Source organism: Opisthocomus hoazin, chromosome 3 (assembly GCF_030867145.1).
Source record: "Opisthocomus hoazin isolate bOpiHoa1 chromosome 3, bOpiHoa1.hap1, whole genome shotgun sequence".
Lineage (NCBI taxonomy): Eukaryota > Metazoa > Chordata > Aves > Opisthocomiformes > Opisthocomidae > Opisthocomus > Opisthocomus hoazin.
In genome coordinates, this window is record NC_134416.1 from 84,591,043 (window position 1) to 84,663,131 (window position 72,089).

At 41.6% G+C, this 72,089-nt stretch overlaps 2 protein-coding genes across 3 annotated transcripts in view; one reads left to right on the top strand and one right to left on the bottom strand.

Moving 5' to 3' along the window:
• Positions 1 to 6,964: 6,964 nt before the first annotated feature.
• RNF182 (ring finger protein 182) lies at positions 6,965 to 44,494 on the bottom strand. Of its 2 annotated transcripts, XM_075416849.1 has the most exons (3): positions 44,326 to 44,494; positions 21,521 to 21,598; positions 6,965 to 16,203 (listed from the first exon to the last, which is right to left on the bottom strand). In XM_075416849.1, exon 3 carries the CDS (start codon positions 15,953 to 15,955, stop codon positions 15,218 to 15,220), a length of 738 nt encoding a protein of 245 aa, XP_075272964.1. In that variant the 5' UTR covers positions 15,956 to 16,203; positions 21,521 to 21,598; positions 44,326 to 44,494; the 3' UTR covers positions 6,965 to 15,217. The 2 variants fall into 2 exon arrangements, with proteins under 2 accessions (XP_075272964.1, XP_075272965.1); XM_075416850.1 differs by lacking the exon at positions 21,521 to 21,598.
• Positions 44,495 to 71,897: 27,403 nt separating this feature from the next.
• The window catches only part of CD83 (CD83 molecule), a 16,169-nt gene continuing 15,977 nt past the window's right edge, over positions 71,898 to 72,089 (top strand). Inside the window, exon 1 of the mRNA XM_009939406.2 lies at positions 71,898 to 72,006. Within this exon, the coding sequence (XP_009937708.1) occupies positions 71,964 to 72,006 (43 nt within the window). The 5' untranslated portion in view covers positions 71,898 to 71,963. The remainder of the gene's footprint in view (positions 72,007 to 72,089) is intronic.

Below are 72,089 nucleotides of genomic sequence, written 5' to 3' on the forward strand. Positions count from 1 at the left end.
TGTAAACATGCCTATTACTGTCTTTAACGATCTCCATAACGAGCAGCAGTGAGTCAATGATTTACACCTCTTCTACCATCGTCCATGTTAATAAAGGACTCCGAGATCATCTCCCATCTCTTGTCAAAAGCATTTTGTTTTTTTAGCGTTCTACATAAAATCTGATGATGAATTGTAAAAGGCAAATGAACTGTGGCCCAGTGGATAGATTTACCTTATCATAACATTATGGCAGTTTACTTAATTGTTTTATTGCTTGAACTGTGAAGATTGTATTGTGCCGCTGCAGGAACACAGCAGAAAGCTGTAAGAATGCATGATGGCAGTTAGCACCTGTGAAAGGTAAAGCTACTTCCTATTGCTGCTGTAGTCTTAAGGGGGAATAAAGGGATGATCTAAAAAATCCCCCAAAGACTCATTAAGAAGCGTTCTGTTTGCACATTAGTGTGTTGTGCTAAATTTGCTTGCTAATTTTGATGTCAACAGTGACTAGTACTAATGAAAAGCTTATGCAATATCAGAGTTTAGTAAAATAAAAATAGAAAATCAGTTTAAAGAGTTAGATTACACCAAAGTGTAATTACTAGTTCAAGATTACACAGACTGTAATTAACAGTTCAGTGTTACAAACACTATCAAAAGGCAACAGAAGGCACATTTACAGTGTGTACAAACACCATTGCTAGCAAGGTTTTAATATGATGTGTTTTTTCGCTTCTACCAGTGGTTCAAATGGCTTAGAAAAACTAGATTCCACTACGGAAATCTGGCCAGATTAATGTCATCTACTGTGTCCCAGTTCAAGATGGGTCTTAAGCTGCTGCTTAAATTCACCTCTCTCTAAAAATAAATTTCCTAAACATATGCTTGACAGTACCATGTGCTAAGAACACATTTCTTACAGCAGCACACACATGAATATTTTCGTGACTTAGAGCCAGAAGGATATAATCCTCATTTTAAACCCTTCCAATCAAGGCAAATAAGAGTCTAGAGTTACCTTGCTAATGGGAATGTTATAACATAAACCACAATTCTCTCCAAACCAGACCCACTAAAACAAAGACAATTCTTGCTCACCTGTTGTCAGGCCTTACAGGGAGATTACTATGAAGATTCAGGCCTGATCTGGTGTCTACAAGATTGTGAATTTCCTGCCTTTTATGCAGATTTTAATTAATTGTGTTTAAAAAAGATGGCAAGGGATACCAATCTTAACAGAGGGGTGCTGTGCTTGTATAAGCTGGACAATAAATATAAATAAATATAAAGTAATTTAGAAAGATAAAAGCCGTGCTCAACAAGGAGAAACTGCATCCCCGCTGCTGGAGGACTCACCTGTGAAGACTCACAGGATCCAAATCCGTCTCCATGAAGACCCACATCTGTCTCCATCTCTTTTCCATTTCTCTTTGCAGTTTCAGGGTGAGCTGGCCAGACAGCATAGGCTGAAGCGCTGGCAGCAGAGGGAAAATCATTTACTGTATACACGGATCCCCATTATCATTAAGGTCCAGCTCTTGGGTAGCATCAGATCATGGAAGAGGAATACCTGAGTAAGACAGATCCCATGAGACTGGGCAGCGGGAAGCTTTCAGAGAGGATCATGCAGCCACAGAGCTGCCTTCACTGATGAACTGCCTCAGCTCGTACGGTACAAGACACTGATCCTAAACTGCATCATTTTGCATCGCAGCACTGGTATGTGTGCGTTGCTGCACCACGCTGCAGCTTTTGTACTTACTGTTTTCCGTCACTGCTTGCTCAGAGGTTGCCCCGTTCCGGTGGGCAATGACCTGGTTTCAGCCAGTCATACCTGTGCCGTCTCTCCCTTGAGCTGCAGCTGCCTGAAGCAGGGAAACCTCCTCAGGTCGTGATGGGTCTGTGCTAGCACAGCAGGTCCCCTCAGCAATCTAAATTTTACCTTCCTGCTACTCTCTGCTGCCTTCCCTAAAATACTATCCTGAGTGTTGGATTTCCAGATTCACCATTCACGCACCCCATGGTTTATGCTAACTGGGAGTTTACCCAAGAACAGCTTGTTGAGGCCCCTTTCTCAGCACCATGGAGGTTTCCCAGAGCAAGACGCACCCGGGTAGGAGGCAGACCCTCCCTCGTGCTGCCTCCTGGGATCTGACAAGCTGCTCTGGGCAGGCACCTCCGCACCCACCGCCTGTGTCCTTCACCACTTGCTGCTGCACCTGCAAGATGTGTTTCTTTGTCATCCTTAACATCATCGTAATCTTCCATGTTCTGTTTATGTTTTAAGAGCATGCTGGTGGATTTTCATCATTTCCACCCGTTGGATGTGGCAGGCATCCGATACATTAATTCCCCCACTGAGAGAAAAGAAATGAGAAAAAACTCATCAGTGGCTTCGGTAACGTCTGGCGCTTCGCATATCGCTGGAAGGTACAGCTTGGTATGGTGCTGTGCTGCAGAGCAGAGGGAGCGCACGGCTTTCCGCACCCGAGGACGCTGAATGCCCCGGGGAGCCTTCCACTGTTTGGGAGCCCTGCGATGATGGGGACCGCAGGGGGTTTGGTACCAGCACCTGCACTCTTGATACGCTGGTTTTAATTTTTGTTCTCTCCACGTTACCCTGCAGAGTTCCCTGAAAAACTTTGTGCTATGACAGAGCTCAGATAGATCGCTGGTCCTACCGGTATCTCCGCTCACTGAGCATGAGCTATCATCTTCGATTTGCAATTAAGGTGCTCTAGTGGGACTAATAGCAGGAGCTTCTGGCACACTGAACTACTGAAGCTTTGTCAGCTTGGGGAATTCAAAGGCGAAGTCCCACAACAAAGCAACCAGAAGAAAAATTCTCATGAAAGTCTCTTTCAACAGCCATATGTTAAAAGGACTACGTAACGTTGAAAGAAAAAATTACACACCTGAAGTATCTTTAACATTGTTTGCAGAAGATATAAATTGTTAACTCTGAGAGACTTTAAATGTACTAACACCACTGCTTAGATCTGCAGTTTTTCCTTTTCTCTGTTCCTTCTGGTATTTGATGGTGGAAACAGAGGAGTTAATTTTGACTTGCCTGCAGATAAGGTGTCTATCAACATTTTTTGCACAAGCACATTACTGGTTGGGATGTCCATGCTGGGGGCAGGGGGAAACACCTGTTGTCCGTTGTAAAGACTGAGCTGTATCTCTCCTGCAAAACATAACAGAAGTATGGATCTGGAAGAGTTTCACTCACATCAGGAACTTAAAAGAGGCAAATATATTGCCATCCTTATGAACATACTTTTTTCAAACCAACCACATCTGCCCTCACTGTGTCCTTTACTGTTTGAGACTCTGCTTGGTGGCTTTAAATGACTTTTAAAATGTAATTTTCATACTCTTGTTTGTTTTGACAGATTTCTTAATACAATATAAAGTACTTCCAGAAACAATCCTTCTCTGTCAGACAAAGGCACCAAAGCAAACATCCCTTGATTTGTGCTTGGCAGCAGCTGAAAAAAATCCTTGTCAATAGGAAATTTCTTTTACTGCTGGAACAATTGGTTATGAAATAAATCTTAGGTGGTTTTTCAGGAGCATGGAACTCCTACAATATGTTTTTCTTGTAGATTTTTTCCATTTATGCTTTTACCTCATCTTGGCTTTTTCCTTTACCTTAAAGAATATGGAATTTTTCAATAATTCAGAGTCAAAATTGTGGTAGGAGCACTGGGTAGCCCTGCATTCACCTTCAGTATGTACATCCTGAATGCCAGGCTGGTTAATGCAAACATTGGATCCAGACCTGGACCAGGATATTACTCCGGATAACTCTGCTCAGTACCCATGCTGATCTCCATTTGGTTAGTCATCCTTTGAGGATCCTGTGTGTAAATATCCAGCTTTGCTACCTTTCAGTAGTTTCCCACATTTGTCTTCTTTCTTTATGAGAATTCTTTTTTTCATATGAGGTAGTACCAAAACCCATCCTAATATCCTGGATGTCGGGCATCTACTGTTTCTCCCTTAATGACCAGGTCCATTAGCTTGCCAGGATTTGCTCTTGGTAAAGCTGCTCCCTTCCTCCTTGAAACCTTCAAGCATACAAGTGGCTTGATCAGGGGAACTGCAGAGAGCTGACCGGTCAGGAATTCCCTGCTCCTACCTACTCCACCTTTAAAAAAATACGCATACATACCCATCCCCTCTGGGGACCCTGCTCGCCCGCTTCCCTGTGCTTCCCCGCAGACGCTGCCCTACTCTTCCTGAGTAGTGAAGCACTGAAGCAGCAACATCCACGTTACCCTGTTTGCTCTATCCTGGTTTAGAAACCACCACCCATCAGCATGAGAGGAGGTTTGATGTCGTGTAGTCTGGAGGTGAGCTCACAAGTAAGAGCAGCGCTTGTGGTGCAGGCTGCTGGGACAGCATGGGATGCATGCCTTGCTCTTCTAACTTTACAATGTCCAGAAACCCAGGGGCTCCAAGTGTGTCAAAATTGCAATTATTTTTTTCTCTGAGAATAATCCTTCACATTTCAGATAAATTTGCCCCAATCCTACACATCCTTAAACAAATTTAAAATCTCTGCACAAACGTTTCGGCATTGCAAGGATTTGTGCCAGAGACTACTGGAGATACACGACCCTAACTTTGTTAACCAATTGCAGTCCGCAATACTGTTCAAATTGCAAGCATCTGTCATCACTCCACAGAGGAGAATCTTCAAAGAGATATCAATTTTAAGAAACAAACAAGCAATGAATTATTTTCAGGAAATGGCAACCTCTGTGACAGTGATTTGCAAGCAGGGAAAGCCAAAGTCCAAATTAATGGTGTCAAGTGAGAACGCTTCCTGCGGCACTTACACCGGGTAAACGCACGCAATGCTAGGCTGGGAATGAATAGTCCATTGCTCTTCACGTGAATGGGAACGCAGGGCTTCTTCCCTTGCCGCTGTGTAAAGAGCACACTCCGTGATACCCACAAGGCTCTTCCTCCCAATTCTCTCTTTGAAGCCAGCTCAGATCGCTCTGTAGGATTTCCCGGAGTTGTCTGGCACCAAATGGTCCAGCTGTATCTCCTTGGTCAAGGAGACAGCTGTGATTTACGCTCCAGACAAGCAGGTGCATCTGGCAGGTAGCATGTTTCAAGAGGCATCTCTAAATGTCGTCATCGTACAAGGCCTGGGAGACACAGCCTTCCCGGTCCTCCCCACCAGGTTGCTACAGGGATGGACGTACAACCAGGTGATGCTGAGGTGCGTTTCCCGGCTCCTACCAGAGGCTCAGTTCCAGGTCAAAATAACAGTGCCTTTAGCAAAATTAACCAACAAATAATCAGCCTTCTGAATAATGTGTCAATGGCAAGAGGAACAGGTTCGCATCCCTTTGCGATGCGTAAGCAGCTGCTGGTATTTTCTGTATTTGAGGACAGGGAGAGCTGGCTTTTAGCTCTAATGTATCGAGAATCCAGGCCGAAGCTTCATTTATTCTCCTCTTTGGAAGTTCCAGAAATGCTGGCTGAGCGCTAAAAGCTCAGCCCTTTGGATACCTAACAAAGCTGCCTCTTCTGCCAAAGTTTTTTTTTACACTGCTTTTATCAGTACAGTTCAACAAAGACACAAAGAACTTTTGAGCGAAGATCGTGCTCTCTCTCATTTGCTTATGTACCGCACTTGATTTCCTCAACGTATGCATAGGACTGTGTTGGGAAAAAACAGGAAAATATCTGCAATTCTGGTGCAGTAAAAATGAAGCTGAAAAGAAAATTAATGTTTGAATTTCCTGTGGAAAAAAACAAATGCCTAAATTTTAATTTGAGATTTTATTTCTACACTAGAAGGGAAAGATAGTACACCTCCACCTTTTCCCAAAGATGGTTTACTCTCATCTCAGAGCGCATTTAGCCCACAAGTCAGCGTTCAAATATCTACAAGCTTAGAGGCTCATGAGATCTGGAAATCGGAAAGCTTACCGTAAAGTTCTGGGCCATCCCTCAGATGAATAGACAAAAAAGAAGCAAAGTGTGGCAGGTGAGGTTTTGCAGTCTAAAAAATAAAGAAGCCACTGCATGAGTTTTATATCTAACCATCACTACACTGAAGTCTCATCCGCTCAAAATGCAGATAACGTCAATGGCCACATACTGGCTAATGTGAATAAATCTTCCTATTCTACCTGCTACTACAAGATTACACATCGCAACCCTGTGAGTTGTGCTCCTATATGGTCCAGCTGTGCCCGAAGCCAGCAGTTACACAACACACTCACCCCTTGTAGTCCTGCTAAAAGAGGGAATAATCCATGCTGGGGGAGCCTGCGTTTGCTGGGCAGCTGCATTTCCCTGTGCACATGCGTGCGCAGATCACACCCATGTCCCCTGGGACAAGGCTCCACCGCCACCTCTCTAACAACACGAGGGACAACCTGCAGCTTGCAGCCTTCAGAAGATGCAAACGCTGGCTCAGGTTTTAGAGATGCCTGTAACAAGGGCTCCCAGGCGAGAACCTCCTTCTCTAAACTAGGAATTAGCCCTGTGCTTTTAATAACAGTCAGTGGGCAAGGTCAGAAAAAGTAGGACTCCAGTGCAGAACACACGCTCCAAAGCACCTTCTGTCTCCTACCTGGAACGCTCCCTCATACACGCTGTCATTCTATCTTAAAAATACGTGGTTGAGTGACCATCTAGAAATCTGCCCAGCTTTTGTTCAATTTTTTGCAATCTTCCTTTACACAAAATACTTCACATTCTCATGCAGTAAACAGAAATATTTTGTCCTATGTGGTTAAAGTACTGTGAAATACTATCTCGTACTCACCTTCAGTCTATTAAACTGTTCTGATGAACAACAGGAACGAAATCTGAAAGACCTCCAAATCCAGGCATTAAGAAATATGCTTATCATGACAAATCTTTACTGAAAAATTAGATTTTTATTGAGTGAAACAATTGCTTTTACATTAGTACTTCATTATTTCAGATAGGAATAGTTGTACTCTTGCCATTTGCTACCATGTTATAGTTTCCGTGTCTGCAAGGTTACATTGTATTTCATCATTCCACTCCTGAAATACAAACAAACAAAAAGCAGTCCCCGCACTACGACTTTGCTTCATCAAACTAAAAAAGACAACTATACAAGGCAAAGTTACAGCAGTCAAACTCCTCCCATGAAACTCACACTACATTTGGTAAGCCTCAAGCTGATCTGGAATGTAAAACCAGTGGATTTTAGGAGACAAAGTATAAAGTAAAGCAATACATGCTTAGACCTTTTGTGTTTTTCGGTTTGGTGGATCAAGAACTACACACTGCAGTGCGTTGATAATTCACTGGAGTTTGCACAGGTATTTCTCACATTCTACCTGTCTTCATGCATTATTTCTATAACCTCTTGTCTTGTCACGTTACATCCAGCTGTTTGCCCTCTCCACCCAAGCCCTATTGTGTGATTAAGCTTCTTTTCACCTTTTTCTGTTTCTTCACACTTTTGAAACCTACTTGTGAAGCTTCATAAACTACCTGCATGATTTATACAGCCTCACTGTCCTGAGGCTGTTGGTGTTTCATTACCAAAACAAGCAAAAAAGTCATCAGAGGTTTGCAGCTGACCCTGGAAGCGCCACAAAATTCCTGAGTTTCGGCCTCAGAATTTTATTCTTTGCTGAGAGAAAATAAGCCCTATCTGGTTTTAATGCAATAATAATGTTTTTTTTACAGTCACTCAGTTTTTCTAAGTAAAAGCAGGAACAAAGTTGGAACGTTGATGGGAAGAGCATCAACTTGAAGAAGCACTCCAGAGGCTGCAAGGAGCCTTCCCTGGGGCCCAGGACAGCAAGCTGCTGAGCACTCTGCATACGTCCTTGGGAGCTGAAGGCAGAGACCCCTAACTTTTGCCCTAACTGGCAATGTAAAGGGCTCACCCTCTAAACAGCATTATTATTATTTTTATTATTTTTATCTGCCAGCATCTCCTCTTCTTGGAATGAAGAAAGGAGAATATGAAAAAGGCCATAATTCTTGCGGAAAGAAAAGATTAAGTAAGAGACGTAAAAAAATAGTATTCTGGCAATGAAAAGCTCTGGCTATAGTTTGGGGATGGTTGCAGCAAGTGGGTGAGGTAGGCACACCGCTATGGCAGAGAGAGAAGGTGTCTTACAGAGCCTGCTGATGAGTAGCTGCTCAGTGCAGCAATGTCAGGCCATGTCCATAATACAACTAAAATCTGTACAGTCTACGCCAAATTCAATCTTCTCCTGGAATCTACCATCTCCTGCACCCATGTGAACTGGACAATTTCAGAAGACAGATTAGAATGCATGGGATAAATACATGCTAGCAAGTTTATCAATGCACCTGTTTTTACCCTCCATATAATGCATGATACATAAACTAACAGTAGTCGAGTGTAACACCTCAGATGTGCCATCAGGAATGTCATCAACGACGGAGTGATTTCAGCGGCCGTGGGAGTACGGGTGTCTTACATGGTCACACAACTTAGTAACAAATGACACTAATTAGAACCTATGTCTTAGTGCTTCACCCCACCTCAACGCAAAAAAGAATTAGCAGTAGAAAAGGTTCAAGAAATACAATGGGTGGTGTCAGGGATGGAAAGAAGAATCTGCTATCTAAGAAGAGATCAAATTGACTAGGATCTTCAGCTTGGAAAAGAGGTAGATGAGAAGAAGTATGAGGGATAAAATAATGACATTAATATTTCTAGAGACAGCTGAAGTTCTGAGGGGTGTGGAGGAAACAATGTGCAATCACACCTCGGAACTGCTTTTTCTAGCAGAAAAAGTAGGGGACCTGTAACTGGTATCTAAGAAGTTTTTAAGACAAAGCAGACCTTTTCCACAAAGTATATAATTAAATTATAGAACTCACTGCAGTGGGATTTCATGGATGCCAAAACTATAAATGGATTAAAAACAACATTTAAAGGAATCCAAGGAAATCTACAGGCAAGAATCCAACCCACAGATATAGACATAACCTCCATCTCCAAAGCTTGGTCTCCAAACTGCAGATTGGCATAAATGAGGAGGTATATTAGAAGCTCACCATCCACATGGGCTGTTCATATGTATTTTTGCATGCATCCACCACCACTGGCTGTTAGAGACCCTTCTTGCACTAGCAGACCATCCACCTGACTCAGGCTCAGCATTCTCTTATAAAACATAGTACTCCTTTTTTAAGTAAGTGTCTTTTAAATGCAAAACCATATGAAGTCCATCTGTCCACCTAGGGTTTCCTGAGTCACACTGCTCCTTCTTGTCATTTGAGATAGGCAGAGGATTATCTAATATGTTGTAATTAAATTGGTAATGCACTGTTTCTGCTGTCAAGACATGAGTCACTTTTTCATGCACAGATCTGATTCCAGTGACACAGTTGCAAAGGCATCTTTTCAAACTCTTGTCCTTAACACTGGATTAATTTCTCATTTTGAGCTAAGCTGTCAGCAAAAACTGCTCTGCAGTGAGTGGCAATCAGTCCAGCCTTGTCTCTCAACGAGTTAAGAGTTTTGACATAGTGTGGTTCTCACATAGAGGTTTGCTTATGAAGAGGACATTTAAACACTTTTTAGAAGTGTACTTCTACTAAAATCATCCATTTTTAGAAAGAAAAGCTCCATCTAAAGAAGTAGGCTGTTTGCCTCAGCACGTCTTGAAATTTCAGTAATACTGCCACGTACGCACTTGGGAAGACATATTTCTTCAGTTTCACTTGACATTTTTCACTCCCTAATGTAGAAAGAAGAGTCAGTCAGGACTTGCCAGGAAATATGTCTACTGGTACAAGGCATACTGTCTCAGTGAAGTATTAGCTGTTCAGCAACTGGTTGCTTATCTCTTGCATTTCTTGAACAAGGATTATGAATTATTCAGGTGTAGTATGAAAGGGATAAATATGATACCTTTCCCAGATTTCATAAAAGTTTTTTCTGAAAAAAGATGCCTATTAAATGGCTGAAAAGTCCCTCATGGGAAGAGGTGGAGGCTTCACCACTTAAGATATGTAAAACCAGACTAGACAAAGCATTTATCTCTACAGGGGCAGAGGAAACTGATAAAACAACTTACTAGGCTTTTTTCTACCCATTTCTGATTTCTACAATTCAATACATTTTTTAAAATGCAAATCACATTTGTGTAACACAAGAGGCAGAAATACAATAAAAGGATTTTTAGTTGTAGTGTTGCCCAACACAATGAAACTTGATTTTAAATGAAATTTATGCTAGCGATTCAGGCTGCAAGATGAGTTCTCTTTGTTTAAGGTCTAGCACTGAAAGTTTTGCTACTGCCACACACATCTCTAAAAAGATGATTTATCATCCCCATATTGGGGATTTATTCTCTGTGCCAGAACTCTTTACAAACTGTGACAGTTCAACTTTTGACAAGTGGAAATGATGCAAAAGGCAGAATGGTGCTTTACAGAAAAGCAGTGGAGTACAGCGTCTGGCAGACTTACAAACTCCCTGAGGATTCTCCAACACTAGATATTGACTGATGTCACTCAAAGGATAACATTAATCTGCTAGTACGAAAGTAAAAGACTTTCAGAACAGTCTCTTTCCATCACTTTGAACATCTTAAAATTATTTCAAAATTCTCAGTTCCTGTTCCCCTCATTTCTTTTTTTTTTTAATCCTTGAAGGCACCGCTCTATTTAAAATAAAGCACACTCATGCTTTTGTAGAAATATGAAGAAATCCAGAAAAAACACCCCTGAAAAACCTTAGCATAGTTAAAATGAGCCTGTTTAAGAGTGAAACACTGTGGACCTTTCACTACACCCATCATCCATGCAGGAAGACGAAATCGCAACCTACAACTGCTACAAGAAATCAAGACACACAACTGAAGTGAACTCTCATAGAGCTAACGCAGCGGAGGGTGACGAGGCATGGCGGCCCTCAGGCTTGGGACAGCCTCTCACTAGATTTGAACCACCCAAGGCAAGGCAGGATGCAGCCACGTTTTCCTTGCTTTGACATCAAAAACATTACAACAATCTGCTGCCATTTCCCCTCCGCACCCTGTGCACTCTCGCGTCCCGGCTGCAATTTGCTATCTTTTCAGTATTAATCTTGTTTTGCTGGGCTGAGCTGCAAACTCAGTACAGTAGGAAACATTGTTTAATTTCAAAACACTGCTTACCCACAGTTCCATATAGCCTTGTCCCAGCAGAGAGGGCAGAAAAGTAATCGGGAAAAGTGAGTTGAATCTAGCCCTGGAAATGGTTAGACTGAAAAAACAATGGTTCTGTACCCTAGTAACAAGGAACTCCCTCAAACACAACATCATCCACGTGCCTGTGAACCTACTCAGTTCCCCTCCCTCTGGTTGAAGTGATGTGTCACCATTCAGGCGGAAAGCTGTGTTTTCCTGTACTGTACTGGTTTATTTGACTGTGTGCTGCTGGACTCAATGGTATCTTCAGGTAATAAAGTCCATTGGGAAGAGCGCTTATTCTTGGACACACTGTAAAATGCTGGCAACACTGAAGTTTGCCAGTAGTGTTATCAGGACAAGAATTCACCTATTTTAAGTGTTATATATCAGCATATACAGTTTTGCAGGCATATGATCAATATTGTAGGACAAAGCTCACAATGCGGCTAAACCAAAGACAACAGTCCTTATTTTGGTCAATCCTGTTCGAAAGATTATAGCTTTTACACAGTCAACATAATAGAGGGAGTATGCCCAAATCGAAGGGTCTCTTTAAATTACAAAGTTCAATGCTTTGCGATTTGGAAAGTAAAAATACTCAACTGTAGGAGCAGTAGCAAATGACTTTTAATTACCAAATTAATTTTAAAGCCCAGAAGGGTCCATATAAAAAACATCAGACTCTGTTTGCAGCTCTACCCCAAACTCCTTATTTAAAACACAGCCCCTTTGTCCCAGGCACAGACCCCTCTCTGCTTTGCACAGCTTCTCAGCCACAGCCCACCACCAGCCCCAAGGCCCCACGTCCTATTTATGAACCCACGCTCAGGCCACGCTCGCAGAAGAGCTTCATCCCATGCTGGGTCCCACTCAGAGGATTGTCCAGCTCAGCACATCCTTCCTGATGTTGTGCCCAGCGACTACTGCTGCATCATCCCGCCCCAGCCCCCAGTGGATGCCATTACGTCACACTGTAAATGAGCAGCTGGTGAGGATACAGTCCGCATCCATATGGTAAGCAGGAATTAAAACAACAACAAAAAAATCTCATCTGGACTAAATTAATCCTGTAGTAATGAATCTATAACACTTTGTACCTGGCTGAGTCACATGTGCGGGCAAAGCAGGAATAAAATCCTAGTGAAAGGGAATTGTCTGGGTGTGCAGGCAGTATTTTACAACCACAGGTGCCATTACTCTCCAAGGAGAGAAGAAAGTCACGCAGAGGGAAGGAAACATAGGCAGGCAGGTATGCAGGACTTGATCCTGGCCCCACTTACACTGACTTCAGCAGAGTTATTCCACTGCAGAGAACATGAGAGTTTTCAGTTCAAAGTCTGAAGGATGGTGGAGAATTAAAATAATGAAAGAGTAATATCTGAAGTTCTTCTAGTCTCAGTCACGCAGCAAATATCTTCTCCATAAATAATTGAGATGTAGACCTCCTAGCGATTCTCAATGGCCATATTATAAGTCATATAGGAATTTTATGAGACCAAAGCTGTAATAACGTGCTCTGGCTGAGCAGCAGAATAGCTACACAATCAATATGTTTTTGCACATTCAAATTTTTGAGTGGGTTAGTATTGCAGCAGGGCCTAAAACAACAGCATAAATTTAACGGGTGGCAGTCTTAAAAGTAGTGAAGTATAGCAACAGGTGTATTTATCTGTGCTGTGTAATGGATACCACTGTAATCCTGCCGAGATTAGGGTCTGTTTTAAGACAGAGTACAAAATACCGGGTGCTGGAGCTGAGATAATCAAGTGAAAATCAAAAGGAGAAGACAACAGCTAGCACTGGAGACACGTTGTGCAGAGGTAATATATATATGTCACACATTTGCGAAACCTACTTCCTCTATTAGGCAGCCCTTTATTAGAGACACTATATTCAGACAAATGGGAACAAACCCTAAAACATATAAATCCCTAACACTACAAATACATCTCTTCCCAAAGTTATGAAGTACTACAAAATCACGTACATTTCTATTTTTTCTTGCTTTTTTGACATGATTGTTGTTGGATACTTAAAATTTATTAGTTCATAGATGAGTCAAACATTGCAGTATACCAGGATTGGAGATGGTACCGCTCCTAACTATATGTGCTTTACCACAAACATTAAAAACATTTACTTAGGAATACTAATTTCTAGGAATTCTGAAAATATTTTAGTTATAATTGTTATCAAGTCATTACAGAAAAGTCTGAAACATTTCTTTTAATCATTCAGTACATAGCTCCATAACTCCATACACTTGAAAACTATAATTTCTCTAGAAGTTTTCTCCTTACATGTGTGTCTATATGTACATACACACATATACATATGCACTATTAGAAAATGAGTGTCAAGAAAAGCAGGGCCTTTACATTTCCACATTTTTCCCTATGTTTGCAATAGGAATGAAACTGTAGATACCATCTGCACCATCTACAAAAATTGGACCAGCTTGACTTCAAATCCTCTTGACAGACACAACAGCCACTTATGCTCTCCTTTTCCCATCGGCATTTTTCATTCTTACCACAGTCAGTTTGCTCTAAGAATATATTGCTAGGCCATACATTCAGTCTTGATGCAAGAAACCTCTCTCCTTCTTATGCTGCCTTTAAATTACTAAATCTTGTGCCCGATCCAAAAACTATGCTTGCACTGCTCAACTCCTCCTTCTCAGTTTTTACCTTGCTGTGCACAGGAAAACAAGTTTGCAGCTGTGGTGTTAACTAGACCTAGTTATACACATAAACATTAAATATTTCTTATTTTTGTGCTCTTCCAGTTCAAAAAGTTCCAGTTCAAAACCATGCAACATACAAGCAAGCCTTACAGAGCCTGATTCTATTTGTGGAATGGTAAATCATCGGTAATTCCTCTGAACTCAACTAATCAAGACACCCTCATTGCCACATCTAGAGTGCCATCAACTCACAATGGTGACAGAGGGAGTTCAGGGTATTAAACATTTTGAAGGACTATGCATTAAACAGAAACCTTCTCAAAGTCACAGTAACTCCTTACAATGCTCATTCTGTGAACTTAGAAAGTAAAAAAAAAACCCAAAACCCCAACAGTTAAACATTTCAGATTTTTTCTGAAATTTGTATTAGTCATTGAAGGTTCAGTTCCCAACAGTTGGGAATAAAAATCTATCTTGATAGCTAAAGTCACATAAGCTAAAATCTCAAGTGCAGCTACCACGGAGTAGGTGGGCATGAAGTTGGCTGGGAAATTTGTGAGGAGGACTAACGGGCTAGAAACATGGTGAGGTGGTGAAAATGCTGGGAGGGAGGGTGAGAATAACAAAACATAGCTAGAGAAGACTGCAGAGCTCTGAACCCTTGAAGGGATGCCTAAGGTGCATACGCACTGAAACAGGTGCATCTAGAGAAGAGCAAATGTGTGGCTGGGTCTCTGGAAGTACTCATTAGCAGGAGTATCTCAGAGGGAGTTGCAACTATATGACAAGTAAAGTGGGCTTCTGATTAGGGAAAGCATTTTGGAGACATGTTTTTAGCATGGGGAAAAAAAAGGTTCCTCATGTCGCAGAATGCAAAAAATCTGAGACAACTGGCCTCCCACAAATATTTTTGCTACAACAAGAACTGGAAAAAACAATGGTAGCTTGTCTTCTTATAATATTACCTAAGTGATTTCATTTGCTATAAAAGATAAAAAACCAGATATTCCAATGCATGAGATACGTTGGATGAAGAGGGTCCTGCAGCCTTGACTCACATGACCAAGCCAATAGAAAGCAAAGGGCTACTCATTTGAATAGTGGCAGCAGCAGGCACCAAGTTTGGCAATTTTGCTTTACCCCTTTCTACAACCTGGCCTTTTAAAATCAGCACATAAATTTTGTTTCCATTACTTAGCTTAAAAAGAGGAGGAAAAAAAAAGGAAACCAAATAGAAATAAAAGGACCATATGACTAGGGCCACTGCGTCCATTTACTGGGATGGACAACAGTAAGAATAAATAAGAATACAAAGACAGTATAAATCAACTATGCTACACATATGGCAATACACCTTACTTTACTGTATTTGTTATCAAGATGACATGCAGTCTAGAACTTCATGGCAAACACACTGGCAAAAGCCATAAACCATGAGAATAACAAGGCTTGAAGGAACAAGGCTTACAAAGACAACCCCAAGGGTGACTTTTTTAGATACCAGTAAATAGATTCCTAAAGGCAAGGAACTAAAGTACAGCAACCCTAGCAACCAAACTAGTACCCGAATTGAGGTCTGGAAGAGCAAAGATGTGCAGTTCCACACTGTCCAGTTGTGGGACACAGTTGCAACGGAGTCAAAACTTGTAGGCCTGTAAAACTCCACCACGGGGGTTGAGCTCAGAGTCTGGGGACTTTCTCTTTGTACTTCCATGATTGTTATAACCAGGCAATTAGAAGACGTGTGAGAAGGGCTAACCAGAGACGCCAACCTTTTGGGAGTCAGCAACAGTTCTGTTGGGTTGTCTGGTAGGCACTTCTTTCCCTTCCCCCCACAAGCTAAATTCAGAAGAATGTTGTTGTCATCAGGAAGACTATTAACCTCATCATCTGGCAGGCATGTTTCGAACCTGCAAAATGGGCATACTATGACTCCTTGTGGGGAATCACCGAAGTCTATGATCTTGCAGAGGCATTTGGCACATACTCTGTGACAACACTCCAGCACTTTCGGTTTTCTCTGTCGTAGGTTATAGCGACTGTAACAGATCTTGCACTCAAGCTCATCTGTGCTTTGGGTCTCCACAGACTCCTCTGGTAGTTGACTGGTCATTTCTTCTGATGGTTTTCAGACTTGTGGAAAGAGGAGTCAAGGGACAAAGAGGTCACTCGGGCTTATTTTAGAACTTTTTCCTGATGATTACATCACCCATCTCAAACAGGAAAAGAGGAGATGAAAAGAGGAGATGATGTTATTGAAAAGCATCAGTAGGTGTCATCCATTTTCAGCTTCTGCTAGGGATTGTGCACTGCATGTCCGTCACTCTAAGCCAGGCATCCATCTGAAACAGCATGGAATTTCTGTGGAAGAAAAGAGAAAGCTGTAGCAGGTGAAATGTGCAAGTTCCACTTTTTACAAACCTAGCTTCCTTTGCTAAAAATACCTCCAAGGCAGTGTTTTTCTGGGGCGTATGGGGCCTATATAGCAGTCATGCTGATAAAACTTAGTATCATGCTGCACGCGTTTGTTTTAGGCTTGTAACTTTGACTGGCTCAGCCCATGAAGTTCTCAGCAGAAGCTGCAATCTAATCACTGATCTGTGACCGTTTGTTTAAACCCTGATTTCCGAAAGAAATGAGACCTAACCCCTGGAGCTTTTCGTCTATCTCCATAACTTGTGAACCGGCTGTCCAATTTCAAACAAATCGGCAGAGGGGCAGCAGTACTGAAGACAATCAAGTTTCTAAAAACGCAGTGAACGCTGGCAGTTGGGTAGAGGAGAGGGAGAGGTATTTATAATAACTACTATTTATCCTGGAGGGCAGTGGTCAGCCAGCACACGCTCAGCCTCTGCTCTGGACAGGTAGCATGCTGCTTGCTGCTCAGCCAGAGAGGAGGGCAGCACAGGAGGAAGCTGGTGATACTCTGGGGAAAAAAAAGAGGTTTTGGGGGTGGAGTGGGTATGGGAGGGGGCTGGGGTTGTTGTAAAGAGGTATGTTGGGACATATGTCAAATTTGGAAAAGATCAGGCTTTACTGCTTTTGCGGCTTGTGGAAGAGCTCATTTCTCTGTCCCTTCACCTAGGTGTTGAACACAGATACCAAAAATGAGGGTTCTTTAGCTTGCAGCAAATGCCTCCTTTAATGTGTGGATGCCAGACTGAAGGCTAATGTGTCTTTCAACGGCCTCTTCCAGGTGCACTGGCTTTCAAGTATTTCACAGCTGTCACAGCTTTCACACCTCAGCTAAGGAGAGGCCCGTGGCACGCTTGCGCTACCATACTCTCATTCTGTGCAACATTTTTGCCACCAGACCCATGAGCCTCCCTTAAAAACATGTTTAGTCATGTTTCGTAACCATGCATTTCATGACTTCAGGACTCCATGTATTATAAACAAAACATTAACCAGGACTATGTACTCTGGGGAGCAGTAACTACCAGCGTTTACAAACCAGCTCTGTCTGCCAAAGGTTGTAAACTTCTCCCAAATCCAGGCATATGCTTGCTCACCAAGATGGGTGCGGCATTGCATTTTTCAGGCTTTCAAACTCATTTCTTCACTGCTAGAGTAGCAAGGAACTTGCCATAGCAAATGATGGGGATCAGCACTCGTGTCCAGCTGCCTCCTGCATTAATAAATGGCAGGCACGCCAAATATGAACAACAAGTGGCCTGCTTCAACAAACTTGACTATTAGTTTTGGTAAATGCTTGATTCCTTTTTCTTGGGAAGTTTTCACTCATTCCTAGCAGTTAGATCTTTATCCTTTTTTTGAGAATGAGGCAGAAAGTTCTCTCTTTTAAGTAGCGTGCTCCTCCTGGCAATTTATTTTACCTGCCAAATATCAGGTACGGTAAAGTCTCTTTCATGGGCCTGCTGTTCCTACTGTGCTTCAAGTATTTTCCATTCTCTCTCAACTTTCTGTGCAACACAGCTTCTCTTAGTAACATAATTTCTAAAACTCACCTCCTGTATATTTAAACCAAGGATCTTACACTTTAGACAATGCAGTAATGAAAAAAAAGATGACAACATAGTGAAGAAAAAATGTTATTTCTGTAAGAATTTATAGGAGACATGGCCCCCTCCCCGTTCAATTTTCTTAATTTTTTTCCCCCTGCCTCTTCTAACTTATTTCTTTAGTGCTTTAAAAGTTTTCATCTCCACCTTACTGTTGTTTTTATTATTTGCACTGTGACTATATTTGTGGTGTGTTCCACTAGGCAAGGCAAACATGAGAAGGTTGATCCATAATTTTCAGAGTGTACAAGCTAAACACCTTATAAGAGACAAAAATTACATCTTTTACAGATCTTATAGCCTATCCTTTATCCTTTGTTACACTGTGCGCTTCCTTATTAATTTCTACTACTCTTTTTATTTCATTCTAAATATCATCTTCTAGATGACTTTTAGGCATATATAAATGTCATGGGATGCTAACTTTCCAAAGGACAAAGAAACCAAAAAACGGACCTAAAAAAGTGAAATGCCAGCCTACAGGAAGGCAAAGCACTGATGAAAATTTAAGAAGCCAAACAAAACACGTGATGGTTTTGAACTTTTACATCTGGAGTACCATTCATCATCTGTACCTGAGGTGAATTAGTATCACTAACAAGTTCATGCTCCACAGCTAAGGCTGGCAAACATTGTCCTATAACATAAAACTACATTTCTGATTAACCAAATATCTTCCAGAAAATGTGTCTGCTTTTCATGGAAAATTGTGACCTTTCTCTGTCGATGCCCATGCATTTTAGTGTCTATCTTTGTGGTGAATAGTTCCAGGTTCTCACAACAAACATCCCGCTTTCCAACCAATTCTATTCAGACATGGATCACTGTTGCCTGAATGAGTTTTCAGACTGAAAGTATTTTCCTGACTCTATCCCCTTTAAGTGGCCAAATTTAGCATTAAAACAAGGAGTAACAAGTTCCTGGGACTAGCAATGTCCCAATTGCTAAACTGGGACCATTAGCTTAATTTCCAGAATGCAATGATCCTCCTATTGTCATGAGCAATTCTACAAATTATTTTCAAACTTTTTTTAAATGTACCTTACAAGAAAGAGGTTCTTTCATATTCTTTCTCTGTTCACAGAGTCTCTTCAAAACATATCCATCAGTAATAAAACATCACTGACTGTTTTTTCTTTGGCTAAGTTTAGATGTCGAATTTCTCCTTATGTGTCCTAGTGTGATTACTGCTTACCGCTACTCTTCATTTATACATCTTCTCCTTTGAAAATTAAAATTTAATCTCTAATTCCTATGAATGCTTTTCATACACTTTTTTACCTTCTCAGCTCTATGGTGGTTTTAGATACTTCCACTGTCTTTTTTGCTTTCCTGATTTCTTAGGGAATTTTCTGTTTTTGCTTCTAAATGCCTGCTGTCCTGCGCATTTTGTCTCTGCTGAGGATTAACACCTTTTTGAGCTTAATTAATGCTGCCCTGCTATATATACCACATATACTAAAAAGTACTCTGATCAGAGACCTATTAAAAAATAAGAAAACTGAGGATTTAAAAGAATTTTTAATTCAAATTAACCCTATTTTCTTGAGAAATATAGCCAGCTACTCCTTCAAGCAACTTCTACTCTATGTCAAAGATTTTCTAGCTTGTCTTTTGCAGGTCTCCCAGGTGGCTATTTACCGGATGCAGGCAGAATAAGGAATTAAAGCAGGGAACAGATTAACTGCTGCCCCTCTTAATCCTGGTCCTCCACCAAAAAGGTGGCAATTCACATACTTCTGCTGTCTGCGTGTTCATGTTTTGTCGTCCTCTTCTCTTTGAGCCACTTTTAATGATTGTATGAGAAGGTATATCCCTATTATATGCTCCAACACTCCATTAATCTTTGGGCTTTTTTAAATATTGCGCTACAATCTGCATGTTCTTTCTGACCTTGACGTCCAGAGGGCAGTCAAATAAAAACTCCTGAGTGCAAATCCTATGATGAGTCTAACCTCTTTCACTTTAAGTATAAAATTGCTGTTGACTTGAGGTCAAAGTGAGGTGCCACGTCTATTTTTAAAGCACTGTGTATATTTTTATTAATTCTGATATTTTTCATGACTTTAAACTACTCCTTGGTCCAGTTTTCCACTTGAGCTTATTTATTTTTAGATGGAGGTGTCTCACCTGCTTGTTTGTTACTGACAGACACAAGTTACAACTAGGGAAATTTCAATTAGGTATTAGGAAAAAAAAAATTTCACAAGGTGTTCAAACACTGAACAGGTGCTGAGAGAGGTGGAAATGAAACCTCCAACCTTACAGATATTGAAAACTTGACTGGATACAACCCTGGTCAGGCCACTCTACCTTGGAATTTGGCCCTGCTTTGAGCAACCCTTGCTGGACATTCCTTCCAACCCAAATTATTCTACGATTCTATGTTTTGGTGTCCTGAACTCACATTATGTGGTCTGTTTGAGAAGCTTTGTCACTTACTGAATAAGGAATCAGGCTTACAGTTACTTGTGTAGCTAAACATCTCTCCTAGATAACAACTCTTTCATCTAATACATGAATTCCTTTTTACAAGTAAGTCTAGACACTTTCTTCTATTCTGCCTTCCACAGAACCTATCTGATGGGCTCAACACAATCCAATGGCAGAACTTTTCATTCCTGTGGCTACTATGTAGCGTATAGCGGCTTTCCAAACAAAATATAACTTACTAGGCACGTACAACGATAACAGCATCCACTGCAGTTTATCCAAGAATAAGCACATCTGTTATACTATGACAAGCACTTGTCTTTTGTAAGAGTACTGCAGGACTGAATCCATCATTCCTGTTCACATCCTGTTCCTGCTGCTGCTGGAACTCTGACTCCCTCTCTTTCCCTTCCTGGTGCCACCTGTCCTGCACCTTGCAGTCTCCTCTACTCGACTCTTTTACTAGAAATGGAGAAAAGCTGAAGACAGAGGGGCTGGATGGCGGAAGATTGCCAGCAGCGCTCACAGTGCTCCGGCTGGCTGCTGGAGGGAAGTCCCAGAAGCAGGGGGCGAACATCCTCAATTGAGAGCAAGAGGAGGCCACCCAGCAAACAGCAAGCTCTGGTGTGGGACCCCAGGCATGGCCAGACAGAGCACAGTGGACTACACCAGCCTGGACGAGCCACTGTCCGTCCATCAATTTGCTACTAATCACTGCTGGGTTGCCGACTGCAGATTGCAGGCTTTTATCCCAGGCGTTAAAAGAAAGGTGAATGGGTTGTGCAACATGTTACGGCCCTTTTTTGCACTCCTCTATCAAACACTGTCACTGTCAGACATGGTGTTCTTACGAGAGGCCAGAAGCAATTAGTTGTAGATGAAACTCACAATATTGGAGCTCAGACATGCCGAGAGGGCAAAGTAAATGGGAAATTTATGCTTCTGCTCCCTAACGAAAGATCATCCTTGCTCAGTTTATCAAACCAACCTTTTATTATTCATCTCTCACACTTCTTTCCTGTGAATTTACCAATATTTCACATACAACCTAAAACAAATACATGAGGCCAGTAATTCATTTCCATAAAATATCATCCATGGAGCTACCCAACATGCGATATTTTCAAAGGTTTTAAAAGTTTCCTCTAAATGCAAGCCAAGTATATTTAGGGAGTAAGAGAAGGAAAAAATGCATAGAGATAAATAAATACAGAGAAACTTACTTTCCAAGAAAAAGAACTTCTTGCAAAGGTTCACTTGCAGGGAACATAAGAAATGCCTATTCTCCACACAGGCAAAAACTGGAGGAAAGGAGGGAAAGAACATTATCAGAGCAGGAATACAGCTGGGAGACTTCGCAGTCTGTTTTCTCTGGTAGAAAGGAAGTAGTCCAACTTCTCTAGTTGAAATACCCATATGTTACGATTTCTGTTTAAATATATATCGTGGGTAAATCCCATTTACTAAAATTATTTCTGTAAAATAATCCAGAGTTATCTTTACAGATCTGTTGTTGATTTTAAGCCTCTTTCAATATTATGCGTGAAACACTCTGAAGTGCCATCTCTTCCAGCAACCATATATTCACAAGTGTTAGCAATTCACTCAGAAAACCCCCAAAGCAAAGCAGCTAAAGAGATAAACTGTGCTTTGAAAGAAGAGTTTTAGAAACATATCGAAATACTTTCCTTCACAAATCTCATAGAAGCTCTTTGATCACTCCTACTTTTCCAAATAAACCACAGTCTCTTCTCCAGCACAGAGCAGAAAGCAACCATCTCCCGTAGACCAGTGCATTCACATTGAGCAGCTTTGCTGCATTCTGACTCAGCAGGAAATGACCATAGCACTAGATTTTTCTGGCTTGTGCTAAACACAATGCACAAAACCCCCAAACCGCTTTACTAATCTGACATTTGAATAGACTACATTGAAAGCGCCAGCAGCTATCACATGTTCAACCTGTTTCATGCCACTTTTCTGCTAACATTGGATGGATTTTAACAACAGGCATTTCCCTGTCAACTCTAATCAATGCAAGACTTTGCACAAGAGTTACAGAATGCGGCGTACTGATCCATGCTCGGTTTATGGTCAGCTGTATAAACTGCTATGAAAAATGCCTCAATTCTTTTCACAACAACATAGTTTTCAATGGGATAGGTAATGAGGTAATTTCTCAAACAACGATGGACAAAAGAGAAACCCTGCAACATATACAGCAAACATTTGTGTATTATTGACTGCTTCACAAAGGACTAATATCAAATACAACTATTTTTATCAGAAGTTGTTGTTACCATAGTTAGAGTCCTTGCCTGATCTCTCTCCATCCTCTACAACAGTATCACAAAAATACATAAAATCACAGCTTTTCATATTCATAGCAGAGTTCATAGGTCTCCGATCATTTAGTATGAGAAGTCATGTAATATTAATGTGCCAACTTGTATTAAAAAAAAACCCAAACAAACCCACCACCAACAGCTAATGTTTTGGGTTTTTTTTATTATTCACCCCCGGTAAGTAAGCAGGAATATTTTCATCTAACACAGGGTTCATTTTATTCAATATTGCGACACTGGCTCTTAGGGCACTTTCTACACCCTTTGCATGTGCATATTCAATATGACCGGTATCCATTTCCTTTTAACAATACCATTTGCAATACTTTTTTGTTATTCCAATAACTCACATTATGTGTCAGGTAGTAGTGGAAAATGGTATGAATAAACAGTGAATGCCTTATTGAAACCTCACTATCCTCAGTGACTTTCTTTCTAGCTAGAGGCTACTACAGTATTGATATGAATCTTAGAACTGACTATGATGTATAAAGAAATGGTTTTTTGAGTTAGGCTTGTAGACACAAGCAAAATCTCATCCAATATTTCTTAAGAAGGTTTTTCCCTCATATATAATTCGTGAGCTATTCATATAGCAATATGCTGAATGACTGGTTAATGTGACATAAGGTTGTGGGTTGCTTTGTAGCTGTTTTAAGACAAAACTAATAAAGGACAAAGGATCTGATCTCTTAATAGCTATCTTGATTTAAATAGACTATTAATTACATTAAATTGATACCTAAAAAGAGATAGCTTGAAATTTGTATCTAAAATGGTAACACTCAATTTTGCAAATATGCTAGTTAAACAGATTTTGTTCCTTTTAAAATTATTTTTAATTGTTTCACAACCTGCTTATTTGGGCTGGTTTAGCATTTTCTCTTGTACTGTTTTCTCACTGCCAATGGCTTTTCCTGCATGACTTTGAAACCAAGAAATTATCTACTCCAATAAGAATATATTTCATGATAGAACTCATGACCTTACTATTATTTTAGGGAAAGGTTAGACATTCTCCTCTCTGGTAGCAGGGGTGATTGGAGTTCTGTTTCTCTGCTTTAGTGTTTGTGTCCTTTAGAGAACTGAACAGACTGTAGGACATTGATTCTAGACTATGACTTGAAAAGACACAAAATGATAAATAAATAAAAAACTTCCCAGTATTTTTTAATATAAATGTTTAATTATATGACCTACAGATATGTCTAGCATTTATCTTTAAATTAGGCATTATTAAAAGCCAGCATGATTTTGTATTAGGTTTCAGAATACATGAACATATCATCATAGAAGTTTACCTCATTGTTTTGCTCACCATTGTATGTTTGAATCTAAGTAATTAAAATAAGCCCAGAAATACAAGCAAACAATTTTTTCTTTTTTTAATAAAAATAACTGTTTTATTGGAAGATATTAAGTGACATACACAAAATGTAAGATCCCCAAAATACGACAGACTTCTTTTTCTTTGGATATATTTTCTATGTGATATAATTTGGGAGGGACCAGGTGAGACAAAAATTACAGAAAATTAATCTTGATTACATCATTCAGTAAGAAATTCCTCTTCACACAGAGGAATCACTTTAATGCATTATAATAAGTTCCAATTAACCTTCAAAATAAGATTTAAATAGAAAGTAAGCGTTGCATTAGCTTTGTCCTAATGGAGATGAAAATAATCCCAGAACAGACTAGAAATGAAGCTGTACTTCTTGCTTTTTCTATTGTCATTAAAAGCAATCTAACACTTAAGTATGTTTAACTGGGTTCATTCTGCTTCAGAAATTTTTGAGGATATGACTATGTGTAAAGATTTTACTATATTGTCTATTTTATCTCAATAGGTTAGTACAAACAGAAAATAAAAAGGGTGGAGGATTATACAGGACAGTACTGATACTGAAGTTTTTGTATTGTTTACATATATTTGGTAACAAGGTTTTCTGCTTGAACTGCTGCTCAGAATTTGCATGTTATCCCGTGCAGACAGGAAAATAGTAAAAAACAACTGTAGTTACTTCAGTCACAGAATGTTCAAAAACCACATGTCAGAATAATCCAAATCCAATACAGATAAACAACTTTTCCAGACCTGGTCTTCCACCAGCATATCCTTTTTTAAAAGCTGGCAACCCAAATCTAAACTGGCTGACGTTGCCAGTAGTCCCAATAGCTTGAAAAGAAATGGGAGGGTTCTGAGGAAACAATACTTTAACCTGGATATGCTGAACTGCAATTTTAGTATCTGACTGAAGTAACTTAAAGCACACATCTAAAAATAGTTACTGCTGGGATCAAAATAATTTTTATGTTGCCAATATAGCAACAGTTGGCATATATTCCCTCCTCACTTGACATTGCTATATATGAATAGAATTGCAAGGATGTAACTAAGAAAAAAATAGTTTAAAAATCTTACCAAGTTATTTTTGAAAGAGTAAAGACACAAAACCTCCCAGATGTTATGAAAAATATAACATTAGCAGATCTTGCTAACAAGAAACAAGCTAAGTTGGATGTCTTCAACTGCATTCATGGGAACCGAATGAGACCAACAGGCAAGTGTCAATGGGGAGACATTAGCTTTGGTGGTAACATGTATTGCTATCTTACAAAATATTTGCAGGAAAAAGTCCATTTGGGCTGATTTATACACAAGGGAAATAATTTTGGAAGTGTACCAAATTTTATTTTAACTGCATTTTTTTTTCAAGGACTTATTATTACCCTGCACCAAACAGCCTTATTTTCAGCTAACTTTCAGAAGTATTTTTCTTTGGCAATGAAAGTTCCCTTAAACAATAAGAAAGAAAAATGTCTTGTTAGGTTTTTATACTAACAATAAGCAAATTACAATCTATGACTTCTACGGTCTTAAGAAAATACAGAAGAAAATTATTTGTTAGGTGTTAATCTTTTTTTTTTTTTGATTTGAGTGCTTCTGCTGCTAATGAAGCAGCATCACAGTAACTCCACCTCTGTCTAGCAGGGCTTCACAGTCGCGTGGCTGCTGCATGCAAATCAGCTGCAAAACTACAAAGAACAGTTACTGCATGCAACCCATCACTCTAGACGCAGGTATGTGAAATAAAATTGCATCTATTTTGAAAATAGACTAAAGGAGTTAAATTGTGTCAAATAATATGCACAGGTTTTATTTTATGCGATTAAGGAATACAGGAATCCTCTTAAACAACAGCAGCTTTAGTGCTAGTCTGGAGGTATCTTTGTAACTACCATGAATGATCTGGGACTGTCAGAGATCCACAAAGTGCTAGACCACTAGTCTCAGAAACGCTGGAGTGTTCTGCTGGTGAGATTTGCTTAATGCAAATTTATACTTATAAAGGACTTAAACTTCAGGGAGATTGATATGAATTGCTCTGCTTTTAACATGTTATTTAGCAGTGAAATGTGAGGGTTTTTTACCCATTGTGAACTGTCAGTGGAAGAGTTTTAGCACTACTGGACGGAGCACTTCAAGTGAAGGACAGAATCCTCATGAGCTGAGACTCTATATACAGCAATAATACAGAGACTACAATCTGTAAGGAACCAGTTTCGTACGATTGCTTTCCCAAGAGAAACCCTCTCCATTGGCAGTCGCAATGTCTCCTTGAGAGTTTGCTTTGAAGAGCTAGCCCTCACCAGACCTCAGATTTTGGGTCAAATTTTCCTCAGCGTTCAAAAGAAAAATTGTCTCTACTTACTATGCATATGTCATCCCATCCTACATCAGTCATAAAGTACACAGGAATCTTCTGAGGATTAGCTGAAATATGATATTCTCTGGGTATTTCTGAAGGTACCATGGTCACCAGGGGTTGCCCTGAGACTAGCGCTACTTCTGGGACACCCTTTGGACTGGATAAGAGGAACAGAAACAAGCAGGCAATTTATCCATAGCATGTATCAAAATCCAGTTAAGAATTCAGTGCATCTCCCTCACATGTGTTTCTTATAGAAATATACTGCCACAATGGCAGCTAATCCAATCAAGTTTAATCAACATGAATCTGCAAAGCAGTTGGAAAATGTGTTTCAGCAAGAGTTGCCTAATTCTATTTTGGGGCAAGGACAACCTGGACTTCCCAAATTTTCCATCATCCAAAAGAGCTATACTGGTCAAGTCTCACAAACTCAATGGACGGTATGAAATTGTCTTTGCTCTGAGCAGAGCTACAGCATTTTGATGTAATTTGTAACTACAACAGTTGAAGGGTGAAACTAAATCAAAGTTTTTGAAGTGTGCCAGTTGAGCATATTTAAGATACAAAATCCAGGAGTGGAAAGCATTGCTTTAGAAATTTTGGAAGTAATCAAGGCATATTCGGAAATACAGCTTGTATATTAAACTAATTAGAAAGAAAGGAAAAAAAAACCCACCACAAAAGAGACAGAATAACGTCAAATGGAATTATAAAGGTTTAAAAAGCAATACAGTCCACAGACAGTCATTACACTTGCCTCTTTACCTGGTTTATTGTAAATTAATACCTGAGACCAGGTATTGGTATTTTCTTAACTGGTAATACTGAATGGAGATTTTAGTTTAAGTGTTTTGCAACACACAGTACAAGGTAAGAAAAACTACAAAGTAGAACACTAACAAGTTCTGAATTTCACTTAATGTAATATAAATCCCAACATCAAAACAGCAGCTTTTCAGTGCGTATTCCCAAGGATATCAGGTTTTCTATACAGTATCACAAATGAGCAGCTTGGCTGAGGCTTATGGAGTAAAGAAGGAAATGAAAAACATTTCTTGCCTTCTACTAACTAAGAAAAGATTTTTTGATAGAACAGAAACACAACCAAGAACATCTTAAAATACCAGATGCTTTAAATGACAATTTTCTTTAAAATATTTAAATAAAGAATTTCCTCTGCTCTGCTTTTACTTAAGCAAGTGAACAGGAAGCTTCTGAATGCTGTATTATGTAAGTCTCTTTTCCAAAAAAGCATACTAGAAAGATGAGTTTGCAAATGACCTTATTTACTAAACATTAGAGGATAACACATATTTCACCATGTCTTCATTTCCAGTGTGCTGAATGCATACAATTTGCAAAGAACTGAAGATCTAGAAAAAAAAGACTATAGAAATATAGTATCTATTTTGAAGCTGAGAAGCTTTAGTTTTTATTTATGCTATTAGTTTTCCATGGAAAGTTCCATGTTTGAAGCACCAGTACAGTGTTAGTTCACAGTTTATGAAGTTAGAAGTATTGCACTAATAATCTGTGCAAAAGGCAGCATAGCATCCACTGTGAATCAATGACTTGTTTACATCTCTGCAAACACAGACCACATAATCTGTAGCAAGTTAAAATATACCTTTTTCCTTGGGCTTGGCTTCTTGACAGAAGGAGCTCTCTGTGAAATTGAATAAAATCCAGTACTAGTCTCTTCTCCAGAGTCAAATGATTACAGTATTCCTTGAGGACTACTCAGCTCATATTTGTCCTTCTCTGCTTCTGGATGGCTCTCTCAAAAAGTGCACCCTAAGAAGGTGCACCCTGAAGGGCATTTCCCATGAATTGTGGTGGACATATTTTGCAACAGTGAGTACATCTACACTTTAGACTGCTGTGCAGTGTTGACACAACTCAGATCCAGTACTGGAAGCAACATAGGTATAACAACATGTAGTCTAGATGAGCTAAGTTAATTTGGTTCGCAGGAGATTCAGCCAAACTTATGTACCCACTCCATCATCCTGTGCTAATACGCTGAGGTTTGTCTACAATCTGTGCAAATATCTTGCCTCTCTGTAACCAGTCACTGTATGGTGTTAAGTTACAGGAGACTGCATTTTGAAATGTGATAGGAGACATCCTAGAAGACAGTAAAAGTTTTACCTTTCATTCTCAGTTTCCAAACTTAGACATGTCTCAGTTTGAACTGGGCATCTTAGAGGATCAGTAACCACAGAAAGTGCAGACTTTCATCTCCACTTACTCAAAACTTCATGCAAATGTTGCTATTCACATCATGTCTGGCTGTGTTCCTCTACACAGATGCCTTCTAAAGTTTTGTCATGCCCATTGATGTCTTGCATGTTTGAAGCAAAAAGGCTTAGAGTAGAAGGTTTGAAAACATTTTAACTTCCATCATTTTTCCCGAGAGACTCCTGTTTCTGAAAGGCCTTCACAGAACACTGCTTATGGATGGATCATTAGACAAAGGTGGACTAAGAGAGAAGCAGCTGCTCGGATAGTGAATTTTATGCTAAGTGGGTTCACCAGACCAAATGACTGCTGCAAAAAGCCCATCACACAGCAACAACCACAGCTTTACATACCAGATCAAGTCAAATGACCAGTCATGGAATTCAAACAGAACTTTGTAGATCGCAGATTAGTTGGATATGCCAACACTTATGGCTTTAATCAAAAAATTCTACATATACATTGCTAAGATCGATTTCTAAGGACAAAGCTGCTTTCTTGCACCAAATCCAGTGCATGTATTCAGGTAAGTGAGAGCTATCTGTGTAGTCCTGCTGGATTGAACAAGAGTATCTGGGAAAGGACTGCCAGAACAACCCTTGGTGAAATTCTTCTGACTGACTGATTCAGACCGAAATTTCTGCCGGACTTCACCCAGTCCCAGTGGCAATTTTGTCTTATTAATGCAGCTTTCCTTTTCTACAGCAAAAGGTGATAGAATATCATACTGTCTATGCCCAAACTTCTAGCTTTCAATGATCCCACAGAACTGCATCAAATAAAAAGCTCTGTACAGCATTTTCAGTGATGCAATTTATAGCATAGTACAGCAGTAAAAGCATTCTTTACTTTTAGGCCAGAGTGGTTAAAAGCCTTTTGATTAGCAAAATGGCAATAGGGCATATTGATAATTCATTAGACAAAGATACTGTAAACTAGATCCTCTTGTGTAAATCAAGACTGGTTCAACCAAACGAGATGCAACGCTTGCAAATATAATGTGAACAAATCACAACAGCTTTTGTCTTAAAAAGCCCTTTGTTTGGGAAAAAAGTCTTCTTCCTGTTGTTTTCCTCATGGTAGCCTGTAGTTCTAAAGACGTGTGAAGAAACACTTAATGTGAGGGATTCATTCATCAAGTATTCTCACTGAGATTAGCTTGCAACATGACAGGAGAAATCAAATCTTGGATGCAAACATTTTCTTAGGACATACAGGCAGGCCTTTCTCAGGCAAAATTTCTATTTATTGGGGTAACCAGGAGAAAGCTGGTAGAATTAAGCACTAGAAGAATACTGAATGCTTTTCTTGGTTTACGTTTCATAAAATAAAATCCTTTCCGATGTTTCTAAACATTGTCACTGCCTCATTCCTAAATTCCTAAATCTGTAATCCCTGCTAAGGCAAAAGTCAGACTGAATTGACTAGGAGAGTGACACAAAAAAACATTAATTTCTCCTTGTCTCTGTTATTAAAAAAAAAAATATTTCTTATAATTGTCACATTATTAAATCTTGGAAAGTACTGTGCTTCATAATAATAACTCCAACCAGGGAACATCATCAGTAAAGAACTATGATGGCATCTAGTAATTCATAAAAACTGCAAGATACTGTTCCACACCCAAAAAGATAAACTTCTTTTCATATACTGGGTTGTGCAGAAAGGAGCAGACAAGATCTCAAGGACAGTATTTATGAATACACACATTGTGGCAGCCCCACTGGCAGGATATCAAGTGTGAAGCACTCAGTGATCGAACATTCTGTGAATGAAGTATTTGATACGCTCACACAGACTTGGTATCATGTCCAAATGAGACATTAACAGCCTCAGATGTGTCTCACTGTGAACATACCAGGTGGAACCACTGGCTTATTACACCAGTGGTGCTGAAAGAATTTTAGATCCCACTCACCATCAATAGCAACCCCTAACCATTTCACGTGGTAAGATTTTAACTTACCTACTCAGAAAAGGAAACTAAGCACTTTGCATTATAATTGTCTTTAAATACTATGATATCTTGCAGTGACACCATAATAACATCACCATTAAGCACTACAACTAAAACAGAACAAAAAAGGACCTTCAAAGTAAATGCCCACTATCTTTTCTAAGCACTCTACAGTAAACCTTACTCTTGCTTATGCCTTTTCAAAGCCACTGAGCTCAATTCCATTGAGTTACGGATATTGCATGAGTGTAACAGAGCACAGAATACAATTTACAAGATTGCTGTCTCAGATGCTTGGGACCCTTACAGAAGCGAGTTTTGAATCAGGGAAAAGAGAGGGCGGTGGTACAGTGAGTCCGAAAGAGTTTTATGTATAGAGTGGACAGAGGGAGGTAAGTGCAAGTGAAGAAAATTTAGGAAAAACGGCTTCTAAATTGACATGCTAAGGAACACAGCAGAAAGCACACATAGGAGGACAGGGTTTGAATTCTCTAAACTGTAGTTTGAGTTGATACAAAAGGTGAATTTCTAGGGAATTTCAAAGACACAGAATTACACGGTTTAGGAAGATGGCCAAAAAAAGACACAAGGGCTTAGATAAAGGGAGGGGAAGCAATCAAGTCAACTAAGAAAGAGTAGGTTATGGGTTATATGTTACAAGTTACAGGAAACAAAGTAAGTAAATATTAAGGCATAGGCAGAGGTGGAAAGTGAGGAAAAATTTGTGTATTATACAAGAACAGACGATAGGAAAATTTGGTACTAATCTGAATATGAAAAGAAACGGAGAAATGAGATATGGCTTCTGTTGCCCACCATGCTGGTAAGAATTAATGTGATAAACAGTAACAGAAAGATCAAGCAGCAGATGATGTAGGAACAAAACGTGGAATTTATTTTGATAGTGGAAATACCAGTAAAACAACTACAGTGAAATGTTAGGGAACCAGCCAAAGCAAAATTCAGGAAAACTGTTTTATTTTGTTGTACAACCACATTCTTTCACTATCAAGAGCAATCACAAGTGCTAGCAGCTATTTAGAAAAACAACCCCAAACCAAAAAAACCCACCCCAAAACCAACACAACAGGAGAGACTGGGGAGGGAGGAAAGCAATGCAGGGAAGAGATGTATTCACAACATTTACTCCCTGAGTTGTCAGACCACCAACATGACAAATGGCTTGATTCTTTTAACAGGAAATTCTATTCAGGGTAAAGGCTGGACAAGGAGCAGATGACAGGGTTCACAGCAGATCCTTTAATGTTCTTAAAGAAACTGTATTTTCTCAGACACAATCAAACCAACAAGCACAACTCCTGGTCTGCGGTAGAGCTGACAGACATGCATGATTTTGAGTAACATGCCTTCATTGTATATGCAAAGCAACATTACAGTAGAGATGAATGAGAGAGATTATTTGTGGCTCCAGCCTCGTATAGTCAGCTCAGCACCGTGAAGAACGTGATAAGATGAAGTCTGCAAATTGGGGAGTACAGTCTGGGCACTGTATTTTTTGTTTTAAGTGGATACGTAATCCTTATTGTTCGTGACTGATCCTGTCTCAGTCAACAACTGAGATGACATTTCAATCCCAGCTCCCTGAAGTTCAGAGGTTTACAGCCTTCTGATCAAGCAGATCCACTCAATGGATCTTTTTCAAGTGCAAGATTATTTAACAGATGGTCAAAATAACCCCTCTTGGAAAGACGAAACTAACTTTTATGCTCTGAAAATACTTCAGGTTTTTTTGTTTTCCTTCTACCTGGGTGACTCAAATTGGTTTTTGCAAAAGAAAACAAAAAACTTTACCTGTGAGGACATGGGTAGTTGGAACAAATGATGACAAAAATGTAAGATTTAAGAAAGGACCATAAAACTATACTAATCTTGCATCCTGTGTAGTAGAGACCACGCAAAATACTCCACTAGTTCCTGCATTCAAGTGACAGAATTTAGACTGGAAGGAACCTTTGAAGGTCATCCAGTCCAAACCTCACTTCATGAGAAGTCTAGAAAACAATATTGCAACACTGTGTACCAATGTGAGATCTTACAGCATGGTAGGGTGCTGATCCGACTCCAACTCATGTACTCACAAGCACCAAGGCGTATGTAACCAAAATGTCTGTCCAGCATTCATAGTGGAGACACATTCCTTGCAATGACATGGTGGACAAGGGATGCCAGCTATCCAGTCCTCATCGCAACTCCTGGTTTCTTTCTAGGTTGGCAACCATGCGCTGCTGCTGAACGTATCTTTCTCTTGTCTTTAGCCACCAACAGCAAACAGTCTCTTCATCCTGTCCCACCTCTGTGAGTCATCAGCATTTACTCACTGACCTGTCTCCTTAAGCGGGTGTCCTGAGAAGCTGCATGTAGATGTGTGCTGTTATACTGACAACCTCCTAATCTGGATAGCATCAACAGCCATTCTTGTAGTCCTTCCCCCATTACTACTTTGGTGCTTCCACACCCATACAATCCCATTCACATCAATCAGGGTTCCCACTGAAATTCTCAACGGAAGTAGACACAGGTCTAAAGTTATATTCACTTAGGGCCTTGTCCATTTTAGTTATGAATGTGTCCAGTGATAACGGAGGGCCCACAACCCCTCTGGGAACCGGTTTCAAAGCCTGACGCACACTGAAGAATTTGCTCACACCCTCCTTGGCTCTTTCACCAATTTAGGGGGCAGATCCAAGGCAACTTCTCATACCATGCACACTGCTACCCCACACACAAAGCAAACACAATGTGATGGGGAAGGACTTCACAGCCACACAAGAGACAGTAAGTTGAGTAGAGTATACGAGAGGTTTAACAAGCATTGACATCTGCCTCCTGCGGTCAGTACAGATCACAGTGCTGCTCTGGTGAAACAATGCTAGCTTAACACCCCCTCAGCTTCCATAATCTCTAACTAAGAGTATACCTGCTTCGAAATGTTGGCTACTGCTGTAAGATTTGTTAAATTGTCCCTGAGTCTGTTTGGCAGATGACATTTTATCCCTTACCTATATGGAACTGCCAGCTGGGTCATAGCTTAAGGTCTACTCATTCCTGAAGGTGCAATCTCCTCTCTGCCTCTAACATGGCTGGCCATTAAGGGAGTGTCCTCAGTTTTAGCAAAGGCACTTAACGCAATGTTCGTATGCCTGTCCTCACATGTGAGCTTCTATTCATTACACATTCACAGCACTCTGAGCAAACATTAAAAGAAACATACACACTAGACTGACTGTTGATTACTTTTATTTGAATCATGCATGAACTGCACTGAAATAAATATAAATTTTATATGTATATATTTTTACTTGAACGGCCACATTTTCAGATTATTTTCTTTGTAATATATTACTTTTTTGACTACTCTGATTTTCAAAAGCAGGTCTAATATACAGTGCATTTTCCAGAAGGGGTTTGAGTGATTGTGTTGCCTCACACACTGTGCTTTTATGCTTCTAAATACATTCATTAATATATATTGGTGGAAATACAGAGATGTGATACTTCATGATAAAAGCTGAACTTGCAATTTTCACACTGAAAATTAGCACTACTACTACCACCTCATAAAAAAAACCCACATCAGGTGGAATACTGTTGCTAGTGACTGTTCAACTGGAATAGAACACTACATTTCTGAAAATGCAGAAGTAGCTCAATATACTTCTTTGAATATTAGATTGATAAATTAATGTTTTCATCTACAAGTAGCATATGTGTACAATAATATTTAGCTAGTGAATTTTATCTGATATTTCAAGAAAAATATTCAGTCATAGCTGAAAGACTATCACACACATACAAACATAGACATCCCCCCCGCCTCTAAACCCACTTCAGCTAGAGGACACAAGATGTCTCTAAATGCTGATTCAAGACTGTAGAAAAGAAAGATTTAACAGAATTAGCAGGGAGTTAAACAAAAGAGAAGCTCAGTTTAAACAATTTAAAGCTGGGACACAATCCCATTATCACAATGCCTTGTATTAATTATTATGTTTGCTCTTTCCGGTCTGTCACAATGATGGACAATAATGATTGCACAATGTGAGATATTCACCATTTAGCTAATTCACTCAGTCTAGGCAGGGGATCAAAGATGTCTCTATACTCTTCTAGTCCTTAATAACGGCCCCTTTTTGTTCCAAATGTAATGAAGAAAAACTCCAAAACTGGTGTGACCTGTGCATATCTGCCTGTCGCATCCCAGAGCCTAAAAACCAGCTGCGGGGACACAATGGTCCCAAGCCTTAACCTCAGCCTTTCCAGGACAACTGGCACTGCGGAGAGGCAGGGCAGTGCTGTACCACTTCAGTTCCCCTCCTCTCAGACCTCCAGCAGACCAAGAACCATCTTTGGTGTGGCAGTAGCAGCACCATTCTTTGCTTACGTGAAAGAAAAATATTGGGATAAAAAAGTTGCATGGACATCTGGAGCTGTACTTGTGAAGGGAGTTTCATCAGCATCCTCACTGGAAGCAGCAGGTTTCACGGCACAGCCCTCCAGTCTTTGCCCATTTCCTATCAACACAGCTCCCTGTGGTTTCCCCATTATAACTTTGCTCATCGCTGAACGTACGATGCTCGCCGTTTGCTGCCTGGCACGCTGCATTTCTTTTTGCAGATGGGTGAATAACCATTCATATCTCTGACTAGAGTCTTTCTTTCGCTAGAGATACGCAACTGGATTTGTGTGGGACAGCTGCTCAGTATTTATGTGCCAGTCTGAGTGGCCTAGTACGTCATGGTGGACAAATGATGTAATTTCTGGAGCAGGCTTCTGCCACTGCTTAGTGCTATGAATGCTGATGAAATTGCTTTCCCAAGATTTGTTTCTTCTCTCAGAACAACATGATCTTGCAAATACGGATTCAGTTTGAATCTTTTTTCCTACAAGTCTTTCAGACTTTGCCTATTGTCTGAGCGCTCCACACTCTTCATTGTATTCTCTAGAAAATTTGATGTAAAGATTGCAGCGCGTACTGCCAGTGTAGTTAAGTATTTTAACAGGCATACCGCCAGGATTGAAATTCATTCACATCCACATGCCAGTCCAGAAATCCCACTCCCAATTCATATTTTTTCCCCAAAGACCCACATCTTCCATCTTACCTACTGCAAAAAAAAAACCCCAAACCAAACAAAAACACCCACAAAACCCAGCAAACCATTCCAATCAATCTGAACTGAAAAGCAATGCCAAATAATATTAATCTCCTTCTCTGGAATTTTCTGACATACCCTGCCTGCTGCACTTCTGCCTGTTTAGACCCTAAATTCTGCACAGCAAAGGCTGCACTGCGTCTTGACCATCAAAAATATTGCTAACATTTTAATAACAAATAGTGAATCTAATTCATCAGCTATGTGCATTTCTAATCCATCAGTTGTGTGAATTACTATAAAGCACACACACTTGAATTTTAATTTTATGCATATACAAACATCAAAGCAAATGCTGATTGAAGCCGCCCCCCCCGCCAATTCTTCAAATGTCCCAAGACAGATGCAACTCTTCAGACATGATGAAAAGAGCCCTGGGCCAGAAGTAATGGGATGATGTTGACCTTACTTTTCAATACAGATGATCATGCACTGATCACTGTATATATATACTTTTTTGTTTGTTTCCTAGGAGTTATTATTTGTCATAGCATTATTGTGTGCTTCTTTTTGCTCTTTATCAATGCTTTGGTTAACATCGATAGTGTGTGAGCAGCAAAATTAAACACCTAAGATAATTCTTTGAAACACCTCTTAAAAAAATATGTGTTCCAATGAGGTTGGCTTTTCTGTGCTTACACTGACAAGATCATAAATGCAAAAAGGATATGACAAAACTAAGTATAAAGACACCACACTGCTACCAAAAGAGGTGCAGAGTGAAGCAGTAAAAAGGAAGAGGCATCAAATATGCAGCAAGATTGTTTGTTACAAGTCACTATTTCACAGTTAGTGGATAGATACTTCTTTTTTGGACACCTGCATAGAATTATGTCCACAGCTGCTCTTTACTGATCATACTGTGTGAAATTGTATCTCTTCCTTGAGCAACAGGCAAATAAGAGGTGACAGGGATGAATTTGTTCGTACAGTAATTTGCAGCACTATACATAGGCAATTTCCACACACGTATCTGTGATGTCAAGTTACACCCCTGGTCTATCTGGCAAATACATATTTGCATAATTTAAATAAGTGTCTATATTTGCAAAATTTAAAATATTACAGCTTTCTTGAGAGGGTAGCATATTTAAATGTGTGTGCGCACACGTGTGTGTGTGTGGACTAGAACTACAGAAAAGCTATTATGCTTTCAAGAGACCTACAGAATTTCAAATACACACATAATATATGAGCTATCTATACACATGACAAACAGTGAGTCAAGCATCGTATTAAAACTGAAAACAAATTTCACAACTGGCACTACTGACATTTCTTTTTATGAATAATTTTACTGAAACAGAAAAACAGGCACATTACTTAATTTTTAACAGGGAACAAACTTCAGAAAGCTGTTCAACTTATTCACAGCCATATCTGAATAATAAAACTACATTAAAAAGAAGAACCCCAGAGAGTTTATTTCTACATGCTATTGTGACATGCCTCCCTCCTCCCTGTCCCAAAGTCGGTGAGAATTCGTATTTTAATAAGACTATGCCAACGTATGTTACTGAAGCCTTAAATTTACACTGATGAACACACTGAAAATTATCCTCAGTCCCTAAAAACCACACTTCAGCAAGAAGCAAATGTTTTTGCCATATTCAGTAAATTCATAAAAAGAACCTTTATAACTCAAATGTTGCCAGATCCATCATAAGCACAGCACACTACTGTGGGACAAGCTATCTTGGGAGATATACCAGGGGAAGGTAGGGAGGCGACATTGTACTCAATGTTTCTCCATTCCAAGGTTATAAAATGCTTTAACTTGTCTGTTAGATGGCATAGATGGGCAAAGAAGTCATGTAAGAGAATTTCATTTATTCTTAAGAAACAGATAACCTAAGATTTACTGGAAACTTACTTCATTTGGGATTTTTGTGGGATCCATCGATACACAGTACTATTACTTCATTTTTACATCCCCTGTACATCATTAATTTTCAGGTCTGCCTTGCTCTTTCTAAATCTTTTAAGAGCTGTTTCTCTATTTTCCCATCCAAGAGAGCATCCTTCTTCTGATGCCTACCTGAGCACATGTTCAAGTATGTACATAGAATCATTAAGGCTGGAAAAGACCTGAAAGTAGATGTATGCTTAAGTGTGATCCTATCGTCTTTAGAAGATACCTTATATTCTAGGATATGATTTGGCAGAATAAAACATGTGATGCTCGAGAAAACATTTTGGTGAGCTTCCAGGGACCTACCTGCCAGCTGCCAAGCTGGCTCACAGCTCTGGGCTCAATCTATTCATTCATCCATCACCAAAGTGTCTGAATGACTGATAACAAAAACAGATGATTCATCAATTGGTATGTTCTCTATTCTCTCTTTGTCCTGTGGGAGACATGATATTTTACGATAAAGGTGTTAATATTTCAGGCTAAGAGAAACTTACTGTACAAAGAGGGCAGTTTTTATTTTACTGGATAGATACTTGTTCCTAATTTTTAAAAGACAGAGAGGGCCAGAAATTAAAATTTTCATTGTTAGCTGATCTTTAAACAAGCAGGTACCCATGCCTGTCTTCTCAACGTAAAATACCACTCAATGGCCAGTGAAGAATACCATAAGCTATACAGTCAGAGAGCGCCCTCCCTTTCAGTCTTTTTAGATAGATCTGACTAGTAAGATCATATTTAATTTCCATTTACTTAACAAGTGTTCTACAATGTGTTGACCTTGAACTTAATAGCACAAACATCAAGGACTTCTCCCAGAGACCTACAGGGAGAGACAACTTCAGGTCTGCCACAGAGGGAACAGAAAGGAGAAACACATTAGAATATTGAAAAATCCAGAGAGTGCTTCCACCTAACAACTTTGCTCAAGTGATACAAAATGAGGAATTAACAAAAGAACACAGCATTTCTCTTTGACATAACAGTACTTTCTAGATGCATTGTTATTGTATCAGATCCCTATAGAGAAAGGCATGACTGTTCACATAAGCTGGATACTTAAGTCACACTGTGAATAAGGCATGTAGACTAAAAATTCACAGACATTTTTCCACTAATGTCTGCCAGAAGGGATCATCAAATAGGCATATTTTAAAATAGGGGCTGAAGACTAGGCTAATAAGTGTTTTCACCAGCGGACTTGCAGGAAATACAACATAACTTCTGATAAATCGTATGGATTCCACAAACATTTGGCAGAACAGTAAATAATTAAGAGGACAGGATTATTTGGCAAACCAGGCCCATTCAAACAAAATGCACCTGAATACAACCAGATACAGAGTTTGGAATTATCAAACCAGTCCTTGAGAATGGTGAACTATCTAATGGAAAACAAATAATCTGAAAGAATGCAGAAGTCACAGAGGGGACATCACTCAGTTGTGAGATCTTAGCAACATGGATTTAGTAACATGGGATGGGTGAGGAGGGAAACACAGCTGGTTTTTACCTCTAAATACCATTACCACTTATGCTTTGTTGAGAGTCACACTAAGATATTTTGCACGGTTCTGACGTTCACATTCTATAAAGGATATTGAATCATTGGACAGTTTCTCATAGAAACAGTGAGATCAGTCACAAAAAAAATTATTCAGGAGCTGAATAAAACTCCTTCCAGTTGAAGGCTTTAAAGAGCTCAATCTGTTTAGCTTATTGGACAATGACAGGCAACTTGATTACTGGAATAAAGCATTAGGTACAAAAGCGCTCTTTGATTTAGTGGACACAGTAAAATGCCTGTAATACACTGAAAGCAAAGCCAAGTACTAGAGTGCTACAAAACATCAGACTTCTATTGAATATATGTATTACAATACAGTTTTACTCATACAATCACACATCATTTTCTTCCACAGGAAGCTTCATTGAGCGTGTGGAATAGCTGGTGGTTATTTAGTGAATGCTTTGTTTTATCCTCACTGTTTAATTTGTGGCCCCACAACTCACTCATTGTACATCATTTAAACCTAGCACCAAACACAGCACTGTTTCTTCGTCGACTTTCATTTGGCTGTCACTTTAACAGCATATGAGTGTAATTCAGTGAACCGAAAAGGACATAGGAAGATAAAAGCCCTCATTACACGTGCAAATTACACAACGCTCCACCTGGACAACTACCCAAAATTTCTGCTTAAGCTGTTTATAAAATTCTAGTTAAATAAGCTAAATATTTTCAATAACGGTAGAAGTACTGACAAGCCTTCTCAAGCTTTTTTGAGAGTTACTTGCAGGAATTGTTTGAAGAGTGAAAGTCCACTATCACCTTGAGGTTCAAGTAGGTTTGTCTTCACCACAAAATACTACTGTGGGGATACTCCAGGACCCCCATCATGTATTAGCAGGCAAATGACTTCTGCAGGTTCTTGGTAAACACCTGCAGAGTAGCTCCTCAGGGGTCAAGCCATACTTTCACATCAAGCTATTCCACAGTACAAGCTTCAAGGTCAGATGCCTTTTCAAGTAGACTCCGATCAGGTCACTGCTTGTGAGTCACTAAGGGGGGAATGTTTCCTTTCTGTTCACAGAAGCGTATCTCCTGCCTGAGATTTACAGACTGGCTATCCATCTATTACCTGAAAAGGGAGTTTTCTTTCTTTGCCATGAACCATCTGCCAAGATGAGTTCCCCTGCCTGGAACACCACCTGCCCTGAAACTATTATGGAAAGGTTTGGGTTTCCTAACCAACACCTTTTGCCACAGATATTGCTGATGAAGCCCTGAAGTCTTATACAAGGATGCCTAAAAGAAGCCTTCAGCCCCTAACTGGGCCATCTACTGGGAAGAACTGAAGCATACAGTCTCATACCTACAGATTTTCCTGGACAGGTCTCCACCAGACTGTCCTAGCCCCAGTCCCACCTCATGCTGACCCCTCATACCAGTTCCAGGTAACTCTGTCCCACTGTGCCCTTCGACTCCAGGGCTACGTCTGCATCACGGGCTGCACATCAAACCCCACCTTGTTCCTCACTGCAGTCCCATACACCTTTAGGGTTTTTTTCAGGTTTCCCTACAGCTATTCTCAAGTCCCACTTGTCGCACCTCTTTCTTTCTACCAGGTTGACATTTCTCCTAATAACTTGGGCAATTCCCAACTGAGGCAGGAAAGCCGAGAGATAAGACAGTCCATCCCCATCCCTCCTCCAATTTCTGAACATTGCAGCACCAGTGGTAGTAATCTTTATAGATGCTACTTTCAAAATGCAATACAAATCTACAAAACACTTGCAAACCTGAGTCTTTCAGAGAACCACAACTTTGATACACTTCAGCTAAATTTCCTGGAAATGGCAAGAGACATCAGGCAAACCCTTAATGAATTTCAACTCTCTGCTCAACACTTTGGAGATGCTGGAGCATCTCTGTTTTTCACATGACCTGGACTAAACTTAAATTGCTGCTGTGTAATTTAAACTGAGTATTTGTGTAGATCTTGTCTGGAGAGTTAATAAAGACTTCTGTCTACTGAGTTAATAAAGACTTCTATCCATTTGGAAATTTACCAAAGTTAAGCCCTCACATGAACATCCACTCATTTCACAATAACTTAGCTGTAAGTCACCTTCAGATCTGAAAAATTGGATTCATCTGTCTATAGTGAAAAAGATAAAATGGGAAAAGGAAAGGTATGCTTAATTATGGCATTTATTGTGCCAGAACTGCTGTGCTGCATCATCTCAGCAGGAAAGCCAAGCTGAATGAAACCACAGAGGACTGAGGTTTAAAAAAACTGTAGAGCTGTAGTAGGTTAAAAGCTGCACATCTTGTACTTCTTTATGCGTCTTTGCAAATTAATTTGAAATCTAAGTATGTTTTCAGGAGGCCTGAGCTCTTTGCAGCTTACTACCCCACTCTCACACTATCAAATGTTTTCTTTATACTAGAAAATCATAATTATCATGTTACACTGCTCTAAGGTATGCATCTGCCCATTACAGTCCTGCCAGAACAGTAGTTTATATTGGATAGAAAGTGCTTCAGCACACAATGCGTGCAAAGGTCACAGGAGAATTTCCCGAGCTTTGCTCTCTGAGGATCCCTACTACTCCTTAGCAACCTTGCTGGAAGGACTGAAATCACAACCTCCAGACAGCAGGTGTTAAGTGTCCCTGTATACCTGAAATAGCTGCTGGCTACAGCAAGCACACTTACGTCTCCGGAAAAACATTTAACAGCGAGTCATCAAACCTAGGATGTAGACAAACATGTTAAAGTCAGACTGATTAAAGCAAGAGGAATACTGGCGAGCAGACTCCTGCAGTGGCCTTATATCACTGTACAGAGTGCACAGCTTTAAAGGATGCTCTCATGACAACTTGAGAATAGGTTTCCCATAAACGTAGTCTGGACTGAGGAGCATCAACAAGGTGTGAAAGGACAGTCTGAGAGACTGAGATCCAAGTGCTACAAATGTTTAGACCATTATACATGTCTGGCTATATTATGGGACATACTATCTGTAGCGAGCCATCGCGTTCTTTCCTGGTACTGCCTCAACTACTACATTGTTTTTTCCTCTGATAAATTTCATCAAGTGGAGTTTGCAATTGTTCCACATGGAACAATTTCAGGACTGAAATGTCACATGGCAGCGTAACCATAAATATTTTGCCTATTCCTTTAGCTTTTAGGGCAAGCTCCTATTGAGATCTGATGTTTCTCATTCCCTACCATGCAGCTAAGGGAACAGAAGTCCTCAGGCCCTTATTATACACAGCTGACCTTTTATTTCCTGCTAGGTGCATTCAATTTCAGATGGCCCAGAGTATAGTCTTGAAATGCTATTTTCCATCATGCTAAACTAATCTGAGGTCTCCATTTTTACACATTTAATAAACTCAAGAGTTTGATTTTCAATGTTGTGTGAAAAACAGAGGTCATTCAGAAGGTTACAACTTTTTCAACAAAACAACTGTTGTGACACTTCTGAAAGAAGTGAAGGACAAACACTCATAAACACTGGGCAAAACACTGCAATCAACACAAGTAAGAAATTCCACTTGTAGTCTTTTTTTGTTGTTGTTTTTAACAAACTAGATCTAAATCCCACTGTATCTATTGCTATTTCTCATTTCAATTTTATATTGAAAAATGTTTCACCTTGATTAACCCTCATTTAAAACTTCATTTCAGTTATACATCTCTTGCAAGAGAAGCCTGTCTCCATTTTATATGCTACCTGTATTCACAATTGCTGAAGAGAGTTGTATCTTCTCTTCCCAACCTATATTTTCACATCGTTTACTTAAATGGTATTGGTAGCTTCATTTTTCATTTAACAGTCACTATTTTTACATACCTCTCAAACTTCTTCCAGTCAATACTTAACCTTTGGGTTCTGAGACCCTGATATTACCTTACGTATAGTGTTTTAAATCTCAAATAATCTGATATTTAGATTACATATTGCTTAGAATTTCAGTTCTTGTCCACCCGCTCAGTAACTACAATAGCCACATTCTCCTCATCTCACACACTATTTCCCCTTTTTTTCTTGTTCACATCCAAGAAGATTCCCATCCAGAGCATCCTGCTGGCTGCGTACATGTCACAGTACAATTTTGCCTTGGCCCATCAACTAGTTTATTTCCTAAATCACTCAGCAATGAACCGTAACAGCTGCTCCTCAGGACCTCATCACGCAAGGTCGGCCCTTCTGTTATTGCTGGGAAGTTGCTCTGAATTTTAAACTTCTGCTGAAACGCGTGGTTATTCATACAGCCGCCACGACTCAGATGTTATTCCCACGGCCCCTGCAAACACTGCTCCGGCAGCAGCCGTCCTGCTATCGACCTTCCCATCGACCCTCTGACATCAGTGTCTCAAGAGATAAGGGTGGCTCATTCTTGACTCACCTTGCGTGCCCGAGAGAAGCAGACCTGTTATGTTTCATCATCTTTACCATCTTACCTCAGCTCCGTCTTCTAACCAGCTAGGCTGACTCCGAAAGCTACCGGCTCATTTCACGCTAAACCTTTCAGTACGCTCACTCCAAAAAACAAGCAGTGTGATTACTCTTCAATACCAATCCTTCAGAATTTTTTTTTTAACTAAGGAGCACATTTCATCCCATTCAACACTACTTTATAAAGCTGAACACATTAAACTTTGTAACCCCCAAATTTCCAGGGGGCCAAAGCATATTTTTACAACAATAACAGCAGTAAGATTACGATTACCGAGGGCAATCCTGAGGCGGGGAAGCCAGGCGCACGGCTCGCAGCTCCGGGGCGCGGAGCCCGCCCTCCCCGCTCCCCTCACGCCGCCGCCCGCAGGGTGAGGGCGAGCGGACCCGCCGGGCCCACCCCGGCGACCGGCGCTCACCGGGCAGCCGAGCCGCCCCGCCGCCCCCGGCCCTGCCGAGGCGAGGTCGGGAAGGGGCGGCCGGGGTCGCACCCGCGGCACCCTTCCCCGCCGTCCGTCAGTCGCCACAGACGCGGGCGGAGGGACGGACGCGTCTCCCTCGCTCCCCCCCTCAGCCGCCCGCCGCCCCGCCGCCGCGCCTCAGGCAACGCCCGCCGCGGGGGAGCCTCTCCCGCAGTCGCCGCCCGGCGGCAGGTCCCCGAGCCCCGCCGCCCGGCTGGGGGCCGCCGGGGAGCCCCTCGCTCCGTACCTGTCCGGGGCGAGGTGCCTGCGGGAGGGGGAGCCCCGTCCCCCTCAGCCCCTGGCGCGGCAGCGGGCAGCCGGCTTTGTTACTACTCGGAAGAGCCGCGGATCAGCGCCGTCGCTATAGAAACTGGCTGCGCCTCGCAGCGGCACCGGCGAGTGGCTGGAGGGAGGCGGGCGGGCGCCGGGCGGAGGTGTGGGGTGAGGAGGCAGCCGTTCATTCAGGAGTACCCCGGCCTCTCCCTCCTCCTCCGCCCGCCGCTGGCCCCCGGCACCGCCCCGCCCGGCCCGAGGGGTGGGATGGCGGCTCGCCGCCCTCTCCTCAGCCGGCTTCCCCGGGCCAGGGTGGGGATCGTCCGCTCAGGGCACCCCCAGCCCCGCCGCTGTCTCCTCAGGGAGACTTCCCCCCAAAAAAACCCACACACACGGGCATACACGCACGCTCGCCGCCCCGCTCGCCCACTCCGAGAGCGGACCCCAGGGCAGCAGGGGCCCGGGGAGCACCTGCACCTCAAAACGGCCGGGGTCGACCTGGGCTCCTGCCTCTGCCCCCCGCCTGTGCAGCCTGTTCGATTCCGGAGCATCACCACAAAAAAAACCCACAAAAGCAAGACCAAACTTTCCAAGCAACAGCATTTCATTTTGTAATAGTGATTTAGCTCAGTGTCCTCTCGTGAGGGACTGCTTTCGTGTGGGAACGAAAGGTCCTGCACTGGGGTCGGGGCAAACCCCCGCCATGAACACAGGCTGGGGGATGAGGGGACTGAGAGCAGCCCTGCCAAGAAGGACTTGGGGGTCCTGGTGGATGAGAAGCTGGACATGAGCCACCAATGTGCGCTCGCAGCCCAGAAGGCCAACCATATCCTGGACTGCATCAAAAGCAGCGTGGCCAGCAGGCCGAGGGAGGTGATTCTGCCCTTCTACTCTGCTCTGGTGAGATCCCACCTGGAGTCCTGTGTCTAGCTCCGGAGCCCTCAGCACAAGCAGGACATGGGCCTGTTGGAGCAGGTCCAGAGGAGGGCCACACAAATGATCAGGGGAACACATTTCCTATGGGTAAAGGCTGAGAGAGTTGGGGCTGTTCAGCCTGGAGAAGAGAAGGCTGCGGGGACACCTTAGAGCAGCCTTCCAGTTACCTGAAGGGGGTTTATAAGAAAGACGGGGACAAACCTTTTGGCGGGACCTGTTATGATAGGACAAGGGGTAGTGGCTTCAAGCTGAAAGAAGGTAGGTTTAGATTAGATATAAGGAATAAATTCTTTACCATGAGGCACTGGAACAGGTAGCCCAGAGAAGCTGCGATTGCCGCCTCCCTGGAGGTGTGCAAGGCCAGGCTGGATGGAGCTCTGAGCAACCTGGTCTAGTGGAAGGTGTCCCTGCTCATGGCAGGGGGGTTGGAACCAGATGATCTTTAAGCTCCCTTCAAACCAAACCATTCTATGTTTCTATGATTCTGTGAACTTGCTGCCAGGACCCCTCTGGACAGCAGTTTGTGGCTGCTGAAGTGAGATCGAAGGTCGTGGTGGGGTTTTTGTCCGCTGCGGTGCATTTCATTTGAGGGAGCAGGCCCTGAGCGATGAGGAGGAGTAGGGCCCGTTGTCCTGGGTGCTGTGCAGACAGCAAATGGGAAGGGAAACGTGGATGATGGGAAGGAAGAGGAGGGAAAGGCTGAGAATGGATCAGGGTAAAGCGGCCAGGTAGGCAGGAAGTAAAATTGCGTCCAGACACTTATGAGTTTCAGGATCTCCCTTGTGTTATTCGGAGACTGGGGGATGGCGTGTTTTCCAACAACCACAGACTACAGCCTGTCATGGATGCCCATCTTCTTGTCCTTTCTTTCTCCCTGCTAGGCACGATTGACAAAAACTGAGGCAGTCCTTCCTTTCTTCTTCCACTGATGAGGTGGAATCAGTTTGTTCGATCTATTATTTTCTAATTTATCTCCCTGCAACATTCTTCTTCTCTCTCTCAGTAATAGTAGTTGATAAAACATCCTTTGAAATGCAAGATGGATGTCTCCTTTTCTATTTCCCTGGTTTATATTGATTAAATTGGCTTTCCAAGTTTGCCAAACACAAGAAACCCAACACGCAAGGCGCAATTCAGAGGCTGCATTATCCATCTCAGCTACTGACACTGCTAGGCTACAGGGGATGACTATTAAGTATCAGTGCTGCAAGTCACTGTGAGCTGACAAATCTGTGCCAAGATCTGCTGGCACACTGCAGAAAATACTCTTCAGGAAGAGTTTGCCAAAGACAAGAAAGACCCCCCACAGGAGCTCTTCACAAAGCAACGCGGCTTACAGCAGAACTGCTGGCAGACTGTAACACAGCCAAATGACAGTGACAGCACAAATGAGAGAGACAGAAGGCTGGATATGAAAGGTGGTGGGTCACCACCTATTTATCTATCTAATTTGCATGCTAAATACTAATTCTAGAGTTAAAAAAAGATAAATCCAGTCAAAGCATAGCAGAGCTGAATTAATGTTTTTGTTTTACCTTGCAGCGAATTCACTTGCTCTGAGGTGGAAAGAGTGACATTAGAGAAGTGAAAGATCTGCCACATGGTGGCTCTTATAACAGAAATTCTGCTCATTTTTCCTGTATATAAAAGAATGCTTTCATTCTTTTAATCAATATTCATAATAAATATAATTCTTTAACAAACCTGAAAGCTGGAAAGCAATTAATGTTCTAAAACCTTTTGGAATAGTAAGGATGTTTTTTAACTTAAGATCTATTTAGAAAACAGAGACTGTAGCAACACGAGTGTTGCTAAAAGAAATGGTCATTGTTTTGACAGCATGAAACACAATACTGTTGCTATGATGCCTGTTCATTTTTCTTACAGAAGAATTTCGTAGTGCTTTCTTCCAGGTGAAAGTGCAGGAAGGGCTAGAAAAATGATAGGAAGGACTTACTATCTGGTCTTCACTGACATAAAACACCTGAGTAGTGATATTACTTCGTGTGCTCCTGGGCCTTTTAATCTTCAATGGAGTTTTACACAGAGACTTCTAAACAAGTTTCCCTCTGTAGGCTGAAGGTAAAGAGTAGCATTTCCCGAAGGTGCACTTGAGACTATTGGGTGATATCTCAAAAGACTCGCAGGCAGGCACAATGGGATGTGTCTTAGTATGGTGCAGATATCTGTGCCTTCTAGATTGCTTTTCCTATCAAGGTTACGATGATATTTTGCTGACAGGGGTGAGCCATTTTTGGAAATGGTTATCACCGGTTTCTTTAGTATAGTATACGGAGCCTTAGCCAGTTCACTGTTCTAGTGCTTGTAAAGTGTTTTAGCGTTTTTTTTTTAAACTCAGTTTGAAATTCTTGAAATGCTTTTATTTTTAACTAGCTTAATGTCAATTTGATCCTAACTTTTTAAATAACATTTACAAACTAGGGCACTAACTGCAAACGTGCCAAGCTAATGCTTGGGCTGTTTGCAGTCATGGTATTTCTATAGTTATGGTGAGGGGAATGGCACATACAAGACAATAAATTCTTTCATTGCAGTAACAAGTTAGTATTAAATCAGCATTGCATTTAGTAATATTTTAACACTAAGCTATCTTGCCTTTGTGTTTTGATATTTTGTCCCTGTTTCTCCCAGTTTGTGTTAAGGACAATACTTTTAAAACCTGTAACTGGAATGCCTTCTGGCAACATTTTTTAGGGAACATATACTTCTTTGGGGGAAGGTGACAAAAAAAAAAGAATATATGAAAAAATATGTGCTGATATGACCATTGCCAGCTTCTGACTCAGCAGTGACATGTGCATTTTTCTCAGCATGGGGGATTTTTTCCAGTAACTCAGTGTACTGAAGGAGTTCATCATGGAACATCGAAGAAGTGTTAACATTCATTGGAGCAGGAGAACAGATTTTGATGGTGTCCCCTCTGCTTTGCCATTTGTCCTCGCTCCAAACACCATTCATCCCACTAAACACTTATTCCATTGGACTATTTGTTCCCTGTAAGCAGTGGGAAGTGTCCTTATCACAGCATTGAAACATTAAATAAAGAATGCTTCAACTGAAGGAATGAAACACATTCTTAGCACAGCATATTAAAACAGAAGAGGGGGGTAAGTTGTAGTAAAACTGAAGTAACAATATTTAATACTAATATTAATTATCATCGCTACTATTAGTATTAGGATATAGCACCAGGCACTGTTTTCCCACAGAACAAAAATGTAGATAATTTCTGCCCTGAAGAGTTTACCTTTGAATTAAATATTTTTCCTGAGGGCCTGAAATGCCATTAGTTACAAGTCTGGGTAATGGTGAGCACATTGGGGCCTAATTTAATTGTGGCCTTTTAGATAAGTGTAACACAGATTTTAAATAATGTAACAATTGTAGTAATAATACTGTCAGGAGACAGTGCAAAACCATTTTTTCTGTGTCTATAAGCTAGCAGTCCTTTTGGAAATTAGAGACTTTGGAATCTGGAAAATGAGTTTAAATGATAATTGAAGGAAGCAAGAGAACATGAACATGCTAAAATAGGGGATGAACTCCTAGGTTCTAGCTTTGTAAAAGGAAAATATGCTTTCCCTAGGGCTATCTTTCAATTGTGTTTCTTCAGACGTATCTTTTTTTTTAATTATTTTCTCTTGGGCAGAAATGTGTATTTTAAACCTTTGCTTGAGATTTCTGGATGCCCTGCAGAGGCAAAGCTGCAGTGGTACAAAGGCGAATTGAGTGCCAAACGGGCACAGGCCCTCCCCAGATCTGCCAGACGCTTCTCACAGGTGCCTCTGGCTGGTTCGAGCCACTGCAGCAGCGGCACTGGCTGGAAGTGTTTTTTAGGGGTGAAAAAGTTGTTGAGGGCAGGAGGGCTTTAGAGGGAGCACTGTAGTTACCAGATCCATGGTATTTGGGGTACATGCTTGGATTCCCAGCCTTTCTATTTCTATACCTTTTTTTTACCACATTGCAGAGTTATTGGCATAAGGAAAATCAAGTATGTATAAATATATTCAGACTCACAGCTGATCATTTAACAAAATCATTATCAGAGATTTATAAAGGCTCCAGTCCAAACTTATGGTGGGAAAGAAGTACTGTTGAGCATTCAAAACTGTCAGAAAGCAAGTATTACTACTATCTGGTTGACTTTCAACAGGGCGAGGCTCATGCCTGCCCTTCACCACCTTGTGCAGTGCTGAGATACCACAGCTGCTCAAAACAAGGCAGTGAAGTAACCTGTTGAGAAACAGGTAATGTATGAGTTGAATTGGGGTGCTATACCATTAGAGATGTGCTTGACTGTATTTGTACTCACTGTGCGGGGCAGTGTAGATGTATCCCAAGGCCTCCTGTGACAACATGGCACCTCAAGGAAACACATGTGTTAAAAGGGCATGTTAAAAATATTATTGATCTGGAAAGGGGTAAAATGATGTGGCAAAATACAGCACGTATACCATTATCTATTTTTGCTTACTATAGAAGAGCCTCAGAGATAGTGAAGAGGAGCCTAGTCTAAGTAGCTGAATAAACACCACAGTAGCCAAAGGGATTAATGCTAGGAAATCATAACTCTGGGTGGCGTATTTTGTGTTGTTCGCACAACCTACTGGGATCTTAATTGAGTGCAACTGCTCAGAAAAAGACCCTGGCATTACTATGGAAAACTCAGCAGACAGCAGGGTTGAACAAAATGCTAGTGGGAAAGAAGAAATCAGACTAGAAATGCTGTAATTCCCACAGATTGTTTATTTGCAACATGTTGAATACTTTGTTTGGTTCTGGGAACTCAACTTCAAAACAGGTATAGCAGATGCAGAGAGCACCTGCAGACAGGCAGTGCAAATGATTAGAGGTTGAGAGAGAAAACTTTCTATCTGGGGAAACTGAAAAGATAAGACCTGTTTAGGGACGGCATGAAGGAAAGACATGATAGAGCTTTATAAAAAATAATAAATGGCACAAAGAAGATAAATCCTGCATTTCTAGTCACCTTTTTTCATAATTTAAGAACAAGAGTTCATCCAGTGGAATTAAAAAGAGACACATTTGAAAGTGATGAAAGGCAATATTAGCTATTCAAGTGAAAGCATTCACTGTTACTTGAGATAAAATTTAAAGAGTGCATTAGATTGTATAAAATGTGTAAAGGGATAGAAAGCTTCATATTTCAATGCATACGCCTGTCATTAAACCCGAGGACCAGGGAAAGGAGCATTAACAGAAACTCCTCTTTGGGAAAATTATTGACTTCCCTGAAACTTCTTCTGAAGCATTTGCTGCTGATGATTAGGGGAAGAAGATATGACAACAGATCATATCGGTTCGGATCTGATACACAGATTCACTTTCTTATGCAGGACAGGCTGACGCCCCCTCGCCACACACATCCATTTGTGCCTGGGTGAACATCTTCTCCAACTGCACAGCACTGGGTGTTTCTCTTTCCACAGACCACCAAGGGTGACATCACTAGAAAACTGCAAACCCTTCTTTTTAAACTCACTTGCAAATCTGGCCTCTAGGGACTCGGGTATCTAAAGACACATCCATGTGACAGGCGTGGTCCTGTATTTGTATAGTCCGTGCTCTAAATAGTCCTGCCAAGCACCCTCTGATTCCAGTCTGAAGACCTCTTGACTACTGGAGCTAGTAACGTGCTGTGTGGTTCATACTTAACCCAGCTCAGGGGTAGGTTGAACACGTGACCATTAGCATGTCTTCACATAGATGCAAACTTACTTGGTAAAACCCAACGGAATCTAGGTACTGTGGAGACAGAATATTGCCATTATTTTAATGGTACATTCCCCAGTCAATGAGTCACTTTTGAAATTTTCACCTCAAGCCTTGCAGTCATTAGTCATACAAAACTCCGGAATTGTACTGGAGACATTAGGAGATTTTTCTTTTCCATAATCAATTAGATTCACCCACTTTAGATATACATTTTTCATACAGTGGGAGTGCAGTAAAACAACATACTAAATGTGCCTGGCAAAAAAAGTAGGGACTTTATACATCTTGGGAAAGATAACAATGTGACAAGACCACACATATCCCAAGATGTTCAGCCAGCTGAAAACTACTTATACCTCACACAGCCATTACTTACATATAAAGTTGAATCATGCTTAAATTTGATGGTGAATTATGATGCCAGTACTGCAGAGCACTGCTACACCTGTTACCTTCTCACTCTGTTATAAACTACGTCATCCAAACAAGTCCTCAGGCTAAAGCTGTCTGTTCAGTACACAGGAAACACAGTTTTCCCATGCTATTTGTGCGTTAAACCAGCCTGAGACTGTTGAAGTAGATTGACCAACCTGTACTACACTTTAACAGATTCAAAATGTGCCCATCTTTTCTTGCCTCACATAAAGAAAACAGTTGCTGGCTCACAGCTGGACTCTATGCAGCAATTTGGTACCAGCAATAGCCATTTCCTTTTGCATTTCCCATCCACACCATGAAACAGGGTGGCACAGCTAAAGCAACTGCAGAGAAGTATAACAGTTGCATTTCAGTAGTCATCTGCCATCAACAGTATCCATAGAATGTTTTGTTCTGTTGTTTTTTTTTTTAGAATCATAGACTACTTTGGGTTGGAGGATCTGTTCCATGATCTTCCCAGGCACAGAGGTGAGGCTGACAGGTCGGTGCTTCCCAGGGTCCTCCTTTATACCCTTTTTAAAAATCGGTGCAATGTTTCCGTTTTTCCAGTCACCAGGGACTCCACCTGACTGCCATGACTTTTCAAATATCATGAAGACTGGCTTGGCAACCACATCAGCCAGTTCCCTCAAGACTCTGAGATGCATCTCATCAGATCCCATAGACTTATGTCTATTCAAGCTCCTCGGGTGGTTGCAAACCTGATCTTCTTTTACAGTGGGAGGGACTTTGCACCCCCAATAACTCTCTTGTGGTCCATCCCCTCGAGAGGTGTGGGAAGAGAGGCTGCCAGTGAAGACTGAGGCAAAAAAGTTGTTGAGTACCCCAGCCTTCTCCTTGTCCGTTGTTACTACTTTGCCAGTCTTGCTTATCAGCGGGGATACGCTTTCTTTGACCTTCCTTTTCTGGCTGACACACCTGTAGAAGCCCTTCTTATTATTTTTTGCATCCCTTGCCAAGTTCAGCTCCATCCACGCCTTGACCTTCCTGACCTCATCCCTTGTACAATCGGGCAGCATCCCTATACTTTTCCAAGGATACCTGTCGCTACTTCCACTGCCTGTGCATTTCCTCCTTGCCCTTTAGTTTGACCAGCAGGTCTCAACTCAGCCATGCCCATTGCTTGCCTTCCTTTTCTGATTTCTTACACCTGGGGATCATGAGCTCTTGAGCTCTGTGGAAAGCCTCCTTAATTATCTGCCAGCTCTGTTCTGCTCCCTTGTCCTGCAGGGCAGTTTCCCAGGGGCTCCTATTGACTAACTCCTTGAAGAGCTGGAATTTTGCTTTCCTGAAATTCAGTGTCCTGACTTTACTCTTTGCCTGACCCATGTCCCTCAGGACTGTGAACTCCACCAGTGCCTGATCACTGCAGCCCAGGCTAGCTCCAATCTTGATGTCAGTGATTAGCTCACTTGCGTTGGTGACCAACAGGTCCAGTATCGCATTCCCTCCAGTAGGGCTGTCTATTACCTTGGTTAAGAAGTTACCCTTCATGCACTTCAGGAGTTTCCTGGATTGCCTACAGCTCGCCATGCTACTTTTCCAGCAGATGTCAGGGTGGTTGAAGTTCCCCAGTAGGAGGAGAGCCTGTGAGTGCGAAGCCACCCGGAGCTAGAGGAAGAAGGTTTCATCAATAGGCTCCCCTTGGTCAGGCAGCCTGTAGGAGACACCAACCACAAGGTTCCCTTTGTTGCCTTGGTCTCTGATTATTACCTGTAAGCTTTCAACCTGCTCGTGGCTATTCTTCAGGGACAGCTCTTCACACTCTAACTATTTCTTGATGTAGAGGTCAATGCCTCTGCCCCTCCTTCCTCGCCTGTCCCTCTGAACAGCTTGTAACCATCGATAGCTGCACTACCGTCATGGGATTCATCTCACCAAGTTTCAGTAAGGGCAACTAGGTCATAAGTAAGGGAAGTTAGGTCATAAATCAAGTTTTTAAGCCAGGATGAGTTTCCGTAAAAACGTTCATGAACCCTTACATCTCTAACCCCCGTCCAAAACAACAGTAAGGAAGAAAATACCAGTCTAATGGGAGCTCAGCTTTCCCTGGGATGTGATTCTGCATCTGTCAGTGGCAGGAAATTGGTAGAATTCACATTATGTGCTAGTGTCTTAGTTTTCTTGAGGTATACTAGTTCCCAGAAGAAATATATATTGTGTATGATACAAAGGAGTTGGTAGGGTAATGTTAATTACATTGCGAAAGAATATCAGAAGCCCTAATGCTTACAGCCTGTCTAATTACAGTTTGCTGCTTCTTTGGGTTTAAAAAATGAAACTAAGAAAACCAAGCACTGCAGCTTTTAGCTTTAAAAACCAAACCCAAGATGACGAAGAAAGAGACTGTAGCTTTTCCTGTCAACTTCCTCTTTACTTTGAGTTTATTCTTTTCTTGTTCATTGGTTGACTGCACATAAAGGAGTTAATGATGCATATAGTAAGAAGGCCACTGCAGGCAGAACAATGTTAAGTAAATGCTCCTGCATCACGAAGATCTGTAAGCCCCAATAGTAATTTCAATATCTGAATCAATGATTTGTCATTAATTAATGATTACTGTCCTAAAAGCAGTTTTGGATATAATAAATTTAACTCTTATGTTAAATGTTGTTGGAAAAAAATCCTGAAATTTTCTTATGGTAAAAGTCAGTTGGAGAACCAGTGTGGGAAGTGAACAGAGAACCAAATTTTTGAAGGGGCAGTAACTCTGTTATTTGAAGCAAATTTGAGGTCAAGGAAAGAGTTTCAGAAAGGTAGGGTTTGGTTAGGAAAAAAAACCAGTTTGAAATATTATATGTCAATGAAAGAAGTAAATTGGTACAGTTTACATTTCATTTGGAGCCTGACTATAGTCCACTTTTCATCATTTCCAGATTTACCTGATAAGCACAAAACATAAAATCTGTTTTTATTTGTATAATCAATAGAAGTCTGCTGAGGTTGGTTTAGGTCTTCACTCTTCTATAGCTTGTGGAGACAGTGTAGTACAGATTGACTACAGAGAGGCTTTACTTTCCAACTCATCTGTAATAACCAGGGTTGTATTTAGAATTGTAAATCACAGTGGAGACTTGTAATATGGACGGAGGTACAGAGTACCTCTTTGAAAGAGCATCATGTGCAAACAGACAAGTATCTCTTTTTGGAGTTTCTGCCATTGCCACCAACAGCTATTCTATTCCATGATGGTGGTGCTCTAAAAAATAATATTTAGGTAAACTTGGTAGAAAGTAGAGCTCCTGAAAATGTGATAACTATTTTGCCAAATGAAAATTATTTTGAAATGGATACAGCTCTTGAGTATAAACATGGCATGGAGTGACTTCCTTTAGGTAGATCAAAAATATGGAGTCTACCCTTATGGGACACATGGACATTTGGTTTTGTTTTGAATGTTGTATTGTTTCCCTTGTTGATTGTCCGAAACTGCTGGTAGTACTGTAGTACTGCTGTAGAGAATGGCATTTCATATTGCACCCAAACAGCGACAAACTGTTTCACTGCAACAATGAGACAGTTTCATGTAGAAAATAAGATGCTTTAATCTGTACAAAGTATTATCTGACCCTATTTAAAAACAAACAAAACAAAACAAACCAAAACAAATAACAGAATGTTCTGAAAACTGTTTTTAGAGCGTGATGCCTCGTCTTAAAACGTAACTTGGCATCTGACATGTCACTTGTGGTTTTCATGTTTCAACGGCTGGCTGAACGGACAAAGCTGGTTTTTACAACTTCATGGCACTTTAAGCTTAGGTGTCATGTAGTAGCTTTTGATTACTGGACCAATTCAGAAGTTTCAGGGAACATTTCAATCACCAGTGGGAAAAACTTCCTGCATGTGGATGAAAACTAGGGCAGAGGGATGCCTGAAGGGTAAAGAATGGTGATACAGACCCCCCCTTCCCTTCCCCCCCCCTCCCCCCCCCAGTTTTACACTGAAGAGTTAAAGAACACATGATTTAGCAGCTATCAGTCCCTACAACTTTAATTCTCATTTCATGTGGTCACACTGATTTTACCATGGTCTTATCCAGCATCAACATGGCTGCTAGCGTATGTCCTACCCAGCTGTATCTGGAAACCCATTGGGCTCTCAGCAAGCAACGTGTTTCCCCACATTTGCAGTAGGGACAGCTAGCATTTGCAACGCACTTGCTAAACACCTGTTGGTCAAAGAGCTAGTTGGTGGCAGAAAAACATGTTAGTCTCGATACATTACTCATTTTATTTTGGCCCTATAAGCCAGTTGTGTTCAAAATGTTGACGCCTTGAAAGAGAAAGAAAAGAAGAGAAAAGAGTAAGAAACAGGAGGAAGGACAAAAATTAGAAGGGGCACACAAAGCTTCTGGCATGCAGGAACTGTGGATGTCTAGTACAAAGTCCTGCAGTGCAACACAGATCCAGCATCGTGGAGAAAGAGAAAACCACAGCTTTAGCAACGTGTGAAATGGTCAACAGAAGCATTGATATGGAGAGGGAAGAAAGGGAACAGAACCAGGCAGCAGCCTGATGGAAGTAGACCGACTGGGTGAAAAAAAGGCGCAGAGACTGTTAGTGCAGGCTAAACTTTTTGGGAAAAGATGTGGAATGCGGCACCAAAATACTACCTCTGAGGAGTGTGAGATGAGCCTACTCTGGCATGAGTATAGGGAGAATGGGAGACCTTGTATGGCAAGCAGAAAAAAAAGTTACGAGCATGCAGGGCATGTGAGGGAAATGAGGGCTACTAGCATCTGAAAGCAGAGGTGACACACGGGACACACGCCACAAGGTGAATAACTCCTGAAAATAGCCACAGCAGCTGTAGTGAAAGTGTCACTTTTTGCATTTGAGGGTTACCGCAGATTAGTATGGGACGAGTGTTATGATAGCTGTACAAGATGATACTTTACCAAAAGTCTCCTCAAGATCATGGGAGACAACTTGAGAAGGATCTCAGGGCCTGACCAAAATGAGTCTTCAGTGCTGGTGTCCCGAGGTGGCAACATGCCTCTAAGGGTCCCAGGACCTGGATACGAAGTGTGGGTATCTCGAAATACAATGGAAAACACCCTCCATGATTAGCAGCACTGTTTTTACACAGATATGCTTTTTTAACACAAGGAAACTTCAAAGTCAATATATTATGATATGTATTTGTACAATATGTCATAGATATAACAAATTTTTCCAGTTGTGTTTCCATTACTTTTGCCATCATGTCCCCGCTTTTTGAAAAATGTATAGTAAACCTACTGCTTAACTGAAAGGAAGAAAAACTAATGAAGATAAGCGTTACACAAAGTACCTTCACACAAAGTACCTTGAAGGGTTAGTGAATTCTATTTTTCCTTTTTAGAGCACTTTCTTTAAACACACTTTAAAACCAGACAGGTTTATATATTCCTAGTAGGAATAAATCTTGGTTCATTTATACATATTTAATAAAAAAATCAGTCTACCAGGTTTATAAGAGGATTATAAGATATTGATTTACAATACTGCAAATCTGGAAACCTGATTCAGTATCATTCAAATGGAAATTCTACATTTCAGTAAGAATGGAAGAAATTTCTTTCAGGTGATACATTTTTACATTTTAAAGGACAGTTCTTCTCTTTGAAAGCAGCTTAGAGGTTTGAAATACTGGAAATAGCCCCAGAGGAGATTAACTGACAACATGCAGGTGAATGGGTCAATTATACAAAAGAGCTGATCTACACATAGGGTTTCACAGCTTTGTCACTTTGACAGAATAACAAGTTTGTCACATCCTGTAGATGCCATCAGACACTTTGGCCTTGCTACAAACATGATGTCATCACACTCGAAAGATTTTCTGTGCTCATTAATAGTATATAGTATGGTTACAATGACAGTTCCTTGCTGCAATGGGCAATCACAGAATCACAGAATGGTAGGGGTTGGAAGGGACCTCTGTGGGTCATCTAGTCCAACCCCCCTGCCGAAGCAGGGTCACCTACAGCAGGCTGCACAGGCCCTTGTCCAGGTGGGTCTTGAATATCTCCAGAGAAGGAGACTCCACAGCCTCCCTGGGCAGCCTGTTGCAGTGCTCCGTCACCCTCAGAGGTAAGAAGTTCTTTCTCATGTTCAGACGGAACTTCCTATGCTCAAAACTAGTATTTTTTTCTCTGCTTTCTCCCTATATCTATGAACACATCAACAACAGATTTAAATATTTCAAGGGTCAATGGAGTTAAAAGTAAAAACGACTTTTGAGAAAAACGCGAAAACACTGCAGTCATCATACTTCTAAAAATTTTTATATCATGCAACTGTTTGCGTATCTATTGCTAAGCCCAGCAAGCTGTATATGTAGCAAAGAGGGAATGAAATAGGACATTGCAAGTCTCTTGGCAGATAATACAGTGATTTACACAGAAAACGTGGCAAGCATTTCGTAGGTATCTGTGTGGCTGTTTTTTTGATGAGGTGATGAAGTGTCATTTCAAGAGCATAATTGGTGAATGCTGCAGAACTGCAGTTGTACATACCCATCTGTGCATTTTTCCAGGCATCGTTAGAAATCAGGATTATACACGTGCTTCCTGAGATTGCCCATCCAAGCAGGATAACCGAAAGAGAAAATTTTCTTCTGCACACCAGCAGTATTATGCCTACAAAATGAAACATGCAGTATCGTATTCAAAATACATGTTGAAAACCAGGTCCTCTGTTACAATGAAAAATGATAGAATCTGGAAACGTTTCGAACAATGTGCAGCTGGGGCAATCAGGTGGAAAATTTTCTAGAAGCAGTACTGAAAATACAATCATTTTTTTGCCTCTGTATAAGAAGCATTAAATAGTGTTTTCCTGACAGCCTCTGGTAAGGCTACACAGCGTGTTGTTGCCACCTAGGGTCAGTTCATCAAAACAGAAACTCTGCACGACTTTTTTCCCCCTCCACTTAAAGAAAAAGGAATCCTCTGACATACCCAGACATCTCCCACCCTGTCACTTAGCGCTGGTTTTTTCACTACAAAAAAACCAAAAGTGCGTTTCCAACAAGTTGACTCCTCTACGTGACTTCCTGGAGAAGGCAAGGCAGCCTGTGCCTTTACTTTCGTTAGGGTCTGCAGAGGGACCACTTGCATCCGTCACTGACCTTGACCTTTGATGGTAGAAGCACAGCTCTGGCTTCGTCAATAAAATCAACTCAGGAGTGGCAAGCGCGTGTGGCCCAGTGCCAAGGGGACGCATGGGGCTGCTGGGGTGCTTTGCTGGTGAGTGATCTGGATCTAGGGACCCCACCCCATCTCCCTTTTTCTTTCTTCAAACCACACAGCTCACATACTGTTGCTTTTGGTCACACAGAGGTTTGGATGCAAGGCATACAGGGACAGGAACGAGATGAAATCTGGTGGAGAATAAAATCCCAGTGAAGATTCAACAACCGGTGCAGATTCACAACTCTTCTTTTCCGTAGGTGGAGTATCCACTTCTTCATTGGACAATAAAATACTTACTTCTGAAACACAATCAGTTTATCCACTTCTGTGTTTTTTCACATTTTATACCCAGAGTAACTGAAAAACAGAAATGGAACAGAATTTCGACTAAGATTCCAATATTGTTCTCACTGCTCTCTCTTGCATCGATTTTTAATACAAATTTAGAAATTATTTATACTCAGATATCATCTTGGGGAATCCTAGAGCAACTACAACTAGTGAAATCTTCAGAAAAAAAAGTAAGGAAAAACTTTTCTGTAACACTCAGTGTGAAGTGCAACCATCCCTAAGGCAGAGAATTAAGGAGAGTAGAGATTAGAGATACTTAGGCCCTTTTCACTGACTGCCTGGTCCCTCTCACTTCCCGTCTCTACCAGAAAAAGAGCCCCAGACATCATCTTTTGTAATCTGTAGCTGCTTGACCAGACATTTCACAAAGATAACTCCTTGATTCAAAACATTAGAAAGGTAAAATGTCAGGACAAATAAGCAATGAGGGGGAAGTAAGTGGTGGTTGAAAAAGTTAGGAAGTCATCACAGGAGAACTTCAGATCTTCCAAACATGTGGGAAAAATATTTCAGATCTGTATTTAGAAACTGTGGATGAAAGGAGGAAACCAAAGTCTTCTGAAAAAGATCAGTTCCATCAATTTCTTCAGGCTGAATGTGCTTTTCAGAGCAGATTTAGAATTCTGCTGGGATAGATTTCCCTCTAGGATCACTTGGTTTTGACATTTATCACTCAAAGCCACCAAGAATCATTTATACTGTAAACATTCTGCTTCCACTGTCAGTTGGAAATGTCTCAGTCTCCATGGCATATGTAGCTAGTTACTGAAATGTTTGTGGTATTATCAAATTCATATAATTCTACTTCTTTTCTGAGGGAATTTGCTATTTTGATTGACCACTTTAGATAGATAGGAGACAAATGCTCTGTTCTCTCATGGAAACATGGCCAGGCTTCCTGTGACTTGTTATTCCCCATCTTCATTTAAGAAAATCACTCAAATTGACCAGCTAACTGTTGCTCTGTCTTTGGATGAATAGCAATAAAAAGCTCTTCCTGAAAAAAAAGTATTGCTTTCTCCCTTCACGCCCCCAAAAACTGCCCAGTCCCTTTCTGAAAATGAAATGAGTTTTAGCTTAAGACACAGCTTAAAGAATGATCTGTAAGCAGAGATCATCACAACCAAATGACACTTCCACTGCTTGTTTGGGTGGCTTTGATATTTTGAATGCTCATGTAACATTGATTTGTCTTCTGCTTTTGAAATACATAGACTGAACTGTAATACCCAGACTGATTCAGAGGGTGAGGAGGGAACACAATGAGCTTTTCAGTAACTCCTTCTAGCCAGACATGGTGACAGATCACAGCTTTTATTTCACCAATCTGTTTTTACTACTCCGCTTAGGGCCAGCATGGAGAGTTTTGAAGAGATGATTTTTCCCTGACCTAATGGACATAAGTCTCTGAGGTAACCAAGCCTCCCATGGAAGAAAGAGAGTGCTCGTCCTAGGCATGAACACTGTCATTTTAAAGCCAACGGCAGTGCGATGAGTTAAACGAGGTGCTTTATAATAAGAGTACAGTGGCCCACGGATATGACAAAGACATTTCAGACTTTAATTGGAAAGAAGCTTAAGTCTTGCGAGAAACATACTTCTCAGAAGGGCAGAACTGTAGGCATGACTAGTAGTGGAAACCACTCAACTTACAATGCTGTAGTGGAAGTTGCTAGACCAATTTATTGGAAGACTTGGAATTTTCCAAATTAAGTAATACCGTAGGTAGAAAACCAGATGCTATCTTCTGCAGGCCACTAAAGCAAAAATTTTCAAAACATATATTTCTGTGGTTTGTTAAAGTTTAGATAAAAATAAATAAAAATAATTTCTTTACAGTCTACTTTATAAGCCTTCATTACCAAAATTGGGAAACCATGGAGCAGTTTGTCGCTGGCTGACTTGCTGAGAAAGATTGACCTTTGGCTCAGGTGTGCTCACTAGAGTGTGTTTAATCTGCCTCTTAGGAAACACTCAAGCAGCATCTGTTCTTTTTCAAAAATACATGAACAGGTAAACCAAAGCTAAAATCAATACAAAATGTAGATCTCATTATATTTTAAATAGTTCTAAGGAGAAATTACTTGCAAATGTTTATACCTAAATCTTTAATCTGCCGGAGTAACAAATACTCACATAAAGTAATAAGGCTTTTTAGCTATTGAGCAGCTCAGCATCAGTAAGAGCAGCAACCTCTGCTCCTTCAAGTCTCAAAGTACAAGAAGGGAAAGGCTAACATGGGAAATGAACAGAGTGAGAGGGGAGACAGATGACAACTGCAGCTTTGAAAGACCTGGAATCAGGTGTGCAAAGCAAAAATTTCAGTCTCTGAAGAGTATTTATGCAAGCCCTCCTGCTAAGTCCTGACTGTGCAATCTCTTCTTCCCAGAGAAGACTATTGGCATGAAGTCTAAGCAACGGTCACTTCTTTCTGAGCTCCTTTAGCTTCTCAGGCGGTTAGTGAAGCAGACTTGTGTAGAAATGAAACATAATCCTCATACTAGTAGCTATCTCCTGGATATTAATGTGATTTAAAAATCTGTGTTGCTATAAACTGGAGTGCTTTCTTAATACACTTATGCTTTGTGTCTGTCTCTGTCAACATCCGTACAACCATCTAGCTGCTCCTAATAACTTTTGAAACCATAGGGCAATTTCAGCTAAGATTAATAGAGGAAGAGTGGTTTCAAAAATATTAAATACCTCCAAGTTTTATGGAAATAAGTGGCTACAGAGGGTATAATAGTGCTCTAATACTCCCCATGGAAGGGAAGAGGAAGAAGCTCACCCCTTATTAAATGGTTGATTATCTAACTGAGCAGGAGCCATGAGTCGTGATTCTTGTGGGACTGCTTGCCATTTATTAGCAGCTCCTCCTAGCCCGTGCAGGGATCACTGTAGTCAGAGCTAAACCAAATCTTCAGAAGCAGTGTAAAACTGGCACCAAGTGTAAGGCTGGCATCTTTTTGGCTCTGCAGTGATAACTTGCACTGTGGTTACTAGAGCACATGACCAAGGCAACAATAATGAATTCTGATTACAGTGGATTAAGTTTAGTTTTGCAACACATTTGCTGGAGTAGGTTTTTCTTTGCAGTTCCTTAATATAAGCAGAGGTGATCAAAAGTGTCAGTTTTGGTCAACGACATTGTCAGGGCCCTGAGGGCACTGCCAGCCCTGCCTGGCCCTGCTCCAGCTGCCCTGGGGTCCCCCCGCCCTGCCCAGGGCCCAGGACCCAATTTCAACCCCCCAGGGCTCTAACCCTGTCCTGACCAGAGCCCAGGACCCCATGTCAGTCCCCCGGGGTTGTGAATCCCTGCCCCAGTGATGCTGCAGCAGGGCCGATCTCCAGCTCCCCACAGCCCTGCCCTGCCTGGCCATGGGTCCATCCCCATCGCCATGGAGGTGCTAGATGCCCAGGGCTGGGGCTGCCTCTGCCCAGGTTACCCTGGCCAGGGTTGCGGGACAGGCCCTAGCTGCCAGACCCTGTCCTGCCGCCCTGGGATTTTTCCCCGGCCCTGGTTGCACCCTGACAGCCATGCTATAAAACTACCAGTACACTTTCCTGAACTGCGTCAAGGACTTATATCCTGCCTGTGCTACTCAGTCTGACACTCAGCTCCTGAGAGGAAAGACAACAGACCAAAAGAGCAAGCTTGCAGGGCTTTTGTAAAACTTCTCCAATGCCTTCTGCAAGCTAGGGCAACAAATGAGTTTGCAAAAAGCAGAGAAAAGGAGGTCTAAAGACAATCAAATAGGCTAAAATGGTATCAAGACTCTCCTGGCACTCTCTTGACAACTCTTGGTGCTTGTCAGGTTAGGCTATGATGGCTCAGGAGGCTTCTGACATCAGCTGGTCACCTATTCAACTAAATCTGATAGGGAGCAAGAAGTAGACCCCTTGGCTACCACAGTCCACATCCTAGTGAACTGAATTAGACACAGTCACCTCAGTTTATGTCAGTATATCAGTCTGGTGCCTATGGTGTGGGCACAACGCTATTTCTGATGAGTCAGTGATGCAGCAGCAGCCTGTGGCAATGGGTGGTCAGCTTGGACCAGTAGCATCTTAAAATGACCTGAGCATGAACCCCTAGAGCTTGAGAGTCAGGGCCTTCAGGACACAGGTCAGTTTAGTATCTTCATGTTTTTGTCACGCCTTCCTCTTTAAAAGGCCACCAAGTTGTCTCTGCCCACTCTGCTATCTAGTTCCATTACGCTTAGAAGAACTATATTTGTCACAGCTCTAGCGACAACTTTCTTTTTTTCATTTCTCCATTTCTCACTGCTCATCCTCCCGCTACACGTCACCTGTTTCCTCAGCCTCCCCCTCAAGAAAGAGTGGTTCCCCTTTCCATCTCTTATGTGCATCAGCATGGTTACTAAAGGTTTTGCTGACAATAGCTCATGTGCAGACCTCTGAGCTGAAGGAATGAGGGAGGCTGTGGAAGCTGAGGTCTGGGACAGCTCAATATCCTACTGTTTTGAAGAAAGTGGTTCCCAGGGACTTTATGGGAACTTATGTGAGCGTCCTCCCTGGTGTAGTTGTCCTGGTCCTTGTCTCCAGGCAGGCTGGGGCTCCAGCCTAGGCTAACTCCCATGAAGCTGCTGTTCCAGTGGCAACTCCACACCTGGTGCTTCACAGTCCTTGTTAGCTGTTGCTGCTGTCCATTTTGCTATTGCGTGGCACTCTCAGGCGGTAGATCTTTGCTTTGAAAGGTAAAGGAGAATAAAGGACCAACTGTCAGTATATAGAAGAAATGTAACCAAAAATACTGAACAGGTTTCAACTCCAACAGTGCTATTAGTATAAGGTCTCTTGTTTCCAAGTCACCATTTCTGATTCCTGTGGAATGTCTCTGCTCAGGGCAGGTGAACTGAAATGTTTGTAAAATGTCCTTCCAATCGAAAAAAAGGAAGATCCAGAGTGTACCTGAGGGCAAAGCAATGTAATAGTATGTGTTTACCAACGGTTATGTATTTCAGCATCCCTTATACTGAGCTTTTTGTTCTCACTTTCTCCTCTCTGGATGTGAGTGACAAGCAGTACGAGAGGAACCAAAGACTCACTGTGGGATCACTGCAGGTCCAAACGTGTGGTGCTGGGCAATGCCAAAGCAGATCTGCCAGAAGGGGAGTTTGCCTGTCTCCTTGTTTTTGGTACATGAATGGCTCCTCCTACAGGGATCTGTGCCTGGAGCTGGGGATAGAGCCCATCAGACCCCTCCTAATCATAAGCAAGCTAAAGCAGCAACTGGCTATTTAAATAGAGAGAGGGCAAGGAGTCCTCAGTTTGCTCCAATGAACACTATAAGTCATTATCCGCTCAGTTCATAGGTAACAAATATGCATATCCAGTGCAATTTTTTCAAGATCCTCGTCCTTGAGACCATGACACCTGAACGAAAAGATTTCAGAGACAGATGTGTTGACAGTCTCTCTAGGATCTTCACTGAGCAGTCCTACCTTCAGGCTTATATAGTCCCCATGCTGCTGAGGTGGGGGAAGGCTTTGTGGTTGGAAGTCTTATGGGGGGGGGGGGCAGAAATGACCTAGCAGCTTGAGGCCACACATGCTTTTGCACTGAGATTACTCTTCAGATCCCGGTTTTCAGGAAGATACAGTGGTAGAGGGACACTGATGCTCTGTCTGGCATACATCCATGTGGTCTTGTGATACCAGAAAGGACTGTATGGTGATTAGACAGCTGGATGCATTATCTGCTTGCTGGGCGGTGTGGAATATCTGGGCAAGGTCTTGGGGAAGGTTTGAGGGAGCCTTTGGACACAGTGTATGGAGCAGTGTATGAAGGAGAGGGTTTCTGGAGTCAAAATGCATGCAGCTGGATGGGAAGCTGGAGGCCAGGAGCTCTACAGTAACTTCAGCTGGAATGCCTCTAATACCATGAACAGGGCTGAACTGGGAGAAACAGAGACAAAGTCTCAATAAGTGGCTAGGAAATGGTTGAAGACAAAGGATTTGAACTTGTTAGAAAATGGAAAAACTTTCAGAATGTATGTAGTCAGATTCAGGTAAACTAAAATTAAACCAGTGATGGCACTTAAAAAAGTGTTAGGAGATTCCTTTAAATTGAAGGAAGGGAAAAGCCGACCAGTGCTAAAACATGATTCAGGACGGCACATATTCAGAGCAGGAAGTCTGGAAAACTTTATCCTCTAGTGAATAACAATAATTTGGTGAAACTTAGAAAGAATGAAGAATAATCAGACAAAAAGAATACCACAGTGCAGAGAGAAAAAAAGAAAAGATGCGTCTTTGTAAATGCTAGAAGTCTAACAAACAAAACGGGGAAACAAAAATGTCTGGCTTGAAACAGGGATGATCTCATACTACGTGTATCAGAAAATTAATGGGAAGAAGGCAGTTGATCAGATGCTCTAGAATCAGGGTGCAAAGTATAAAAAAAGACAGAGGAGGCAACAGTAGAGAAGTGGTAACATGTATTAGAGAAAGCCTTTTGCCAAATTGAAGTAACAAGCTAATTGTGTTTACAAGAGCTCAAAAAGCTATGTAGCCTGACATTCTTGGCCTAAGTCTGAAATATGCCACATCAGGCTTAGATCAAGTGTCTGTATCTGTTACATGCTGAGGGAGATCAGAGTTGCAGACAGGGCAAGAAATGCAACAGTAACAGGAGATATCAATTTCCCACCTGCATATTGCAAAAATGTCACATCAGGGATTGATGCTGCAGAAAAAGGAAATATTGTTGCTGCATGAAAGAACCCACAAAAGAAGAAGAAAATTCTATATTAGCCCTGAGCAACATGCAGAACCTGGTTCAAAATGCCCCTGCTCAACATTCTTGCCCAGGAAATAAAAGCCAAAAAAAACCAACTACAATGGAATTACATAGGAACAATAAGCCTTGTTAAAAAGAAACTAAAATGGATGCCTAAAGGCTAAAATGTTTGCATGGTGACTATTTAAACATAACGTGTAGGAGTACATTTTCTCTAAGCCTCTGTGTATGGACAAAGACTTTGGAAAGACTGAAAAGAAAGCTGACATGGCTAACAGCCGGATAAAGGAATTTATTAGAAGCAGAAGACTTTCTTCAGAAAACAGAAGTTGTGTCCAAGAGTGGAAAATAGAAAGGCTCGTAAACTCTGGCAAGTTAAATGAAAACCACAACAAGGTCAGACATATAGAATCCCAGCAACAATTTCCAAAGACATGAAGGTCCATCAGTAATGGCTGTGAAGGAAATTAAGGCACCGTGGGACAAGAGAAAAAGTCTTCATGTGAATAACCTATTAAAAGAGCAGGATAAATGGCCAGCACTCACATTTGAGGGAGGTCTCCAGTGATGTTTGAGAGGGTTTTGTTCTTGGATTCCTGCTGTTTAACCTATTTATAGATGAATTGGGGAAAAAGGGCATATGGTGAGAAGACAATTTGGTGAAGGCACAAAGTTATTACACATAGTAGGGGCAAGTTGCCTTAACTCTGTTCAGGCTAGACAAGTATTCTGTTGAAGTGTCAGTGTATGTCTGCACTAATCTTACACTCTTTGAAAGACCTGGGGAAAGCTGCATGGTCATGGGGGACAACAAAGGAGAGAAGAGAGGAAGACCAAGGTCAAAGGGTGAGGAATGTACACTAAGGAACCAGGGAGGGATGCAGAGCATGCCACCCTGAAGGTATCCCAGGAACCAGTGGACAGTGCCCACCAGTGCTGTGCTGGGAGACTTGAGATGAAAAGGGAATACATACAAGCCCCACAGCCACCAGGACCCTGTCACCAGGCTTCCTCTTTCTGCTGCTGGGGATGGCGGGGGAAGTTGATCAGGAAGTCCCATGACTCAGTGGGACCTCAGACGGGGAACATATAAAAAAAATACCCCATAACAAGTGGTCTTGGAGGCACCAGGAAAGGGGCCGCAGCTTGGCACAGTTGGTCTGTGTGCATGGTTGGGTCCCCAGATCGTGCACAATGGTCAGAGCACCCTGTGAGATCTGCTGTTAGCACAGGCTACTCCCAGGAGGATTTCCTGACTTATGTTCCTGGTGGGCCATAGGATCAGCTAGGAGTACAAGGTAACATACTGGGGTCCTTCATTCTCTTCCAGTGTAAGAGTTCCCATAACACATATGTCTGGGCAGGATGTACAGGGAAGAGAAAAGAGAGAGGAGCACCAGGAGGAGTAAGTATTTCCACAGCATGATTTGGGGGCAGACCAACTGAACGTTAGACCTCTACAAAAACTGTGCCTGACTGAGTGTCATAAGGAGATGCAAGGTCCAAGAAGGAGCTCTGCAAGGCTGCGACTACATGGGGACTACTGTTACAGAATTCAGTAGAGACAGCAGCTAATAATCTGTTCCTTACCTTCTGGAGAAGGCAGCATGGATGACCTCACACAGAGGCTGAGCAATGGAGGGTCCACTGGAATCCGCAGACTGTGGTCCAAGATGTCCCTCATTCTGGCAATGGCAGCACCATCTAGTATGCTGATGATAAAAAAAGGGATCATCTACAATGACATTTCAATGTGCACCTCCAGCAGACACTGCAGTTTGAATGCAGCACCTTGGCCTGCTTGGTTACTCAATAGCTCACTGTCTGCTGTTGGAGACAAAATGCTGGACTAGATGGAGCTTCATTGCAGCCTTATTCCAGTTCTTACAGTCGCATGTGTAGATCTGGGATCAGTTTTTGCTCCTGTTTGCTTAAAGGCAATTCCTAAACTCCCAGGTCAACAGTTTCTAAACAGGCTTCTGATTTTGGATACCTCCTTTTTGGGTCCGTAATTTGGGTCACATTTCAGTTTCCATGTGAGTACGCCTAATCACTGCTTTGACCAACAGGGCTGACACATCTCAAACGGCTCACTCCAAAGTCCAGGTATTTCAGAGGAGTGGCCATTTGTGTATAATTAATTGGGTGTTATTTATTGAGCTGGCAGTGGGAGACAGTCTGTAGCACAAAGCTCTGTGCCGCCCAGCAGGTCACAGTTCCAGTGTTTTGGTTTGCCGGATCGCCACTGTTTAAACAGCAAAGGCAGACCCTGACCCAACATCTGCCATGAAGGGGCAGATAAAAGAACTTTGTCCTTAAACTTTCCTCACTCCAGTTTGTGAATCATCTATGTACCTCTCATTAGCTGCAATCTGGAAACTTTCAGTTGCTTTTAGTTGTTCGTGTGGTTAGCATGACAGGAAGGTAAACGCTGTGACTGCAGCTCTGCTGGGCCCCTCAAAATACATGACTACTCTGCATTTGTGGCTGTGGATTCTTCTGTCACTATTCCTTTGGCTGACAGTTCCACATTGCACACAGTGTATTATTTAAAAAAACGGTTGTCTACTAAAACATAAAACAAAAGCCTTCCTGGTTTTGTCAGTTGAACTGCAGCAGGCAGTTTTTATTGCTGCACAGGAGATGAATAATAATAAAAATAAATACACACCCCCACTCCCCCCCAGTGGCTTCACAGTAGACATGAGGCTCATGGATGGACCTTATTCAAAGCAGAAACCTAAATGCAGCGAAGCGATGGATATTTGATAGTCATATCCCAATACAGAAAAATCTGTGCCTTGCCAGAAATGCCGAATGCTGTTTTGACATGTCTTAACCTTTGATTCTTCATTGTGGAGAGCTCGGTACTCCTTGCAGAGAGCTAAGGTTTTGTTTTTTCTAAACTCCATGCTTCCTGATGAATGCTGGCACTCAGGGGCAAATACATGAAAAAAGAGGGAATCTTACATACCTTTTGCAGACACACATTGGAATAAACAATAAGAAAAACCCACTACCTGAGTATGAGGGAGCCAATACCTACCTGGTTCAAGGAAACAGGATATGATTCCACAAACAGCGTTCTCAAGGATCTATCAACACTGAAAAAAATACTGTCTCGACTTTTTAACCTTATCCCGTGAATCCATCCCACATCCTTGTGCTTCTAGCCTCATTTCTCACAGAGAATGAAATTTCTCTGATCATGCCATCTGGCTGTCTATCAGCCAGTATGTTCTGAACCTGCTTTCTATCAAACTGACAGAGGGATCGGGGCTCAAAGAGAATTAAGTGCCTATGAAATTCATGAAAATCAGCAGCTGTGTCAAAGATGGAGATCCAAACGAGTGCCCTTGCTAAGGGAAAGGTAGGCAGAACACAGCCGTTTTACACGCTGCTTGCTAATGTCAGTCATCACGTGTGCTGCTCTGGACTCACCAGAGCAGATGGTGCTTCTCGCTTGGTGAGATCGAGGGCTGACAGTCGGTGTAGCGAGTGGTACGGGCGAGGGAAGGAGAGGAAGAGGCAATAGGACACACCTGTAGGAGAGCAGGTCTCATTAGGTCCACAGGACAATGTGTTTAACGATAAACTTCCACTTACTCACATACCTGCACCTCCTGTGGTTCCTGAGGGCCTTGCAAAGATGTGGATCTGTTTCTCACGGAGATGGCTGGCAGGCCATCATTGCCTCCTCACTCCCACACCCGAGCCTGTCCCACTGAACTCCCGTTGCTTCCACAGCTCAGGACTGGAGTGAAACTCAAAGCACGTTCCAGGGTTCTGGAGATACTAGGCTTGCTCTTTGAAACCATATAAAGGGTATTAAAAGTTAGGATGGAAAGTACAGCCAGATTCAGAGTTTCCCTAAAGAAAAAATCCCAACCAGGGAAAATTTAGAAGCAAAATTCTTTCTTCTCCCCCAGCAAAGGGAGTTTCAGTTTTTGTTTTTTATGTCTTGCTCTCTTGCTTCATGTGCTCCACTGTGGAACAGCAGCTGAGCTTGCAAATGCTTCTGGAGGAAAAGGGCTGTTTTGCTTGAAGATATGCCTGTCCTAGTGGGAATAACTGTGTGTTTTTAAGAGTCCCAACTCCTGTATTTTGACTAATCAAGGAAGAACATTGTTTAACATCACCTTGGCAAGCATGTGTGGCATGTACGTTTCCCAGATCAGACCAAAGCCTGACCCTTTATGCTTACCTGCGGTGCACTTCTGTGTGGGCAGACTCGTGACCCCAGCCCTAGGCATGTCACAGCCCCTCCAGACTACATCTGGTCAGGCTGTTTTGGCAAAGATTGCTGTGGGCTGACCCATAGCAGGGGAAGGACCTTACAGTGGTTTGCTTACCAGGGGTTTCCCCGCAATGAAAAGGGAGGTAAAGAAGGTTTCTTCTTCTGGACTGGTTTATGAAGGGTAAACATGTAGCTCTGCAGGACTCACAGAAAGAGGCACTTGGGTGAAAGCTGAGTGCCCTGCTTGGAGGTGGGCTTGATGTGTGACTGACTCATGGGGCAAGAGAGCCATCATTTTAGTGAAGAACAGATGTGAAATATATTAACTAGAGCCCTCTTGTCTCCAAGATTTCCTTCAGCACCCCCCCCTCACTTCTGTCTGCTAAAGGACTATTATTTCACACAGGAGAAAGAAGTGAGAGCTGAGGACTTTCCCTCTAGAGAGTTCCACTGGTATTTACATTATGCTTGTACCTATCTTAGAAGTCCAGCTCAGATGGGTAAGAAGCACTTTTGGAAACTCCAATCTGTGCTGTGAGAGAAGTCAGCAATGTCACCGGGGGCCTTGAAACCAGAAAACACTAAGAGAAAAATAACCCTTAGAGCCTGTTATTTTTACTATTTTACTATGTTGGTCAATGAAGATAGAAGCAAAAAGCTGTAAAAATAAGTAGTCTATTTCAACAGCAAGGCTCCTGGTGAAATTGCTGTCTGACTTCCCTCACAGAACAGACTGGAGTTTTCGAAAGTGCTACCCACCCACAGCATTTACCCATCTCAGCTGGACTTTTGCATGCTGAGGACTTGTCAAACTGACTTCTCACAAAACTTTCTAGAGGTGTTCTGGCTTTAGAGGGCCCAGCCTGATGTGGTTTCCAGGAACCTCATTTTTGAAATGGGCTGACCATACACTCTTCAACCATCAAAACTCAGAAAAACCCCTCCTAAATGGCTCCTCTCCATCATGATCTCAGTAGCCTAAAAACAGGAGCCAGAACCGTTTTCCAAAAATAACATGTCAGCAACTTTCTGAGTTTCATGATTTGTAAATGCTCCCGTGATCAGCTTCAGACTTCCTCAAAAATTCTCCAGGAAGAAACAGCTCGTACAGATCACGAGGAAAGGACCTTATTTTCCCTTTGTTTTTCTTTTTCAGATATCTAGAGGGGATGTCCAAATGATTCCTCTTCTGGGAGCTACCTTGATACTTTTTTTTGTGAGGAAATTTCCCAGCAGATAATTTGGTAGAATTATGTTGTTCCAGCTGCCCCTGCTTGTCTTGAAAATGACCAAATACACTATGAAGAGATGCTGCTTCTACATCAGGAGTGCCGACACAGGGAGTTACAAATGTAACACTACAGAAAGATAGTTTGTATTGCTCAGCCATGCTGTAAATTCGTGCTTAGCCCTTAGACCCAAGTCTGTGTCCTGATGGTGCTACGACCTGAGGGCTTAAATGCTGTTTCAGAAATGTCACTTCATATGCCAACCTTTGCACAGACACTGTTCTATTAGAGCTGCAGAGAAAAGGTTGAGAGGGGATTTGGGGAGGCTGATAAACCCTTTCCCCTACATCTTGTCACTCAAGAGAGACTCTTTCAGTGCTGATTTTGATGCCCTTCACGCCGAACCACAGCGACCCACAATCAACCCTATTTCCGTTCAGATAAACATGGGGTGGGGAGAAGAAAAAAATGGAGGTGATGTGCTACCAGTCAGGCAGTTGTAGAAATGGGAGTGACCTAACATATAGTGGGAGGAGGCACTGGCTCCTACACAGAGGGATTTTCCCTGTGACGGGGAACTTCAAGATAAGCCGTCTGGGGGATTCCCCAGTCTGCCTCCAGAAATATCACTCCAGAAGCAGTAGCAGTTTCACTCTGCTCTTGCAGTCCACCCTGTGAAGAGGCACGCTGCTGCTGCTCCGTGATTTGAAGCAGCAAAAGCCATGTCTCCAGCAGTCTATGCTCTGCTCATCAGCCTGTGCAATGGTAAGTGGGGACCCTTGCCTTTTTATTTCTGGTCTTTCACATTTATTTTGTGGGGATATGTTTTGGGCAGACAGGGAGGATTG

Coding starts and splice junctions, on each gene's coding strand:
- RNF182 (XM_075416850.1), bottom strand. CDS start 15,955: ATGACCAGTCAACTACCAGAGGAGTCTGTGGAGACCCAAAGCACAGAT.